General features: G+C 38.5%; 2 protein-coding genes across 6 annotated transcripts; one reads left to right on the top strand and one right to left on the bottom strand.

Annotated features, from left to right (window-relative positions):
* Window positions 1–1,488: 1,488 nt before the first annotated feature.
* LOC111864260 lies at window positions 1,489–42,982 on the top strand. 2 transcript variants are annotated; one of them, XM_023851368.2, is made up of 5 exons: window positions 1,489–1,636; window positions 29,032–29,169; window positions 29,641–29,731; window positions 37,827–38,058; window positions 40,768–42,982. In XM_023851368.2, the coding sequence occupies exons 3-5, from the start codon at window positions 29,667–29,669 to the stop codon at window positions 42,136–42,138; spliced, it is 1,668 nt and encodes a 555-aa protein (XP_023707136.1). In that variant the 5' UTR covers window positions 1,489–1,636; window positions 29,032–29,169; window positions 29,641–29,666; the 3' UTR covers window positions 42,139–42,982. The 2 variants fall into 2 exon arrangements, with proteins under 2 accessions (XP_023707136.1, XP_023707135.1); XM_023851367.2 differs by lacking the exon at window positions 29,032–29,169 and having other exon boundaries at window positions 1,490–1,636.
* Window positions 42,983–50,174: 7,192 nt separating this feature from the next.
* On the bottom strand, window positions 50,175–67,751 carry LOC111864272 (UPF0047 protein YjbQ). Of its 4 annotated transcripts, none has more exons than XM_023851402.2 (6): window positions 67,671–67,751; window positions 67,364–67,573; window positions 62,439–62,493; window positions 59,417–59,456; window positions 56,461–56,502; window positions 50,175–55,591 (listed from the first exon to the last, which is right to left on the bottom strand). In XM_023851402.2, the coding sequence occupies exons 2-6, from the start codon at window positions 67,521–67,523 to the stop codon at window positions 55,376–55,378; spliced, it is 513 nt and encodes a 170-aa protein (XP_023707170.1). In that variant the 5' UTR covers window positions 67,524–67,573; window positions 67,671–67,751; the 3' UTR covers window positions 50,175–55,375. The 4 variants fall into 4 exon arrangements, with proteins under 4 accessions (XP_023707170.1, XP_023707169.1, XP_033607251.1 ...); XM_023851401.2 differs by having other exon boundaries at window positions 67,675–67,738; XM_033751360.1 differs by having other exon boundaries at window positions 67,714–67,732.
* Window positions 67,752–72,089: the final 4,338 nt, after the last annotated feature.

Consider the following 72,089-nt stretch of genomic DNA (forward strand, 5'->3'; position numbering starts at 1 on the left):
TCTCTACTATTAAGGCAGGAACATAGGCTGGAGTGTTTGGAGGGTGCTGAGGAGAATATTTGGACTGAAGAGACATGAAGTGACAGAAGGTTGGAGAAACTGCATAATGAGCTCATAACTTTCACTTTTTGTCAAGTATAATTAGAATGATCAAGTCGAGGAGGATGAGATGGTCATGGCATGTAGCACAAATGAGAAGCGGAACACACATACGATGTTGGTGGGAAAGAAATAATATTGAAATGGATTTTAGACAGGTTGGGGTGGTATGGACTGGATTGATCTGGCTCAGGGTAGGGACCAGTGGAGGGCTCTTATGAACATTATATTAGATGGGATTAGATTCAAGTATCTTCTGACGAGTCACATAAATAACCACTGAATCAAAGGCGTAGTTGGGTGGACAATATTAGAATGGATCTTAGAGAGATAAGATGAGATGGTATGGGCTGGACTGATTGATAGGGACCAGTGGAGGGCTCTTGTGAACATGGCAATGAACTTTCAGGTTCCATAAAATGCTGGGAAATTCTTGAGTAGCTGCAGAATTGGCAGCTCCTCCAAAAGGGCTCAGCTCCATGAGTAAGTAAGTAAGTAAGTAATCTTATTAAATTATATGGTGGAGGGGTGGCTTCTTATAATATTTCACGATGACTTGATTCATAAATTATGGAAATGGTAAATAATGCTAAATCCTTGCAGTATTATTGAAAGAAAGTTACAGCTGATCACAGAAAGCTGTTTCTTGGTATACTGTATGTAATGGCACTATCAACTGCACGTTACCCAGCATTGAAAAGCTACATCCAGTGGTGTCTCATCTCTCTCTCTCTCTGATTTTTAGTGTAAGGTGTGATGACCGGCTATATCAAACAATCAAAAGGATTAACTGATTACAGCCCACCTTTCTTATACTGTACATCTGAAGGTATGTCGGCTTTTGACAGATTTTATTCGATTTAATCAGACGGGAAGTCTAAAAATAACTTGATATCTCTCAGCAGTTATCAGTGTTAGCATGAAAAATATAAGTAAATAATGGAATATAATCATGCTAAATGCAGGATGCTTTTGTTGATCTGTTTATTGTTATACAGAAATGAAACTAGAGAAACACCACCAGACTGCAATAAGGGATCACTAAATCAGAGTCTTGATATTAACCGGAAACAAAACAACGAAAAGAGTACCTCTGGAGTTTTAAAGACCTTGTTGCTGAGCCCAAGGAATCTTAAACTTGTAGTGTAATTGTTTTGCACAATGCTTTAATGATAAACAAGTGAAGCATACTTTACAATCCCTTATAATTAAACGACGTTATTCTACTAATGATTGCTACCATTCGACCGAGGTTTGTAAAGTCGACGAAATGCTACCTCTCGATATCGCCCATCATTAAGTCGATATCTACCAATTGCTACTTTCCCTGTCAGTTGCTTTGTGTTGACCGGTGCCGATAACGAAGTACGTCATAGTGCTGCCTCTCTCGGTAGTATACAGAACTCTGTGGTGAATCTCACTGAACCGTGTAGATTCGTTTGACAGTTGAAACGGAGCCGAGACGGCCGAGAAGTTACCAAGCTCTCGGCGAGGACGGAAAAGGAAGCTGTCAGGCAGAGCTGAAAGAAAAACACAGGTGGGAAAAAAGTTGTTAAACAATAACCGATGAGAATGTTTTAGACTTGTTAAATATACTGAAGAAAGTCATTGGTTGTTGTTTGTGACTAAGTTGCTTGTAAAAGAGATTGAACTGAACCGGTGAAACGAAAATTAAAATTTCTCGACATTTAGTGTAGAATATCTACCAAATTTCGTCGAAATTCGTTCATTACTACCGGAAACTAACCATGAAAAATTCGAGGCTTAAGGCCACACAAAACCTAATTCGAGTCATTTTTATGCATTTTATGTGAAGAATACCTAAAATGGGTTCATAATTAGGGGTTCATGTTTGGCCGTCCTCCCATAATTCGTTTCATTTAGGAAAGTACTGAAAGGATTCTTTTATGAACCTTAGCATTCGAAATCAACACTAAACGTCGAGCGAATTTAATTTTGGTAGCTGTATGTTTTATAATTCCTACACTACATTAAGTTGAAATCGAGCTTTATCATTTTTTCCAAAGCAGCTCATCACAAAAAACATGCACTTTTTAGGATTCACAACTTTTTTTTTTTGCGATGTTTTCCAATATAGGATATACTCCACGAAATGTAAGAAAAATTATTGGTGACAGCATTGTGGTAGGTAGGCTTATATGTAAAGTAATAAGCAATGAAACGATGGATATGTATCTGTAGGAAGTAAACTTGAAAGCCAGTGTAGTGTGTAGAATGGTAGAGAACTATTTAGTATATATACATGTACTCCAAAGTGGAGTACATCTAAATTACAGTTATTCATGTATCGTAGCCCCCCCCCCGGTGTGACGGCCTGCTATTGTTTGGGATGCTTATTTCGCAAACACTGTTTGCTCTTTTATCGGTATTCTTTTTTTATTCAGTTGAAGGTGTAATTCATTTATCTTGGAGAATTTTTTCAGTTTCTTGATGATACTGATTGCTGGAATCTTTCGTTTCACGGTTCTTTTCCGTTGTTTCTGGCTACTTCAGCGATATGTTAGGTTAGTGTTTCAACGGACTGTTCCGAGGGATGGCACTCATTTTTATAAGGAATATATGTAGGAATCCTGATCAGTTGATTCAGTGGTTATTTATGTGACTCGTCGGAAGATACGTGAATCTAATCCCAAGGCCTGCAGATCTGGTAGATATTTCGTGATTTTCTTCAGTTTGTAAGATTTGAGGCTTTCACGGCGGTGACTATGAAGAAAGCAGTCTTCTGGGCTTTGGCGCCGTGTATATGTGGTGTTAACCGACGTTTCGGAGGAACGTATCGCCCCCATCTTCAGGGTTGAAGAAAAAGTATAGGTAAATCTGCAAGCGACAACACCGTGAGACACGGTAACCGTGTCTGCGTTACCGTGTCTCACGGTGTTGTCGCTTGCAGATTTACCTGTACTTTTTCTTCAACCCTGAAGATGGGGGCGATACGTTCCTCCGAAACGTCGGTTAACACCACATATACACGGCGCCAAAGCCCAGAAGACTGCTTTCTTCTTTCTTCAGTTTGTTTCACAAATGACATCAACATCACAATTCTTATTAATTTCAATAGTCATGTTTATATGTATATAAGATATTATAAAGATAAGGGTAAAATTAGGTTTTATATTTTATTCTTCGGGATTTATGATGTGGGAAACGTGAAAACAAAGAATTTTAACTGAAGGGGAGGAAGCGTGCTCAGAATATAATCTTCCCTTGTAAGTATGATTTTGTTTTCTTACTGTCATTCCTAATATCCATATGCTGGTATTATGATTCTGCACAACACTCTTGTGACAGGGTGTGAACATATATGTCTACTTGGTTTTCTTTGCATTCAGTTCTGCACCAACCTTACTGTTTCTATATGTAGTGTATAATTTTACCCGAGTAAATCACCATCATCAACACAAAACATATTCTGATATTACCAGGCCAATTCCAGTGCCTCCTCATTGTAGTAATGAGATTACATTCAACACTGTTGTATTGTAACTCAAAATTACAGGCCTGACGGTGACGTAATCTTGAAAACAGACCACAATTGCTACTTTTCCTTTCAGTTCAGCACTACTTATAGTTACTTAGCAGCTGATTCTGTGCCACTAAACCAAATGTTACTGATCAGTGACTGTCGTCTCTGGTTCGTATTCCGAAGTTCCAGAGTTCGCATCTTGTCCACTGCCAATTAACCTAAGTTTTTTCACTGTGCAAATGATGGAATGAAGTCTTGCGCCTACACCCTTTGTATTTAATAATTCGTTGCCAACCTGCCATTCGAATATATATATATATATATATATATATATAAAACTTGTGCAGTTAAGAAAAGCGTCATTAAGTATATAGAATGCAAATGTTATGTTTCTGGACATTACCCAATGTCCTGTTTTTTTTTTAATGCCTTACTGTTTTTATTCAAAACAACGTTTAGGAGACTGCATTCTGTCTCCCTTCGGGTAAACCCTGTTCAGTTGGGCTCAATCGCTAGAGCTAGACCCTATCTCGGCACACCTACACCAGCACAAGACAGGGTATACAAACCAAGCACAGCACAACCATCTGCGAGAGTTAAGACAAAACATTAACACATTAAAACAACTCCACAAGTATGAGGCCTGGCACCTAAGTACTATCAGAATAGAAGCCGTCACTGGAGAGATCAATTCTCTATGTGGTATCAACATATGTACACGAACGTAGGATTTGAGGTTCTCATGGCGGTGGTATGAGAGCTCTGTGGTATGGGATTTAACGCTGTGTAGTCCTTTAAAAATCAACTGACGATTCGGGCTTTGCTTGCTACCTGATTTATGCTGGTTTCTTGTCTGGCTTCTTCTTCGGATGGTTTTCAACAGACTACACGACATTATATCTCACAAGATAGAGCCGAGTTGTCCAAGAATACATCTCCTTCAGTAAATAAACTTACATCAGTCAAATAGTTCATCAACAAATCAGATCAGCCAATTAACTCATAACAGTATTAATGGAACACAGCCAGTTTTCTTATTATCATTGTTGATTCCACCAGCCATCCTTACAAAAATATTAGAGTCTAATAAATACGAACAGAAGAAGCATCTAGAAATAAACCTGGTTTCATTGGTGGACTTGCAGGAGAAGCAAACTACCTCACTCACTCCGCTGTGTTAACTACATGAATCAGGATCATCCTGGGGAAGTTGGTAATCGCTCAACTGACCACGAAATCCCCATTTTACGGGAGGTTCCTTGCCGTCTTCATAACTGCGCACCGCTAGACACTGTCTTGAGCCAGATGAATCCAGGTCACATCCCTAACCTCTGTTTATTTCAGATAAAAGGTAAAGTTGTTCCTGTGCTTAATTAATTAAGCACTACGCCATGAAGGCGTATGGGGAGAGTGAATGTATAGAGCCACATCTTGAACTCGGCAATAGTTGGGAGGTGAGCGGTCGGCTTCACTCCTCGGTCGCTTTAACCCCGGGAAAGGGCCCTCGGTACCCACTGGACAGGAGGCTGAATGGGCCCCCGAACTGGTCTGGACGAGGTGGAGAAGAGAAAATTCTTGACCCTACCGGGACTCGGAACTCCGTCCCCGCGGTCGTCCAGCGCGTAGCCAGTCCCTATACCAACTATGATATCCCGGCCCCTAAAGTCAAGAAGTAGCCATACTACGGCCCTGGGATCGACTCAGCCTCTAACAGAAACGAGTACCACGAATCTTCCTGGGGGGGTAAAGGGCGGCAGGTTCGTAAGCCTGACAACCTTGCAGGGATAGCTTTACATTTTTACATCATGGGACCATCATCAGGCAGTTTTATGATCTTACTGATCGTTATTGAGTTCCTAAATATGGATCCATATTTAGTGCAACACGTCCATGGTATAAAGTTATGCCTAAGTTAGAATGTAAGAATTACAATATTGACCTTCTCAAAAATATTAAGAGTATACAAAGAATTTTTATCAAAATTTTGTATTAAAAGTGTGTATGAAAAGTATTTTCGTGTATTGTTTATCGAAGATGAATAATATGTCGGAACGATATTATTTTACGAGATAAAACCTTGGGAATACAACTGAAAGTTATACAATTAAAACACAAAAATATTAAAATTATCAGAACAAATATTAAGATTATGGAATATGGTGTTAAAAGTTCTCATGTAATGTTCAGAATTATCAATGGAAATACTATTGGAAGCTGCGTTGTTGAGCGTTTTTCAAGGTGGATGTTATTACGCCCGAGGTTGTGCTGTTGGATATTATTGTTATGGCTGTTACGGTGTGTTAATATTCATGCAGTATACGTCTTGGGTACAGGTTGTAAGTTATTACTGCCGTTAGTGTACATGTGTGTTTTTTTTATTGCTAGTGGGGTGGGACTAAGTCCCTTGTTACTGCGGCCACTTCTGGCCTATTGTACCAGCCCCAGATGATAGGTGAGGGTGATTGTGGAGCAGTTGGTGGAATGAAGATTGGCAGGGGAAACCGAAGTACTCGGAGAAAACCTGCCTCAGCTCCACTTTACCCACCACAAATCCCACTTGATCAGACCCGGGATCGAACCCGGGCCGCCGCAGTGGGAAACCAGCGACTAACCGCTTGAGCTATGGCGCGGCCTTATATTTGGGTTACTTTCTGTATGGACGTTGTGTATGTCGTAGGTCGGTTCAAGGTGGATCCATTTTAATACTGTACCCTCATTTACGTTAAGTTTCCAAGTGGTCTCTCTTTTGCCATAAAGCTTCAAAACAGATTTTCTTTTTAGCCTACATCTCTTATTTCTAAATGTTCCGCCTCATCCTCATCTGGATTTTGCTGGGAATTGTGCGAGGAAGTGAACCCCCTCATCGTTATGCAGTCTCTCTACAAAAATAAAAAATCCTAAATCATGACTTTCGTATGCACAATATATTTTTAATGTTTCACTATTCTGTGGGCTCGCCGTGATGATATTTGAAGCTTTATATCATGCTGTTATTCAGTAAGGTCATTCGCAGGGCTAAGCGCAAGAAACATAATATGGGGTGATGATACGAGTGCAAAGCCATAAGGGTCCAGCTTTCTTTGGAGTTGCTAAGAATCCATGCAGTTAATAGATTCTATTTTAGTCCTTTGCCCAGACTTATGTATAAGGGTAGGGACGTAGGGCTGAACAAGAAGGGGTGGCTGAGGGTAGTATTTACCTTAGAAGTCCAAATAGAAGAGGCGCTGGCCATTCTCCCTCAATAAGAAGGCTTATGAGCAGCATCGTGTTCAAAGAGGCATTTTAGCCTTTTACCAGAAAAGGATGATTGTGTAGCTATGTTCTACGCCAAATTAAAAAAATACTAATCATAGCGTTATTCCCCTGAGCTTTTACTGCTGTGCTTGTAACAGAATTTGGTGTCATGTTTATCTCATTCTCATAGCATTTACAGACTCATTTCCCTACTTCTTCTGGTTTCCTTCTGCAATTTTTAATTATCTTATCTGTAATGAACTTATCCGATAGGGCAGAGTAGCTTTGAGAAGCGGGTACTCGTTCAGTTTTATTAAGAAATTCCCCGAATTTTATGGAACTCGAAAGGTTCTTTACCCTGTTCACAAAATCCTTCCACGGAGGAAGTCAGTTCATGCGGTAACCACTGTTATCTGTAAACGGAACGTGGTCGGTTCGAGTAAGGGCCGGGACATAGCCAACTTTAGCTGAGGTTCCTCTTAGATTCCTCTCAGCCTCTCCAATTGAATGCCAGGACAATATCTCACAACTCTCACAGTAGGTCACAACTGCTTTCTTCCACATCCTCCCTAGTTCCTTATTCGTTAATCGTGCTATGCACATGTATTTTTCGTTGAGGTTGTTTTGTCATCTTTTAAAATTTGGTATGCAACTGTTTCCGACACATTATATTCCGAACAACTTAGACTCTAAGTCTTAGAGTGTCGTAAAAATAAACGACTAATAAACAAATAGCATGAGTTACTGAACAAAACAAACAAATTCCGTGGCCTGTAGTCCGCAAGCGAACTATACCTACCGAGCGACCGCCGCTTGTCAGCGAAGTTAGTGCCAACTATAGCGGATAGAGGGTGTCACGTGGTCAGCGCAACGAATCCCCACAGCCGTTAATTTCACTTTTCTAGACCGACGAGTTACTGAAAACATAGTTAAATAATATTATATTTGAGCAATATATGAGACAAACACCGTCTTAAGTGTAACAATTTAATTGTAGTCCTTTCTTCTTTCCCCCCTCCACACTACATGTTTCGGCCCTAAATGGCCATCATCAGGTGTGTATTCTTACGTAGCTGTTATACTGCCTGTTAAAATTTAAAATCACCAGTCTTTCTAATTGTATAAAATCTTTGTTAACCTACACGCGTTAATTTGATTTCTAAATTTAGCACTTTTTTAAAACTTTAATTCAAGTTAAAATGTCTATAAGATTTCTGTTCTTTTTCTTTTTCAAATTTTGAAATTAAAATTTTCTCAGGGTACATGCCCTATGTCTATAGTGCTGCAGAAGAAAGAACTACAATTAAATTGTTACACTTAAGACGGTGTTTGTCTCATATATATAGTTAAATAAATAAATATGTCAATCTATCACTGGACCTCATTTTGAGCCAAATTAACCAAGTCCAAACCCTCACGCTCCTTTTATTTAAGCTTCATTTAACATCACAACCTCTTATACTGTATGAGTGTATAATAAAACCCATATGAACATATGGTATACAGCTATGGGGCTGTACAGAACCATCAAGCACAAGAATAATTCAAAGACTTCAATACAAATTCTTGCGCTCAGTAACTAAAGAACTTTGGTATGTCTCCAACTTTACTATCCACAATGATCTGCAAATCTCATTTGTCATAGAAGGAATACATAGATTGTCAGCACTCTACCATCAAAGCATACTCGGACACAGTAAGAGACTAGCTGTTGAAATTAGCAACCCACCAAACGTAAGAAGAACACTGAGGAGACGGTGGCTCTCTGACCTACCACAATCCGCAGATGACTAAGATTAAAACCATCCCCATTTCTCTACAGGACCTGTCAGAATATCATCAGTGGATGACTTCTCTACTCAAGACACCTACTTAGAACAAATTTACTTAGTACTCCATATTATCGAGAGTAAAGTGTAAACATGCTATGAATTACGTAAATAAAGAAATCTACAATCTACACGTACATCTAGTTCTCTCAAGTGTAACTCTGCACATATTCTCACCTTTGACAGTGTACACAACCAGTTTCACCCCCGTATTTTAGTGTTCGCGTGTTTCATTCTTGGGGTTCGAGACATTTTCAAGATTCCGTATCACATATTACGTAGAAGGTTAACGCGAAATTAAGTTAAAAAAAATTTTAAGGAATAAAGAGTAGAAGCACAAATTTAGAAGGAAATAGATGTTTTTATCTTAGTCCGATTACTGTCCAATAGTGATCTGTTAGTCTCGGACGGTTTCTATTTCGTTCCATGGTTTCCTTGACCATGTTCCCGGTAACCAAATACGTATATGAACGCAATTGTAACGCTAACAAACATCTGTTGCAATGAGACTTCAATTTTTTTTTACGACAGTCCGAATTCATTTTAGAGATTTTAGGTATGGTATAAGAGGAAAGAAAGGAACAAAGCAAGAGAGAGAGAGACAAAAGAGGATAAGAATATGAGAGAGATGTTTTCTGGAAATATACGCCGGACGCCCAACCCATAGCCATATGAAACAGATGCAGTTCTTGTCTAGTGACGAAAGAAAGGAAGAAAGGGGCGCCCGTACAGCCGGTGTTTATTTTCACGCTTCAAGGTCTTGCAGCCACCACCCTAGCTGTCAGCTGAGTAGGGCATTGCATCTTATCCAACCTCACCTTCCACAGCCATTAACAGCAACATGACAAGGTGCTAAATAACAAATTTAGGGCTATCTAAATATAAAACATTGGGCACTGACTCAATACAAGCTCAGATTCTTTTGCCTCTGTGTTGGTAACATGAAACTACACGTACAGAATGGTTCGAATTTTGTTTGTTGCAGCCGGTCGAAAATTACGTCACGAGCAAATCGTTTTACGAAAGAAAGAGTTCTGTGCGGTGAGTGTTATCAGACGGCTTCTGCCGCATGTAGAGGGTAGTAAAGCCATGCAACGGGCACCATACACCATAAGAGAAGTGTGGGCTAATCGAGAGAAACACAAATCTCCATCTGTTTATTTTCCCACCTCCCACACGCGTTACGAGGCCAGTGCCCCGCCCGACTCGTCCTCCGTCACTTGGCCACCCAACAAAATATTTAGCAAAGTGTATTATAGCGAAGCTCATCATTGCGTAATTTTCTCCATCCTCTCGCTACTTTCTCTTAGGCCCTGATTCAAACACCGGCAGTTCATGTTCTGGACACAATGTATGAATGTATATGGGGTGGGCCTTCTTGGTCCTTGCACCGTGACCACAGTGATCTATTTCTTGACACAAACTTTCGCACGCATATAAAACAACGGATAAACTTAAAATTTTTAACCTTACTCACTCATGGAGCTGAGTCCTTGAGGAGCCGCCAATTTTGCAGCTACTACGGTAATTTTATGGAACCCGAAGGTTCATTACGGTGTTAACAAGAGCCCTCCACTGGTCCCTATCCTGAGCCAGATCATAACTCTCCATTTTAATACTGTCCACCCACCCACGCCTTGGTCTTCCCAGTGGCCTCTTTCCTTCTGGCTTTCCTACCAATATTCTATATGCATTCCTCTTCTCCCCATTCGTGCTACATGCCCTTCCCACCTCATCCTCCTTGACTTGATCATTCTACAAGTAATTATACTTGGAGAAGAGTACAAGTTATGAAGCTCCTCATTATACAGTTTCCTCAAACCTCCTATCACTTCATCTCTGTTCGGTCCAAATATTCTCCTCAACACCCTCAGTCTATGTTCCTCCCTCAATGTCAGAGACCAAGTTTCACACCCATACAGAACCACAGGTAGAATTATAGTTTTGTATATTCTAATTTTTATGTTTTTGGACAGCAGACGAGAAGACAAGAGGTTCTGGACTGAATGGTAGCAAGCATTACTCGAGTTCAACCTCCTCTTAATTTCCTTCCGAATCAGGTTTTGATTTGTTATCGTCATTCCAAAATATCTGCACTGTGCCACATTTTCTAAACATCTATTTTCCCTCTTTATGTCATGATTTTGCCCTGCATTTTGGTGACGAGACAGCAACATATACTTAGTTTTCTCTGCGTTTACTTCTAGACCAACCTACTTACTTGCGTCAATTAAATTTTGTGTATTCTTCTTTATGGTATCTATATTATCACCCAGTAGATTCACATCAGCAGCACAGAACAACCGCTGATGTGTCCCGCTTAATATGAGTCGCACCTGGTTCCATGGACCCTTATAATGGCATATTCTAAAGCAAAGATGAAAAGTATGGCGATAAAGCATCTCCTTGTTTTAGATTATTCTGGATAGGAAATTTATCAGAGAAATGTTTACCTATACGAACTTTACTATACGTTTCGTTTAAACACATTTTAATCAGCCTAACTAGTTTCATGGGTATCCTAAACTCTATCAGAACATTGTATAATATTTCCCTCTTAACTGAATCATAGGCTTTCTTGAAGTTTACAAATAACTGACGTACTGTCTCATTGTACTCCCATTTTTTCTCCAATATGTGAGGAATGCAAAAGATCTGATCAGTAGTTCATCTGTTACGTCGAAACCCACACTGACGATCCCCAATAATTACATCTATATATGGACTTAACCTTGAGAGAAGAATATTGGATAAAATTTTGTATGAAGTTGATAGAAGTGATGCCCCCCGATAATTACTACAGTCAGTTTTATCACCCTTCTTGTGAACTGGTACAATAATAGATTCCTTCCACTAATCAGGCAATATTTTCTTATTCCGAATATAAGTAATTAGTTTATGGATCTTAGAACGTAATATTTCACCTCCTGCTTGAATAAGTTCTGCCGGAATTTGATCACTACCTGGCGATTTATACCTTTTCAATTTTCCAATAGCACTTTCAGCCTCAAAAGTGCTAGGATCAGGTACTAACGGCTCAGCTGTATGCATTTCTATCTGCCTAACATCACTGACCCTATGTACATTCAATAACTTAGAGAAGTAGTTCTTCCACCTATTCAGAATGTTGTGGAAATCTACAAGCAGATCGCCATTCTCATCCTTCACTATGTTACTTCTAGGTTTGTAAACACTCTTAAGGTCATTTATTCCTCTGCACAGGTCTCTAATGTTCCTGTTCTTACTGTTCATTGCAGGCTCATCAATTTTGTCTTTCAGATATTTCCTCTTTTTGTTCGTGAAATGCCTGCTGGTTTCACGTCTTATATTGTTCAGATTATCCCCATTTATTTCGCTTGGATCCTGTAACCATTGCAATTTGGCTTCTTTTCTTTGGTCTAGTAATTTTGAGCAACCTTCATCGATCCTTGGCTTATGCTTCTTCGCTTCATAATAACCTAGACTCTCCTTGACAGAAATTTTGATATCCTCTCTTATAGTTTTCCAAGTTTTATTAACATCCACCTCAGTTTCCAAGTTTTCCAAAGCCGCGAACCTATTTGAGATTTCAACAATATACTGCTCTTTACCCTCTATCTCATTTAATTCGTGAGATCGAACCTCTCCATATGAATTCTGTGCGTTGTTTGTTTGCTCACTGCCAGTCTTTCCCTAACCTTTGCCACCACCAGGTAGTGGTCAGTATCACAATCTGCTGCCCTGAATGATCGGACATCAAGTATATACTTGAATTCTGTCTCCTATCTATCAAAATATGGTCAATTTGATTGTGTATCTTCCCATCAGGAGATGTCCAAGTAAATTTATGGATGTTACGATGTGGGAACATTGTACTTTTGACCGTAAGATTTTTCGATGCGGCAAAGTTTACTACTCTAACTCCATTATCATTACTAATTTCATGCAAACTCTCATTCCCAATAGTTGGTTTAAAATTTCTTCCCTCCCTACTTTGGCATTGAAATCTTCTAACAAAATGTTCATAGGGTACTTCGGGAATTTATGAAACACATGTTCTAGTTCTTGATAGAACCTGTCCTTTATGTCATCAGTTTTATCTTCTATTGGGACGTGAACATTCATAACGATGATATCACACCAGCGACCTTTTAGTATTATATACGATATCCTATCACTAACGAACTCTACCCTCTTAACTGCTGATACGATTGTCTTATGTACGAAATAACCTGTACCTAATTCATGATTTTAATTCCTCTGTCCATAGAAAAATGTATATTCGCCTGGAGGGTCGGTGCCACCTCCGTCCCATCTGACCTCCTGTAACCCCGCTAAATCTAACTTATATTTTAAGATTTCTTCTGCCACTGCCCTGAACGAACCTGCCCTATACAAACTTCTGACGTTCCAAGTACCGAATCTCATGTCCGTTTTCTTTAGCTTAGGTCGTTTATTCAGAGGATCCGCCCAGGTCCAAGGCTTTGTGTTCATTTTCGTAACAATTTTATTTATACGGTGAGTTGTTAGCCCCACGCCCAAGCCCCAAGCTGGAACACCACCCTTTGTCGACTGTCCGCGACTGCTTATTCAATATATTCGCAGCTACTTTCCCACAGTATGCATATGTGATCTCCATGCTATGCGTCTATGTATTTGCGTCCCCCCTCCCCAGTCAAATTTTGAATGGCTGAAGGAATCTTGAATAAACTCGGTATGTAAATCATGGCACCTGAGTCCATCTCATTCCACCAGGCTGTGTGACCCTGTGTAGCCCACTATAGCTGCTGCGCAACGGCTCGGTAAGGTCTTTGCCATGGCAACGAATACATACGCAACAATAGAAGAATTGCTGAACGCATAGTTTTCTGTGTGGTCCATGTAGTATCAATGGATAGCAGGCGATCAGTTCTTCCCAGAACTTCTTGTTGTATTATAATCTTTACGCCTTTGGAAGAAGAAATGCAATATCTAGGAGTATATTCTGAAGTGAGTGATGCGCAGTTCTTCGCATTATACAGTTACTGAGCGCTAGCTGCCACATTGAAATTCCTGAAAATACACGAATTGCGTTTGTGATACGCTATGATCTGTGCCAACATGTGGATATAAGGCAAGCCTCACGACTGACAGACCACTACGATATCGCCTTCTGCAAATTTAGCACCTCATTTTTAAAATACACAAACGAAGTATATTTAGTACTCTGTTCTCAGAAATGTGGTCTCGGCGGGAGGGGGGGGATTCATCTTTCTCGTGTCTTTGACATCCACGTTGAGAACGGCCTCTTCTCAAAATCTGATGGCAGCCAATAGTTGCCGACTTTACTCGTCTCCTCAGACAGCGTGCACAGCACTGAGGACTGCTTTATGTAATAACTCAACCGAGATCTTCTTTTTCGTGTAAGCTGCTGGTATAGTGGCCACTGTTGTGTTGCGCTTCTCAACTGTATCAGAGTTGCAATGTGATATGCTTGAACACAGAGGAGGGTGAAGTAACTGAGGTATATCGTGAACGCTGTTGCCATGTACAAGTACATTGCAGATAGTTCAAGCTGCGATTAAGTGATTGGTATTAAGGTAGAAGGTAAAGGTACAGTTGTCCCTGTGCTTATTTAATTAATCACTACACCATGAAGACGTATGAGGGAGTGGATATATAGATCCACGTATTCTTGACCTCGGTACTAGTTGGAGGTGAGTGGTCAGCTTCAGGCCCCGGCCGCTTTATCCACGGTGTCCATTGGACAGGAGGTTGGGTGGACCCCTGAGCCGGTCTGGACGACATGGAGAAGTGAAAGTTCTTGCCTCTACCGGGGATCGAACTCCGATCCCTTGGTCGTCCTCCCCGTACTCAATCCCTATACCGACTGCGCTATCCCGGCTCCCTATTGGAATTCAGGCACTGTATATTAATGACAAGATTGCAAAGTGTACACTTGGAATGCATAAGTGATTACTTGCCTGGAATAAGGTCTTTCTTGAGAAACTGATGGTTGCGCGGCTGATAAAAAATAGAATCCGTCTATATTGAATTCTAAATTTATTCCTTGTTCACAATAACCCAAAACGCTACCTTTCTCTGAGCCAGTTGTATCCAGTCCCGAACATTAACCCCATTTCTTTAAAATTAAATTTCACCTTATCCTTCCATTTATATAGGGACTGGCTACTGGCTGGACGACCGAGGGGGTCGGAGTTCCGAATTCCGGTGGGGTCAATAATTATCACTTCTCCATAACGTCCAGACCGGCGCTGGGGTCCACCCAACCTCCTATCCAATGAGTATCGGGGATATTTCCACTGGGGTAAAGCGGCCGGGTCGTGAAGCTGACCACTCGCCTCTAATTAGTGCCGAGCCATAGATCAAGCGGGTAGTCCCTGGCTTCCCACCGAGGTGGCCCGGGTTCGATCCCGTGTATGGTCAAGTGGGATTTGTGGTGAACAAAGTGGCGCTGGGGCAGGTTTTCTCCGAGTGCTTCGGTTTCCCCTGCCAATCTTCATTCCACAAATTGCTCCACAATCACCCTCACCTATCAACTTGGGCTGGTACAATAGGCCAGAAGTGGCCGCAGTACAAGGGACTTAGTCCCACCCCTCTAGCAATAAAAAAAATAGTGCCGAGGTTAAGAAAATGTGGAACTATATTTCACTCGCCCATGCGATTTCACGGTGTAGTGTTTAATCTGTTAAGCACAGGGACAACTTTACCTTTACCTTCCATTTACTCTTAGGTCTCTCTTCAGGGTTTCCTACTGCAATTTTGTTTTCTTATCTTCACCATGCCTACTTCATGGTTCTTCATTTGGCGAACGAAATATTCTTGATAAGTCATTTTCAATTCTCACAGTATGTTAGCAATAAATGCGTCGTAACATGAATCCAAAGTGGAACGCAGTGTTTCCAGGAATTTTGTATGTAAGGTGATTGATTCTTAGGTCGCTGAATACTTATAAATCGTTTATTTGATAACTCTCGTCGTATATAAAGTAGGTGTTGTAATTAGCCAGTAAACGCCGTTACTAAATTCTCGCAACATGTAGCGTGGAGTCGCCAATTCTAAATTTCGTCGAAATACGTCTAACAACTTCTTAGATGAAACGATCATTTAAAGTGTGTTTGTGCAAGGAACGCGTGAAGACCACAAAGAAAGTTGTTACAGCAAACCATGGAATCTGATAATTGGATTGAACCGAGACGATTATTTGGCACTAAGACACTTCAGACGTTCGCTTGCTGGAAGTTTTCCGTGGCGTGAAATGAATGAAAATCGATTGAAATAATAATATGAAGTTAACAGATGTTACTTTCGACGTCGAACTGTGCCTGGAATAAGAATTCGTGACGTTAAGATTAACCATTTTGCAACTGCTAAGTTATCGACACTCATGTAAGAAATCTTATCCCTCTGTCATTGAATGGAGTTTTTGTGTGCCTGGTTGCATTAGCAAGGAGAACCACAGTAGAGAGCTATGTTTTATATTCTGCCACAATTAACTAATGTCAGAGCATTTACTAAACATCACACTTGAGTAGTTAATAATCCTGCTTTGTGTTTTGGAAGTCACAGTTTCAAAGCTTTTCCAGTAAACCGGCTACGCTGCCTGAGGTTTTATTTTGTGGCATTTCTCAGCCCATCTAGATAAATGCCGAGGCTGTATTTAGGCCACGGCCGCTTGTACTTTCTTTCAAATTCACAGATCATCCTATCACTTCATGCTTGGCTATATAAAGCGCCTTTAAATAAACAAAGAATATAATAGAATAGATCCCGCGCTCCCACAATAGTTCAGGAGTGAAACATCTGATTAGAAGTTGAGCAAGAGTTATCTGACGGTTTTGTGGGTTTTCTCAGCTCCACAAGACAGACGCCATAATACTTATAATTAGGCCATACGTCTCCTTCCAAATTCTTTTTGCTCACCATCCACGATAATCCTTCTGTATACAAGTATATATAAAGTGTGTACTTGAAACGGTGTCCTTATACAAGAACGCCATGCTGTTGTGCTTTCTTATGAATTAACTTTTTCTGTTGCCATAAATCATGTTGAAACAATGCTCTGTGATGGGTCTGACATCAGTGCATGACCTTGATCTTGTGAACGGAGGAGGTCATTCTGACAGCAGTCGAACTGCGTATACGGTTCAGTAAATTACACATGCGAAGATAACAACAGAAATCCCGGCGTTCACTATCGACTCAGACTTGTTTGCGAAATTCAGGGACTAGCATGAATCGATGTCAGACGAGAAGCTGTCCATGCTTTATGTCGATTTTTTTCCCTTGGCACTACAGCCCCGGTGGGCCTAGGCCTATCTCCATGAATTTCTCCGTTCACTTCGGTTTTTTTCTAGATCTTACACATTCGGTAGGACTCCTTGGGCGGGTGATCAGCTCGTCGCAAGGCCTCTACCTGTACACAAACACAGAAAAACGCACACACACACAAACTAAACTTCCATGCCCTGAGTGGGATTCGAACCCACGATCCCGGTTTCCAAGCGAACGAAGACAGTACGTGCCTTAGACCACTCGGCTACCCTGACCGGTTTTCTGTCGATTTACTTATCTAAATATTAAAACGGTAAACCTGTCCCTATGATTAATTAAACATCATGAAAGCAAGATGGAGTGGAAGTATGACTGCACGCATCCTTAACCTCGGCCCTGAGTGGAGGTGAGTGGTCAGCTCCACGTTCAGGTCTCTTTACCCCTGGTCCGACTGAAGAGGAAGCTGGATGGGTCCTTGAGGGCTGGTTTGGAGTTGGTGACAAAGTTAATCCCTGCCCCCTGAGGAAAACTGAGCCTCCGACGTCCAATTTAAATTCACTATAGTGACTGAGCTATCCAGCCAGAAACTTAAGTTTCTTTCATTCATTCTTCTCTTCATTCATATAGCTTCATGTCATCTTCATCTGTTCCTGAAAACTGTCGGCTGCTTTTCAGCAACTCATTTTCCTTTTTTAACTTAAAAGCCCACGTCAAGAACTGGAGATTCGCCAAAACCTGATGCAATGTTTTGATATATTAATTTGTTGGTAAAATAAAAATGAAGGTCTGGGGCCTGCACAAAATAAAACTCCAGATCCACAACTTCAAGTCCACAAATAAATTAGAATTTAGAGAGCTTTAAAACTGTTATTTGTGATTTATTCTGCTGTTGGAAGTCCATAAGGTTGAACATTCAAATAACAATAATTGTACCAGATTTGTCGCCACAAAGAGCCATTGTACGAGTAGTTAGTACTTGAGATTTCAACTGCCAAATCGACATATTTAACTAAGTTACTAACTGCATGGTGCAGAGTATTTATTGAGACCTTGACAGTTGCTCACTTTGTCAAGAAATGCTCTCTCTTTGTGGAAACTAAAGGTTCATACCGTGTTAATAAATGCTCGCCGCTGGACCCTATCCGGATGCAATGCACACTTTCACGTCCACTTCCTTTGTCTAGTTTAGTATTATCTTCCCATCAACGTCCAGACTCTCCAAGTGGCCTCTTATGACTAAAATCTTATACGTCTTTCTCTTACTGTATTTTCAGTCTTCAGTGAGACAATCGTCCAAGTAGTTTCTTGTTTGAATGTGTAAAACAACTTCTGATATGCATAATTCTTTCAGAATTAGAGTAGTGGCTGTTCCAATAAGGAACAAAATCTGTATTTACATTTCTAAAACCACTTTAAACAGTGGATAAGTGCACTCAATTTTCGCATGTCACAAATTTCTATACGCTCCTTCCGGTTGTGCAATTAAGTAATTCTTTTATGTCTTTAGTTTTGTTTATTTAAGGACGTTGTCAATAGCTCAGAGTACATAGCGCCGAATGGTATGATGGTTAGTGAATGATGAATGGGAAAGAATGCAGAAGGATGCAGTTGTAGTGTAATATGAGGTGCCCCGCGATCTGCTTGGAGAGACTGGAGAAAGAAAACACGAGACCACACAGACAGGATAGTCGGTGTCCCGCCAAAGATTCGAGTATGACATCTCCCGAATAAAGGAACCCCGTGGCTTTAGTCCGCAAGCGAACTATACCGACCGAGCGACCACCACTTGTTGGCGAAGTTAGTGCCATCTTCTATCGTCAGGTTAGTTTACTGCGTGGACTAAGTCGGCTTCTAATTAATTACAACGGAATGAGCACCCTCTATCCGCTAAAGTTTGCATCTTCCGAATACAGGTCAGAATTGTTACCGCTTCAGCCTGCTCATTCCGTTATAATTAATTAGAAGCCGACTTAGTCCACGCAATAAACTAAACTGACGATAGAAGATGGCTATGGTCTGTTTCAAACTACTATCCCAAGATTTTCCTTGGAGGACGAAGACAATGGGCAGAAACTTCACGAACCTCCAAAGTATGGAGCAGATGTGCTTATCTCCACGTTGCAATATTCAGTTAGGGCCCCCATACACACACAGTTTGGCCTCCAGTTCGACCTGCACAGTTGAAGACTGAAAGGCAAAACTGATGTGTGTGGTGCGGCCGGCCGGCCAATCGTTTGGCCTGTTGGCCTTAGGGAAACCCGTCAGTCCATCAGTTCTGCCTGCAGGACCGTAGCACGTGACGTGTGTGACTCAACATTATAGGCTGGAAGACCGTGACTGTGGCATGAAGCCTGCCGGTTTATCTGCGCGTGTATGGGGAGGAAAGGGAGGGGGTAAACTGTCACAGTTTTGCCTGTAAGGTCGATCGGAAGGCCAAACTGTGTGTGTATGCGGGGCCTTAAGTCGACTAGACTAAACTGAACTGACGCAAACACATTCTGTGCATTCAGCCCCTCGTTATAGAATCAAATTTGTTGAACCTTGCTCACTAACTTTAGAACCAGTTTGGCTGAGTTTTCTTGATCGCAATGGGAAGTCAATGACAATGGAAGCTGTATTGTTTAAAGTGAGTATCTTTATTAAGATGGTAATAATGTGTGTGATCTTCTGTGGGGATAAAATAATTAATACCAGTTGAATATAGCGATCTAAACTTGTGATAGCCCGTTGGAGCTAATGAAGTGAAATTCGTTTTTTGTGGCAGATTACGTAGGAAAGCTGTTGGCAGTGTCAGCTTAATGGTTATGTTTGTAAAAAAGAGCGTTTAAGGAGATCGGGCCCAATTGGCACTAGATGGTTATGTGGACACCATCAATGAAACACAGCATGCGTCTGTGACTTTCTACACGTGCATCCGAGATATGGCACGATTCAGAACTGGATCGCTTTCCCATAACACAGCACCACTTCCCTCTAGATAATTTCGTCATCACACGCTGCCATTTCCCAGATAAATGAAGCAAGGGAGGAAATCTGTGCTCGTATTTTTGAATCCTGTTCCTTGCTGTTTTGCAGACCTTATTTCTCTAAGGGCGAGGGCCCACCAAGGAAACTGGCAACTGCAACGCAACCGCAATTGCTAGGTAATGGTCACAACAAATTCTTAATGTGCAACAATGGGGTAACTGGGAAGCTGTGTTCTTTACGCAGTTCATGCAATAGCTGCGTGGCGCAACAATAGAACTCTTGTTAGAGGTGTTTTCTATGCGGTCTTGAGACGGCAGTTAGAAGGATAGGAGTCAGTTGTGAGAGAGAAGCCGGCCATTACGGGCGTGAACATGGAAGCTGGGTACGCTACGCCGTTGGAAGCCGTTACCAGGAGACAAACGGTGAAGACACAGCAGACTGAGAAGTCCTAGTGCATGCTGTAGTGAACTGAAGAGTGCATGAATTTGCGTTAGCGCTATAGTTACTTGTAGTTACGATCTGTAAGTGTTCAATAAATCCAATTACCAATCCAAACCACGTCTATAGTCACTCATACGTAAGTTCTCCGGCCTGTAACAAATTGCCATTTATGACGTATGCTACTAAATTTGACCAGTGCACAGACTTTTTGGCTATAATCCAATAATGCTACTAGTATATTTCCTTCATTAAGAAGATTACTTCATCTTCCCGTTCCCAGTGTCTTCCAGTTTGGACTGCACACAATACAAGAGATAAACTTTGGGCCTGCCAAACGCCTAAGAGATAGGCCAGAAGTTTTTATTATCTACAGGACATTAGATTGGGACTGTGTTTAGTTACTTATTATGCATTTATTGCTTAGGCCTTGGTACCGACGCCAATAACTCGGATTATAGTGTTGAATACTAGGATTTCTTTTGTAGTTATTCAGCGACGCTCTCAGTAGTTAGACCATACGGCGTTCAATTGTAGAATGAATGATGAATTTGAAAGTAATTTGAAGGAAACGGTCGTGATCTAATACAGACCCTCTCCCGGGGTATTCTGGAGTGACTGGGTAAAGCCACGAAAAGCTCAGATAGCCGGCATCCCGTCCGAGATACAATCCGAGCACCTCGAGAACACTAGAATAGGTAGACCAACTTACTTGGTGAGGAGGACGATTGGTGAGTAGTTAGTAACGAAATAGAAAGGACGTGTAAGGAGCCGCCGTGACGTAATTTGAGATGTGCTACCTTTCGGAATTTGCCCGAAGGGACTTGGAAAACAAGAACCCTAAGTCATGACAGCTGGTCTCCAGAATCAGACTTGAACCTGGAACCTGCCGAATATGAAGCCGGCGTGATTTGCAGTGGAGGTCTGTCTGAGTTAAGTAACAATCCAAACGATATCTCAGCTATGCTAAGCGCTTCGAGCTGCTTATAGTCTTCATCACTGCCCCTTTAGCAACAGAGTGGAGCTTTAACGTATAAAGCGATCATTACTCTGCGTCTCACTAATAGAAGTGAAAAGAAAAAAACGAATACACGATCAAATTGCTCCTGTTTTATGCCTAAGAAATTAAAATGCGATCCACTCATGAGGCAATCTGGTTTTATCAGCTCGCCCCTGTGGTAATTGAATGCATTACTTCCAATCTCATGCCTTGGATGTTCACAAAACAGAACGCGAATGGAGGAGAGAGATCGGAGTGAATACAAAGTGGTTAAACTGTTGATTTTTATTTATTTAAAAGTAAAGGTTGAACAAGAGTTCTATTGCCGCTGTATTACTACAGACATACATCTGCCCTGCACTGGTGCGTAATGCAGTATAGATTGCTCCACTTGAACGCTTTCAGTTATGGCTTTGAGAGACATCTGCCGTTCCAGCAGGCACTTGACCGTCAAAAATAGCCAGTGTGTGTGTATAGAAAAGAAATTCAAAGAGCGATGGTTAAACTGTAGCTGGGGACACAACGTGGATGTAAGTGGCGTGCGCCTACTGTACGACGGTGGGCCAACACTGTTAATTCTATTATACTGTTAAGGGCCCATTTGTGTGATGCTCTGGCGTATACAAAGGAAGTCTGTTTTAACCCTTTGGAGCACAATGGTAACTATGTGAATCGCGTGCCGTTTAATTCGGAAACTTTGCCCACACAGAATCTTTATTATTTCATATGATTCTCCGGATAAACAGCAATTATTTCCCTACGCATTATTAGCCAGTTTTCTTTGCTCTTGAAATAAAGACATTTTCTCTGGGGTAGGAACTGAACTTTTAATTAAACGTCTATGTATCCACAGTCCGTCAATAATGCAACAATTATTTACTCACCATTTAACACTTAACACAACATGTTTCGGCCACAGACGGCCATCTTCAAGTGTCTTAACGCAATCAAACTGTTATACAGCTCTGATGTGCGCTAAAACCGCGCGTTGCAATCTCCTTAAAAATAACGTAACTAATCAATTAAAATCCATTAAAATTTCTATTAAAATTTTTTCTTAAAATCCTATTCCACCCCACAAGGGGCGTCGTGTACTTGTTTGGAGCTATGGGATATTCCAGAAAGTTCGTTTCTGCAGCTTGTTCTTTTGTTTGTTAGCTCGTTGTTTTGTTACGTCTGCAATCTGTAAAATGGCCCTTGCTTGTGTGTACCCTCTAGCAGCGTGTGGTGTTGTCTTCACTAGTGAATTTTTAATTACTATTCAGATGAAGATGGTGTTTCAAAATCATGACGGGAACAAGCGGAAACGGAAGATGCCGCTTCACAGCCTCATGTGATCCGTGTACAGTCTCGGCATGAGCACATTTCGCACTTACCTACACGTCTGTCCCTATTCGCATCAGAGAGGAGGTACAAAGCGGGAAGAACCCAAGGGTCTTTCTGCATGTCTCAAATTGGTAAAGATCCAAAACAGGGCTTGATACCACGACAACACGATTTTTGTGCAATGAAAACCAGTGCCTTGCATCGGAGGGTAAATGGGATAACATTTCTACGTCACTGAAAACTATTCTTGGGCCACAGAACTTTGCCCAGAAGAGATATCTGCTTAATGCTTTGCTACAAATTATGAAGAAAATGACAGACTTTCTTGGCCTGGTGTGACAGAATTCAACTTTTTAATGGCTAATTGCGATTATTCATGTGAGATGGAAGTTAGTATCATTCCGCGCGCCATAGCTCAAGCGGTTAGTCGCTGGCTTCTCACCGCGGCGGCCCGGGTTCGATACCGGGTCTGGTCAAGTGGGATTTGTGGTGGACAAAGTGGAGCTGGGGCGGGTTTTCTCCGAGTACTTCGGTTTCACCTACCAATCTTCATTCCACCAAATTCTCCATCATCATAATAACCCGGGGCAGGTTACAATAGGCCAATCAGTGGCCGCCGTGCAGAGTGGACCCAGTTGGACTCCAACCCCCCACTAAGCGAGTTGGTATCATTCCGATAATTCAAGAGGGAGCCTCTAGACTGAAAATTCACAACTTTCAATGTCGGAAGATCTATACGGATGACGCCTCATGGCCTATATTAAGGCAATATCCCAGTGTTCGCACTGAGAAATAAACACAATTATACTGTCACATGTATGCGTGACTATAGACGGGGTTTTGGATTGATGATCGGATTTATTGGACTCTTTGATACAGCGCGTGACTACACTTTACAAGTCACTATTATATAAACACACTAGTGTCCACAGACACGTCTTCACTGCTATGGTTTGATAGCGGTTCCCGTCGGCGGACGTTCCCCTTAGTCTGGGTTCCCGAACTATCCCCAACCTCAGCTACCAATTTCTAACAGCAAGAGCTCACAACAACTGAACTGCAGCAGTCCTCTAACTAACTCACTAACTCACTCACTCCTCACTTGCCATGCTTACAGCATCTTGGCATGGACGGCATAGAAAACATCGTTCCTCTGTTGTACTGCAATTGCTGTAATGGAAACATGCTTGTTTGCAGAGCCGTTACTTAGCAACGGTTGTATAGTTGCTTATATCGAGGTCGTTGCATAGCAGCGGATCTGCATGCCACAATACACATTACAATCCAGATAGAAGGAAAATGTATTGTTAATTTAAGGTGTTATTCATAATCGAATGCGCTAGAAATCGTGAGGAAGAAAACAGAAAAAAAGAATGGACAGGAGAGAGAACTTGCATTAGTTATACACAGCTGTTAACACATGACGTCAAGACTTGGAGTAAATAAGTAAAACGAAGAGCAACTTTATACAAATCTCTGTAGCGGCATTTCTTTCACAAAAGGTGCAGTTGTTATACCACCGTTCCTCCGTCGCTAGAACTCCATTTGTTGTAAAGAGAATGTATCAATTTGAAGTCGGACTTACATTAAGAAGGGAGGGGCTTTATATTGTGTATCCTATTCCCTTCAGGAGCTGGCATAGCTCAGTCGGTATAGCGACGAACTACGGGATGGACGGCCGAGGTTCGATTCCCGGCAGGAACAAGAAATTTGTCCCTATTCCACAGCGTCCAAACCGGCTCTGTGTCCCACCTAACCTCTTCTTCAGTGGGTTCAGGGGGCTCTTTTCCGGGGGTAAATAGGCCGAAACGTGAAACTGGCTGCCGGGGTGATGAACGGCGGAGCTAATACCTGCACTCCCCAATTCGTCTTCACGGCTTAGTATTTAATTGATTAAGCACAGGGACAACTTCACCTTTTATCCTATTCCTTTTAGTCAACAAAAAATCCTCTGTCTTTCTTCGTTTCTGTTCAGCAGCACTTTTTCAAAGTCAAAGTCACATTGCGACTGACGATCAGTCTGTCTGTCTTGGTGCCGAGTCCCAGCTGGGGCTGGAAGTCACTGTCCTGTCCCTGTGGGGCGCCTTCCAGCACCTTCTCAGGTACACTGGCGGGTTATATAGCGCGGAGTGAGATTATGAGTAATAAATTCTGATGTCGTGGAAGGAATAGGTCGCGGCTTATTTTACGCCACTTTCCCAACAATACCTGGATGGACTGAAGGAAATGACAACCAGTCCTCAGGAGAGGAGGCCTCCGGGTCCAAAAATTACGAATGGATGACAGAAATGCTACTGGTCAATAAAATAATAGACAAGAAGGATGCCATGGGAGAGGAGTTTAGCTGCAAACCACTTATGTTCATTGAGGGGCTAATTTGTTATTTGCAGATCCGTGCAATTTGTCTCTCTTGTTAAGAAGAACTGTTAGATAATTACGGGAAGTTGAACCAACGCGAAGGATTTCATACAGTTATGGCTGCAGGAGCATATAAAGTATCATTATGACTGCCTGCTCTATGACATAAATGAACCAGATGTGGAGTTCTCTTCAGTTTCGTCAGAAATGCAATGTCGCGGCTCGTCAGAATTACGTGGAAAGTATAGCGATATCATAACGAGTGATGTAATATACTTCAATGTTGTTACCATTCCATGCAATTAACGAGGAATTTACTAAATTTATAACAAGGCCAGATGGTAATTTGGTAATGTTCAACATATGACAAAAAAAAATGTTATTTTTAGCCGTAAGCGCCCTCCCATTACATTTATGCAATTTTTCAAGCTGGCGCCCAGATTTCCGACCCCCCCTGATTTATTTTAATTGGACTAAGTTTGGATCGTTTAATTCGTGGTCAGAAATGGAAACAGTTATAAGTTCTTGTGATGCATGCGAACAATAGTTCATAAAACCGAATGGCTACCAGCTGTTTAGTTCCCTAAGAGAACATTATTAATGATCTGGGGCTGAAGAGAAGCAGAGGTTCTGTTATCGTTAGACAGTTCCGGTGTGAACATGTGTTGAATAGTAGAATTATGTCATAAATGCTTTTAAATTTTCAGATCAGATGAACTAAGTCCAGGGATATGATATTTAAAGGACTTTCTTTACTAGGTCGAAAACTTGTCAGGGTCATCTTGCCATAATAACCAGCAGCTGCTTTTTATCACTAAATTCTTGGAAAGAACAAGCGCTGATTTATTTCCTTAATACAAAGATGTTTGTTTACTGTTCTTACTGCGCATTCGTAAGTCAGTATGGAGTTGTTACAGAAACATGGAAACCAAAATGTCAACGTCTAGACAGGTAGGTTGTCAGGGTGAGAGGGAACGAGGGAACTGATCCCTCGCAAGGCGTCTGCCCAAATGTGACAAACGCTGACGGGACCTTCATATTCAGAACGGAATTCGAAACCGTGACAATTTGTCAAATTATGCTATGTTTTTGGTAAGGGAATTTGTATTTTGATGAATGGAGAGGCTCCCGTTCGTGGTCGTGTTGATCCTAATTCGACACTGGGTGATAGATTTCTGCGGAAAAACTCACAAAAATTAAACGATGTCAAAAATGCTGAGATAATGAATTGTAGATAGCGGCCACTGTGACCGGCAGAGTTTACTGCTTCGCGCTAAGGAGTTTATTATAATCACAGAAAATATGGAGGTAATAGACTGTTCAGGTGACCCAGGTGTAGATAGGAGGCGAATGTTAAAAATATTTGTTTTCCGTAAAATAATTTCTTGACCAGCTAAACGAGTATTAGCTCCTTAAGTAGAACTTCGCTCAGTGGACCTTTTTACTATTCTACTTGTATGCTTGACGGCTGTACTGACAAATTTCATGTTTGTTTTAATTTGATTGACATTTTCTTCACCTGAGTTTACTTTTATATTCAAGAGGAATTTCCACAGCGTGCCTAAAGTGAACGCATAATACTGTGGTTGTGTCTGTATATTCGCATATTCTCAGTCCGACACTGCTCAACAAATTTCGGCTAAATAAATCTGATGCTGGTAATCTATAATTAATCAGGATAGACGAAAGTTGACATTCACACTTATCGATCCATACAACCTACATCATAAGTAACTTAAATTAAACGTTTATCATGCTTTCTTAAAAACGTTTATTACAGAACAGAATGACGCACAGCATAAAATATGCAAGGTCATGAAAAAGACGTCGGAACTCTGAATGTTTATATTTATTGATGCATTATATTTACAGTACTGATTCTGATATCACAACACTAATAAGGCAAGGTAGATTTTATTCACGGAAACACATTTGCGGTATGTGATCTCTGGACATCTAATATTACGTGTAATTTTCAAAATATAAATATTCCATAATTGCAGTCAAAATTTGTTAAGGGATGCTTTCCACAGAAATGCAACTAAGTTTTCTGTGCCACAAAATTCATTACTTTCGATGTAACTACTGCATCATTTCTGATAATTCTGTAGATCTCCAACTTTGCATCTTTTGTATGAATCATATTTAAATAAGAATAGTAAGTGAGAGACAAAGAAAAATAAGCACGTGTCCATAGAGTGGCCGGTCTTTGTATGATTCAAATTTCAACAATAGATTTATATTAAACTGAAACTTTTCTGTTTGTTTCCTGTTTCTTACCGTAGATCTAATGCAGAAGACTCATATATATGGAATTTACTTCATGCCAATAAGTACGGTAGTGAAAATATTCGGTAGGTTTTCCGGATGCAGTTTGAATTTTCATGACAAATTTCTTTACTGTAGTTTAATTTCTTATTTCCAGTGTTACAGTTTCAGCTACTAAAATACATTGCGATAAGACAAGGAATGGAAGAGTACCCCTGGCGAAGAACAGGCACTTCCGCTTGTATGCAATAAGCGAACATCAAAGCAATGAGCCATTAAATGAGGCAAAGGGCACGTTTGAAAACGCGAATTCTCCACATTGGTAGTGTCTATGTCACGTACTGTGAAACGGAAAATCTGGGATAAATGTCGGCATGTGAGATAAATGAATAGGGGAATCTGTTCCTCTCTCCTGCGGGCTGTGTCCACATTTCTATAAATACTACCTTCCTCCCCTCGGCAAAAAGAGAAATGCCACTCTCTTCGCAACGTGCGCACGTGTTTGTATTTCAGTTAGCGCACTGTGTTTCAAAATTCTCAATCTCGTTTCTGAATTTAGGTTCCTTCACGCATAAAATATAGATCCAGATGCAAGGAATACGCCGCAAATTCTGCGACTAAAGGTCAAGGCCAAAAGATATTGTGACATGCCTTGTGTTAATAGTCTTTGGTAGGTTCGTGACGGTAATGTTGTCCCCCCGCTCTTGTCCTTTATTTACTTATACACATTTCTTTGTTTACTTATATTTGAAATGTTCTGTCTTCTACGATATAACACCGTGTAGTCTGTTGAAAGTCAGCTGAAGTTTTGGAGGGATGTGTCACCTCCATCTTAAGATATAAAGAATAAACGCAAACTGTCCTCGCTACCTACTTCACGCTGGTCTCTTGTCTGGCTTATTCTTCCACTCTGAAGGTAGAGGCCACATATTCCTCCGCAACTTCCGTTGACCTTCAACGGACTACACGGCATTATATCACAAAAGATAGAACTCTTCATATTAACCGCTGTGAGAACCTCATATCCTACATTCTTATATATATTTGTATTTGGTGGGGCACGCGGTAGCATGGTTGAGGCACTATGCTACAAGGTGGAAGGTCGCGGGTTCAAGTCCCGATGAGGTGGAATTTTTCAATTTATCTATCCTTCCAGTCGCACAATGGCCCTGGGATCGACTCATCCCCTAACAGAAATGAGTACCAGGAATCTTCCTCTGGGGTAAAAAGCGGTCGGTGCGTAAGGCTGACAACCTCACCGCCATCTGTGAATAGATTGTACGGAGAAAATGTGGGAACCTCGACGTCTCACAACCCTATGGGCCATCAGGCCCTGTTACAGGGATAGTTTTTTTTTATTTGTATTTGTTTCCCTGGTTTGTTCGATTACTCACTCACTCACTCTCTCACTCGATTGTGTTCTTGCTTGTTTGTTTATTTGCTGATCTATTTATTTACTTAAACATAAGTATCTACGTGTGTGATCCACTGTCAGGCAACCACATGCTCGCCTTTTGGCCTAGCAGGAGAGGCCGAAGTTCTCGCTGGATCAGTGTGACATGCGCACAGCGCCGTTACAGTAACAGAAAATTTACTGAACCCTCGAATTTGCTACTTCCATAATTAGCTCCTTTCAGTACTACAAAGGAAGAACAATGGTTTCGCTCTTTTGTTACATCAGATGCATCTGTGTGTCCCGTGATCAAATCATGCAAATCAGTAGGCGTATTATAGGCATTAATTGATCTATCGGCAGACTTGGTCTAAACATACAGGTTTTGCGGTTTTCACGACGGTAACTACTAAGATTGTGGTCTTCTGGATCGTGGTACAGTGTATCTTGTTGGGAGGATACCGCTGCTGCGGGCGAACATAATGTCTCCATCTGCAGCGTTGAACCCTGAAGACAGAAGGCAAGTAGTCATTTACATATTCTGTTTGCAATTCTAGTGTCCCTAACATAAGTCACTTTTGTACCTGAAGTTCTACTATGCTATTGATGCCGGGAACATCTCTAAATGGCTCTAGCTTGTTACCGAAGTATTTCTTGACCTCTGTTTTCATTGTTTTGGCCGTAGCCCTCTGCCCGTGATCGTTCGGTCGGGGAAATTACTACTGGAACCTCGCCAGCAGATTCATCCTTGGTTTCAAATTTTTGTTCATTCCGAGATATTTATGGGTTTGGAAATGGGGCCTCCTGCTGCTGTTGACTATACCTGTAGACTGGCTGTCTCCGAGATACTAGTCTCTCAACCATCGGCCCATCATCAAGGTCACTATTGTGATGTGCTCGTCAGTCATTCCTGCGCATCTCGGTTATAAAGTTCAAAATGGGTTTATAAATTGGTCCATTATAGGATAATTCTTTCTGTTCTTTGTTTCAGAGCGTCTGTTCCAAGAAACTATCGACATGAGGAGCAGTTTCGTCATTCTGACGCTCGTCTCTTTCTCCTACGCATCTCCACGTACTGTTTCGTAAGTCCGGAAACTTTATTTCTCCTCGTACAGATGGAGGAAATTATGGTTTACATTCTAATGAGCATGTTATTATAATGTCTTTTAACGTTATATGTCAGAAGAAAGAAATATGCATACATTGCAAAGGTTGCACTGTTCCAAAGTAACATTTGATCTAAATGTTAAAGAATTCAGAAGTATCTCCTACTTTCAGTGGAGAATATCCGCTTTAGAGTGTACCACATATAGATGGATATTCCATATTATTTTAATTTTAAATTTAAATTCTAGTGTACGAATAAGGGAAATAGAATGTAAACAAATTCCGGGAACTTTAAATGCACATTGATATCTCGCACCAGTGTATGGGACAGAATTATCAGGTCCGCTCTGTAACAGTGAGTTCCAGCTCAATGGAGACGTGGCGTGAGCGCTGGAATATTGACATTAATTAAGATAAGACTCAGGGGATCTACTTCTCTCGCTGTCGTCGACCGCCTGTCTCTCCTCTTACAACGAAGGGAAGAAATATTACATTTGTAAATAGTGCAAAATACCTTGGGTGTAATCTTCGATAAGAGGGTTACATATTGATTGCACATAGAAATGATCGAAGTCAAGACCTTCGAAATATTTACAGGTGTTAGAGTATATTCCCTATTCAAAAGTGAACGATTAAGCGCTAACATTAAGCTTACACTCCACAAAGCTCTCATTAGATCTGTAATGACTTATGCTAGTCCCGCCTGGGAATCCATATAATGAAATTGCAGCGCCTACAAAACAAGGTTCTCCGCACCATTGGCAATTTTCCAAGGCGCACACCGGTTCGCGATTTACACATGGCTTTCAGAATTCCGTACATATAACATTATTATGCAGGAAACAAGCGGAAGTCATATAAAATCATAATAACGAAAATGTTTGCAACATAGGACAAGGCGAAGCCCGACATAGACAGTATAAGAGGATTAAACTTGGCGGCGGTCAAGCATACGACCGTTCAAGTAACTTGACTGCCGTTGTAGCGGGAGCTACCAGAAAAAGGGCATAATCTGCTGTACTGAGCCTGAACTGACAGAGGCATATTGTATATGCATTCAACAACATATAATATATGTAAAATATAAATACAATATACTGCACTTTCTAAAAACTGACATATTACTGCTGACAATCACTCTGACTTTGACTTTGACTTAAGAGAAGAGTCTTGAGACGGCAGTGAGAAGAGCAGGAGGTTGGTGTGAGGTGACCGTCAGCCTGGGAGTTAGTCGGAGCAATGAGTTACTTGTGGGACAGTCGCTAGCCGGTAAGAACGTTAGCATTGTTGGAACGCGTCACCAGGCAACGACTGGTGAAGAGAAGCAGACAGAGAAGAGTTAGCACATGCTGTAGTGTACTGCAGTGTGTGAATTAGCGATAGCGCTATAGTTGTTGTTACGATCTGTAAGTGTTCAATAAATCAAATTACCAAACCAAACCCCGTCTGTAGTCACACTCAATGACATAACAATGTGCTATCTGGAGGTGAGTTATGTTTCATTAAAATTTCTAAGTACGAAATATGGTGAAGAGACATGTGAGTTGTCCTTTCGATGAATATTTTCACTGACACTCGCGTCCCGCGACGAGAAACAAATATCCAGATTCGCTTCTTAATTCACGAACTTCCAAATTTGAATTTCGCGTGCATAATGTATTTATTAAGCCTGTATTCTGACTTACTACTGATTAGCCCTGGGCCCCATGTCGTGCTCAGAGTTACCTCACAGATCCCGTGACTTAACTAAAACCAACTGAACTAAACAAAATCTAGCCAAGGTTATTCGTTTCCTCAATAAACATTTTAACTGAATTAGATTTAGTTTATAATCCTGGTGAGAACTGTATCCTTGTCCTGCTATGAAAAGTATGGGGTGTCACTTGAGCCCTCCATTTCCCTGTCATACAGAGGATGTCAACACTTTAAAGTGATAAAACAGATATGAGAAGGAAGAGCTGTGTAGAGATGACACCATTTCCTAATCCAACACCACGAGGTTGTATCAATACCCAAATGCTCAGCTGTTCACATAGGTCGACAACCGAACCCCCTACTCCACATCAGTTAGTGCATCAGTTAGATATAACACAAGGAAAACCAATGTTGCGCAAAAAGAATCAATTCTATAATACTGCGCAGTCTTTTTTTTCCGTTTTGAGAGACGAGCATTCTCATAAATTTGATTTTGTAAATCTCTGAGCAACAGTTTAGTATCCCGTTGTCATCAAACGTGGCGGCCAAGTGATAATTACTGCTGCTTCGTATTTTTTTTATCATTTATTAGCAATCTGAATTTACATTCTATGAGCTAATTTGCTGTCATGTACAACAATTAATCTATTGTACTAAGTTGGCTTGAAGAGCTGTAATCCATCGATTACGCCTCAGTTTTCCTGGAGATCGTTTGGCCAAGTTCCTGCTTCGTATTAGGAAAGCGCTATGTAAATCTCAGCCTGGAGGGTAGCCTTAACTGTCGAGATATTTTGTCGCTTTTATAGCCCTTCCAAAGCAATTCTCCAAAATATTACCTTATATATGGTCATGACCGCTTCGTCTAGAATTACTCACAATTCATCCTGTCATTCAGCGCTATGTTATAGCAGCAAAAACCAAAAATAAATGATACCATGGATTTCTTACTTGAAGAAAAAAGACGCGAATCAAAGCCCATAAAATTATATCTTCCTGCTAATATTACTATTGTGGTAGTGCGAGAACAGTCTAGGAAACATAGAACTGTAATCTTTAAACTGTATGTAGTGCCAATCAGTGCAGAGTCAATAACATTACCAGTGCCCTGTGTCGGGTTGCAACTTGCACGTATTGAAATTTCAAACTGAACGACAGAACAGAAACTAACCATACCGCCTCCATCTGCAGGGTCGAAGTGCTTAGAGTCAGTTTGCAAGCAGGTTATAGGCTTTACGAGTATAAGCTGGTCTCTGAGATCCACGGGAGGTGGACAGGAGATGGAGCCCGGTCAGAGCCAACAGGACGGTTGAATAGGAAATGTGAGAGACGTTGGTATTCACCTGCAATATTACATGGCGCCCGGAAGGTCGCAGCCTGAACACTCACAGCTATGAAAACCCGAAAACTGGCACAGAGTAGGCCTATACGAAATTTACAGTGCAAGTGTAAGCTAAACTCAGTGCTAATATTGACCGGATATTTCATTCCTGTTTCATAAAACACAATAAAACACTGTCGACGAAAGTATTAAATTAACAGACAATTTATTACTCAGTAAAGGTTTTGCTTACGAGGACAGTTTTATCTAATGTGCAAGCCATTAATTTAATTTATATCGATGGTTGGGAGTTTCTTGGCTGTTCCAAAATATTACATGTTTTCTGATTGTTTTGCAGCAGCAAGTCAAATAAGAATATTCAGATGCATGTGTGAGTCTGGTCCTGTGTTTGCTCATGTCTAAAGGTGCTTCAGTTTGCTGAAAGTTACCACGCATAGGTATGCTGATCCAAGAAGGTGACACAATTATTAGAGCTTAATGAAGCAGCGTTTACTGGTGAAGATTACCCGACGGTCCTTTCCTCTTCCTGTGACAAATGATCATAAGTGACTAGTAGCTTTCAGAAGCTCACTTGAAATTTTGAACGAGTAAGATGTTCCTGTTTAATTGTATTGCAGTATATATTTCATTGAATACACAAACGTAAAAGGAGGGTTGCGTAAACTGTTGTGAATACTTTCATTTCTGGCAGGAAATGAACCCATATATCATCTATGCTAACTCCATGAAGTAGAGTCATTTTTGAGAAGGACTATTCCCTTAGCTGGTCAGAAAATTCCCCGCATTTACGGAACCCTGGAGGTTTATTTCCCGGTTCACAGAAGAGTGCCACTAGACCTTATTTAAGCCACGTGAATCCGGTCTGTAACTTCGCACTATACTCGTATTTCTGTGAGATCCACTTTAATATTAACGTCCCATTTATACCTATGTCTCAGAAGTGGTCTCTACCCTCCCTTTCCCAACTAAAATTTGTACAAATTTATCTCTTCCATACATTCTACATGCATCTAACCCTCACTGATTTTAATAAAGAAGAATACCAAAGAATGGTGCTTTAACATTGTTACATTAACGCACAGGACTAACAGGGGCCGAAGAAAACTGCACAAATAGGAGGTTATTCATAACCTTCACTCTCCACCATATACCACTAGGGCGATCAATTTAAGAAATGTGGGATGGATTGGGCCTGTGGTATGCATGGGAGGGTCGAAAAATGCTTGAAAATTTCTGGTCGGAAAATCTGAGGGCGGGACCATTTGGAAGGCCTAGATGTAGATGCGAGGGTAATATTCAGATTGATCCTAACCCTTTAAAGCACTGTGGTTACTATATTTATTACTCTTATTTTAATATTGTGACATGATTACATGGTCCGTTGTGACGCAACGGCTAGCACGTTCCCGTGGCAAAGATACACAAGTAACGATGAAAAAGACATTGTTGCAAACGATGTTCTCTAAGATCCATGCCGATGCTATATAGCGAGAAGAGTGAGTGGTCTGAAGACTTCTACAGTCGTCAGACAAATTATGGTCATGATTCGGAACCAAGAACCACTGTGCTGGCGAGGGACAGCAGCAACTTAGCATTCAGTCAGTAGTGAACAGTCATGGCTCGGAAGTCGTCAGTTGGGGCAATGGGTTGGGAGTGAGAAAGTCGCCAGCCAGTAAGGACGTGAGCACGGAAGCAGAGGACATTGTTAGGATCCGTTACCAGGCAACGACTGATGAAGACATAGCAAACTGAGAGGACTTAGTGAGAAGTAGAGTGTGTGAAATACTGAAAGCATTACAAGTACTTGTAGTTGCGAGTTATAAGCGTCCAGTAAATCAAATTACAAATGCAAATCCCGTGTCTAATCACTAACATATAGCAATTACCAAACTTACAATTTTCGCAAAGAGTGTATTTATATGTTTCACGTGATTCTCAGAACAAACCGCTGTTGTATCACTAAAATGCATTAGCCGATCGGTCTGTAACGGAGATGCAGCATGTATCCTGTGAGGGATGAACTCAATTTTTAAATGATATTTAGAAGTAATTCGTGTTTCAGAGGGTTAAAGAAATAGAAGAGAGGATGCGAAATGGAGTCAGTAGGCTCAGGATAGTGAGTGGTGTCGATTTCTTGTAAACACGGCAATTAAAATCCTGGTTCCATAAAAGGCAGGAAATACCTTGGCTAGAGGAACAATTATTATGTTATCAAGAAGGACTCTGCTACATGGAATTGGGTAACTAACGGCGACCCCCCCCATTCAGAGCCTTCTACTGGCGCCATAGTGAAGGCTATCCGTTGATCTTCCGCCCACAGATCACAATATCCGGTCGTCTGTACGCGAAGAAACATTCTCTTGTTTCTTTGTAGTCGTCGATTTTTTCTGCATTTTCATGCAAACTGCGACTGTCAGGTTATATTTAGATGAGAAGAAACAGAATTCCTTCACGAAATATTACATACGTGACTTTTAACCCAATACTCTTTTGATCTCGACCCTCACCCACCACGGAGTAACAAGCTGGGAAATGCATTCATAGCGTAACAGTTCTGGCGCCTTCGTTTCCTTGTGTTTAAGTATCTAGAAAGCTGTCAAGAATTTCGAGGAAAAAGTTTATTTGATGTAAACTGTGTGTTTAATTTTGCTATGCTACAAGTCGGAAGGTCGCGGGATCGAATCCCGATGACGTCATTGGATTTTTTTTCGATTTACCTCATCCTTCCAGCCGCACACTGGCCCTGGAGGTCGACTCAGCCTCTAACAGAAATGAGTATCAAGAATATTCTTGGGGGTAAAGGACGGCCGGCGCGTAGGGCTGACAACCTTACCGCCATCTGTGAGCCGATTGTCTAGAAAATGTGGGAACCTCAACATCTCACAACTCTATGGCCTCCAAGTCCTGTCACAGGGATACCTTAACTTCTTTACTTGTTACTTTTTACTTTTACCTCTTGTTCGAAACATGTTTTGTTCCCATAAGTATGCTGGGACTTACACTTCGAAATTCACTCAGAAACGCAAGTAGGTCTTAATGCATAATGCCCAATATTATTGTCCGATATCAAACATATAGGGCGTTTTATTTTCACCTTGATGATCTCCCACATTCCTTTTCTGTTACTAACGTATATTTTTAAACGGCTTCCATTCTTTTGCCATTGGCTCAGTTTCGTTCTTAGTCATTTCTTCTTTTATATTACTTAGGGATTATCATCTGACTTACGAATTATGTAGTTTAAATATCACAGTCTTTCATTACATCCTTGTCACTGCCTTCATTATTTACATATTTTTAAAATTTCGTTACAAAAGTTTTTGCTTACAATCAAAATTAACTGTGTATCACGTTATAATCTCTTTTAAATGTTTTTAATACTTTATCCATAAATGATATGATACAAATTCCGTCCCAAGTGCAAACAATATATTATGTGTCCTTGATCTTGTTCACCCACACTACATGTTTCGGCCACAGACGGCCATCATCAGGTGTATAACACTCACGTCGCTGTCACACTGCACTCAGCCAAAAATTTAACATTTAAAACACTCTCCTTGTTATTATCAACATCTACTTCGTTGATATCTGTCTGGATGTAGATCACTTTACACACGTTAATTCTGACGTACCTGTAGTAGCACTATAAAATCTTTAGTTCTAATTTTAAAATCCTTTAAATTTGTTTTTTTCTCCAAATTCCAAATTTAAAATTCTTAGGGTTACTCGCCCTATGTCTAAAGTGCTGTAGCAGCTAGTTCTTGTTCCCACACTGCAGTTACACTGCACTGTTATCCTGTGCAGTCTTCCTGTGTGCGTGCCGCTGTTATTCTTTACTACGTGTACTTATCTCTTTCATACATTCATTTATTTCTTGTAGGCATCTTGCTTCATTCAATTTCATTATATTTATTGTTCCAATACTAATTTCATCAACACTGCTGGACAGCATCTTCAGAACTCTTCTGAGGCCAGGCTAGTTCTTCAAAGATAGTTCAAAAACAACTACTGGCTTTCTGGGTCTATCATATCTTCACCATAGCACCATTAGATGTTCATTTTTATGGTTTTTCTTAGCTACTCTGCATGACCTACCTTATGAATATAATTATCTGCTCTATTCTACATTTCATTCTCTCTTCTATAAATAAAATAGACTACAATTACCTAAACTGTCAGAGTAATAGTTATTATGTTAGAATCATGACCTTCCAAGGCATAATGGGGTAGGAGATGGGAGACTCAATGTCACTGAGAGGAAGAGGAATTCCTGGTACTCATATCTGTTAGAGACTGAGTCGACCCCAAGCCATATTGCGGCTGGAAGGATTAGGAAAATTGAAAAAAATCCAATGACCTCATGGGGATTCGATCCTTCCGGCTTGCAGCATAGTGCCTCAACCAACTACGCTACTGCATGCCCCCATATTCTTACTGTAATGATTGTAAATTAAGCAGTGACATGCCAAACATAATCTGTGCTCCCAAAAAATTTAATGAAATTGGGTAAGTTATATAGTTAAGTCTTGTTTGATACTGTGATGATTGTAAATTAAGCAGTGACATGACATCAGTGCTCCTAAAGAATTTAATGAAACTGGGTGTGTTATATGGTTAAGTCTTGTTTAAAATACAAATGTACAACACTACAGACAATTCTGGCCAGAGACAGGAACCATCTCTGGATTGTAAATTACAGATGAACAAAAATATTTTAGGTAGTGTGTTCAGATTTAGCATGCTTACAGCAAAGTAACGACTACAAACCATGACTCTGTGGGGGAAAAAAATTCTTGAATTATGCTACGTTTTATAAATTAGGATGAATAACAATAGAAATCATATAAGGTACTTCAGCTGTATTTAATAAATTCAATCCATAGGACCGTCACATAATTCAGCTATCAGAGACCAAAATTCCTGTCATATTATTTACAAACTTGAATGATTTTAAAAAACAAAATGACAACTTTCATAATAAGAATTATTCACTTTTGCACAACTGTTTTATGAACCCTCTCCTTATAATCAAGGCATGAAGATATCCGTGATGCAATCTTGTCCTTGGTGAATATGTTCCGAGATACGGGTGACAAATTGGAGCGTCATGAGTACCGGGAACGACAGTTGGGTGAGCAGCTGAAGAAGGCTCTGGTTGGTTTGGACAAACGCCATCGTACTACCGACCACAACTTAGATGTTATATCTAAGGTGGTGAATCAGTTGGATGAGCGGCTCTTAAACATAGAGAAAATGATAGCTCAGGCAAGTGATGACAGTTGAGAGGTTTGTGTCAGTTTTAGGGATTGATACTTACTAAGTTTAACTATGAACAGAATTTGTAAAACTGTGAAACTCTTGGTTAATCCCTGGCTACATCCATCTTCTCAATAGATTCCAACATGTACCTCTTCTCTACATTTCATTCATATATATGGCTTTTACAAAATCTTTTAGTTATCACTTACGCTTTGTCCAGATATTTGATACTGTAAATTACCGTATTTATGCATGTATAGGCCGCACATTTTTTGCCAAAAATTCAAGAGGAAAACTGGGGTGCAGCTTATATTCAAAATATTCGAAATCACACTTCATTTTAAAAAAAAATTATATTCATAATTAGTAATACAGAATGTTCTACTCCTGAAATAATATTCCAAGAAAATTATTTTTTCTATAATTTCTGTCTGAAAATTGTGCTGCGGCCTATACACGCGTAAATACGGTACTTTCAGTGTCCATTTGCTCCCGAGGAACATGGTGAATGCGATATTTGGACACTGTTTACACTGTCTGGCATCAACAGAAAAAAGTAAAACTGTCTACTTTGTGGTATTCTGGGTTGTGACATTACAGTTATTTTAGGTGAATACTGAAGCTGATTCCATCTTCAGGATTGAAGCTGGAGACAGCATTTTCCTCCAAAATGCCTGCATCTAGTGGAAGATTACACAGCATGCTCCTCTGAAAAGTCAGCTGGTGCCTACAAGACTACATGGTGTCACTATTCAGTAGGCCACAATCTGAACAGATCACCACCATAAAAACCACAGAACTTAAGTCATTACCATTACATGTCATCAGGACTTATACCAGTTTCCAAACAACGGCATATTAAAAAACCGTATGGTTACGTGCCTAATCCATGATAGCTGAAGATGTTCAGAGCTCAGCACATCACAGATAAACAAGAACACATGCACAAAGGATAATGATTCACACATTTTATCCATGAAATCCCTTAACTTTCTTTTTTTGTGACAGCAAATGTCCATTCAGCCTCATATGTTCACATTTCTTTTGTCAGGTATAATTTCCAGTAGTATTCTAATTGGCAACAAGTGGCTGCAGTACAAGGGACTTAGTCCCACCTCACTAGCAATAATAAAAAATAATAAACCACCACGAAAGGAGTCTCTGCTGGTATTCTTCAGACACGTTCCCGCTCGTTTGTAATACGTGTTCTAANAAACCACCACGAAAGGAGTCTCTGCCGGTATTCTTCAGACACGTTCCCGCTCGTTTGTAATACGTGTTCTAAACGCAACAAACATTTTATGCCATAGCTTCAAGTGGTTGTCTCAGTGAACATCAACTTCCCACACATCTCTTCTTATTAGTATTCTAAGGTATTATCACTCCACTATCTTAATAATACAAAGTCTACATAAAACAAGCCAATGGACACATACCTTTTTGTGGAATAAGTTTCATGAATTGTCTGTAGGTATAATATTAAATACAAATGCAGAAAAACAAAGAGAATCTATGTACAAAAAGAAGTGGAACAAATTTTTCATAGGCAAAAAGATTTGATTAAAACATACTGGAAGTAATCCATTGAATTTTGTAATTGTTCATGATAATGTTTAATTTATTATCCTAGTACTATGACTATGTTAGACAGTCCATTATCTGAGATATATTTTATATTAACAATGTTTCATGCATTAGCTCTGCTCATGTTTGCAGGTGAATGGTTGCTGTTATCCTAAAAGAAATACTCTTTTATTATATTATTATTACAGGTGGGGATCAAACCTGGCGACTTGAGATTAGTATTGTAACCATTAGAACATTAGTAATAGCAAGTGTGACAGTACAGTAACTCCCAGAGCTCTGTTTATATGTATTATACATCAGAGACTGGGTGATATCCAACATAAAATACTATATGTGAATATAATAAACCTTACTGGTATTCAGGTCAAGTACACAACCAGCAGCAATTCATACCCACATATTCATAAAGTCAAATAAAACACATAATGTAGGAAGAAAACTCATGTAAAACAAAGATCTTATTATCCTTCACAACTTTCCTGATTGCAACATTTCTTTATATGAAATGTGTGGTAAAACATACCTAAAAATATTTATGCTGAAATTCAGTTTTATTGATGCAGATCATTAAGGACTCTATAAATTTTTAATTTTAGCACAATCTTTTCACCCCAGTCTAAGTTATTACATTTGGATGGCCAACAGATGGACACAGCCAGGTAACAACACATTACTGTGAAACATTCCTTAATGTTGTGCAGATTATCATAAAGAGTTTTATGTGACATTTTGATGCCCAGATTTCAGTAATGTATGGTAGTACTGTTTGTTTGCATTATTAGAAAGCTGAAAGAATCAAACACTTTGTATGAAAATTAAGGATGGGTGTTTAAAAATACTATTGGAATTAAAGTGAAATGTGAAGATTAGATGTTATGAGAGTAAAGATTAAGAAATTGGTGTTTTGGGTCATGGTATCATGGATTTTGTACATGATTACTGATATTTTAGAAGAACATGATGTCTCCAACTTCTGGGTAGAGTGGTAAGCACCTATGAAACTACATGACATCATGGTATCAGAAGGCTGCTATCTTAAAAACTAAGGAAGCCTTTGATTTCATTATGAAAGTAACTGAGAACTCTGATGATTGTGTTATAGCTGTATATATAATTCCTGTGTTTCAGAGGGATGAGAGAGAACGTATCCAACTGCAGAAAACCACAGATGCCATGGAGAACATCCAGAACTCCCTGCAGACATGGATGAAGAACATAGGTGAAAAGATAGATACCTTGGATAATCATGATGGAGGTCAAACTGCAGGACCTGAACTCAGAGCTCGTATTGAACATTTAGTGACTAATGTAGGTCATCTAGAAGCTTATATGCGTAAAGTTAGTGATAAACCAGAAGATAGTGAGGCCCTCAAACTGGCTTCTGAAACTATAGCAAATTCTGCAGCAAACACAGAACGTGTACTAAGCCACTATGAAGCTAAATTGACAGAGCTGCAAGGAAAAACTGGTTCCATCCAGACACTGAATTCACAAGACTGGCATACTGGCTTCTTAATTACACTTGAAGAACATCAAAAAATATTACAAGATTTAAAGAAATTTACAGAGGAAGCAACAAATCAGCTGAACACATTACCAAGCCTAACTGAAATAACGGAGATAACTAACTCCACTAATGACTTGTTACAGGAAATTCGTTATGAAGTGCTTGCAGGGACTGATAAAGGAATTGCCAAACTGGAATCAAAGCTGTCTGAAGCACAGTCTGTGCTAGGCCATGGACAAGAGGAGATACTTAAAACTGTTACAGACACTGGTGTAATTGCAGAGGGAGTATATGGAGATATATCACGAAGTTATGAAGAACTGTTAAAGGAAGTAAGAAGATCAGGTGAGGTAGAAAGTGTTCTGATTCAGACTGCAGATAATGTAATGGACACAAAGCGACGGATTGAGTATGGTGTCCATCAGATCCTTCTAGAAGTTGGTGATCTGGTCAAACTTCATGCCAAAGAACTTAATGCTACAGTGAACCGCCGTTTTGATAGTCTCTCATCTACCATTGTTGACAACCAGACTGGTGCTCTAACAAATCTGACATCAAAAATTGAGACTGAAATTAGCCAAGTATGGCGTCAAATAGGAATAATGTACCAGCAGTTGACTGCATCAGCTGGAGCACTTGACCGACTTCAGCAGCAGACTGAGACTTATGTAAATGGTAGTTTGGAGACAATGGGCAGTATGGGTGGAAAAGTCAGCCAAATAACTGGTCTCATGGCAGAAATGGACTCCAATCTCAATTACCTACTTGGACGTCTCTCTCTGGTCACACAAGAATTCAATTCCATTAAATCAGATCTGGGATCAGCTCTTGATAATATACGCCATGCTTTTATCTCTGTTCAGAAAAAAGTTAAAAAGTTTGGGAAGACTGGAATCATCCCAATTCTAGACAGCCTGGAGGCTCCTTCATCAGTCTTACCAGAAGCAGATGAAGGGAACCAAGTATCACCACTCAGTGTGAAGACTCAGTAGTGGTTTGAACTGGAAATTTCACTGAAAGGAAATGTCTAATGTGTTACATGTTCTTACTAATTACCGATATCAGAATATTTTCATGTCAGTTTTGGTTCTTCTAGAATCAAGTACCTTAATGAGGACATGAGTGTGCTGGCAAACACAAACATGTCATGAGATGTGTGTAGCTATTACACTAAGCAGTATCTATTTATTCTAATTTAATAATGAAAAGTTCACCTGAAGTAAAGTGGTAACTTCAGTATTTGTTCTGAAGACAAACTTTTGCAAAACAAAGGTGTGAGTGACAAGAGATATCTCAGTCAGTTGGAGTGAACTTCTGTGCATGGTGCAAAGGATGCTGTTTCAATTGTTTCTCAAGTACATGAACACAGCAGTGAAAATACAGATATGATCTCTCAAAAATATGCTACTTCTACCTAGTATCAATCATTTTAATAACATTTAAATATTCAACAATGGCTGTAAAAAAAGAAGAGGAATATTTATTGTAAAAGGGGGGAAGAGGATATTTACTCTTTTCTTTAGGCACCACCATGATACAAAAATATAATTAATTTAAAACAAAATTATTTTCAATTTTGTTTCTGAACTGGTTATTACTCACATAAGTTCAAAATCATACATAGAAAATAACACAATACACAGCTCTAGTTGATTATGTGATTCTATATAGACTCCCAGTCCACACACCACTGGTATTTTAGAGGATATCTGTAATAACAATAAGTATGAATGTTTTATGCCTTTAATAAAGTAAATCAGTGTGGGATATTTTATTTCATTTCAATATACTGAAGTTGTAACAATAAATTATAAATAAAGTACATGGCAAAAATTAGCTGCAATTTGCAATCTGTACATTAGAGATCCAGTTTGTTTCTGAAGGGCAGAGAAGAATCCTCTGATAAAAGTTAAAAATTAACTCATTTTCAGGGTTTTACAAATATGTGGCTTGAATTCCATTCTTTCCATTTGTGGGACTCGGTTTCATGTTTAAAACAAGATTCTCAAAACCTGTACAAAAGATTCAAGAAGTTTAGCTCGGTTTGGTATAAATCATTTGAATAATTCAGCAATAATAATATAAGAATACGGGACATGCAAAATTACACATAAATGTGAAGACAGTCCTGAAGAAATGTTGAGCTACTAATGTAGTCCCTAGGGCAGGGAAAGTGGAGCAGCACCCCAGGCTCCCAAAATGTGCAGTACTTACAGCATACAATTATACTTTAGAGGACAGCAAAATCATATGTTAGTTCTCTGAATTCCAGTCTCCAAGCCAATTCATGTTGAACTGAAATTTCTATTAGCCCAACCATCTGCATTTTTGTTCCTTGTTGGGGAGGTGGGGTGCCACAAAGAGAAGGTCGCAGGGCAGTCGGAGTTCTCTTCCAAACACTAGGCTAGCCAAGGTCAGGCCTGCAGTCTTGCATGTGGATGCGCTGTAAGCAAGGAGGAAGATGAGTAATCTTGTGTCCCAATCCCTTTAGTGTGACCTGAAGGCTTTCTGTAGGTGCTGGTCAACCGTTTAGATGTAGTGTTCCACCATGCCATCCAACTGCGAGTATAAGTGGTAAGCAGTGCTTAAGTCGCCATCGAATCCTCTTGACTGGGAATGGTGTAGGCTTCCAGCTACTTAGTAAAATAGCCCATAGTGTTCAGGAGCCATTGGTTTCTTTGATCGCTTGGCGGAAGGGGCCCTGCTACATCAATGGCTATCCATTCTAACGGGGCTCTGATGTTGTACTGACGAGATATATAATACTGCCTACACAACAACATTCAGTATTCAAAAGAAATAAGACACTACTGCATCAACATTTGCTTTTATTATGTTTATTAGAGAGACAACATGTTTCGATCCTTTCGTTGGACATCATCAGGTGTACAATGTACCAGCCTGAGCTGTTGAGTTGCAATCAATTATCATTTTAATCATTGAATAAGGATCCTTATTGTAGCTTGAAATTAAATTTAAGAGTAAATGTATAACAAAATATTTGACGAAAATTTGAACCAAAACCCTTAGATAAAAACTGTATTTAAAATTACAAAAGTAAAGATAAGAAATTAAAGCATTAAAACAAGAGAACAAAGATTAAGACATGAAAATTAAAATATGTTTAAAATAGTGTTTTGTTGGTAACACTCTGTGACCGCTATGTATAGGCCTGGGTTTTAAGCCGTAAGAAGCGACGACAGGGTGGGGAATCTGCATAACGGAATCTTCTCAATAGGATGGATCATGTAGCCTTGACCTTGGTAATGTCTTACAGAGCTTAAGCTCAATATACAGTGATATATGTTAGGTTGTACTTATGAATGGTATGTGTGCGAGCTGCCCCTGCCTTGATGCTGTCGCTATGGTATAGTGGTACTGCTTGTACTGATGCATTTGCCCCATTCCTGGATCAGGGGCCCCGACTAGCTACACGGGTGTTGTGCTCCTGGCACCACTTCTCAACATCGTTTCTTGCCTGGAATCAGTAGTACCTTTGCCAGACCACTTCCAAGTGACCACCTCACGGTCAACCATGTAGTTCAGCTATAACATCATTCACTCTGCTTCAAGGAAGAATTATCTGGGTTATTTTTTTTATCATAATTTATGTTACTGCTATACTCCACCCTACAAATGACTGAAATAAATAGCTACACATGTTCACCTGAAGACAGTGGATCCTTACACTGAAATACTCTGTGGACTGCAATTAAGAAAATGAGTCTTTACAGATGTTTAATTATAGCATACATCAAACACAGTGATCATCTGCAAAGTAAATGATGATGATGATGATGATGATGATGATGATGCAGTGGTGCTGGTAGCAGCAGCAGTAATAAAAGTCATTACAGATCACTTACCTCATCCTTCTTTCAGAAGCTATGCTTCCTGTGTACATATTGCATATTTCTCCACCCACCTGTTAAACTGGTATAAATATATGCAGTCTTCATAATTTAACTCCAAAGAAACAAATCACACGGCAAGAACAGATTTAACCTTATTTTGAATTAATGGTTTAAAGAAAGGATAAGAAACCAAAACCTTGTCTGGAAAGTAACTGTCAACTCCAAAATCCAGAATTTTTATGGAGGGAGCAAAATGGAAGACACTGCAACATTTTAACATACTAAAAAGCAATTTTATGTGTGTATTAGAATATTATCTCCACGGAATGAAGTACAAATATTATAAACACAAATATGAGAAATGAAACAATTTTTCATCCACACCATATATTTCTCAACCTGAAGAAGTCTACCATGGTTCAGTCATCCAGCTTTCCTTTAATTTTTATAACTCGTTATTCTAGCCACCTTTCTTCCATTGTTTTCTTTTAATTAATTTATAAATCCATTTAAACAAATAACATTAGCAATGCACTGGTGGTTTGTTCAAAGATTCTCCTGCCACTTTCAATATAATTTGAGCTGATTTACACCATGCAGGAATAATATTTAGAAATATATTTGTATTAATAGTATTTGTAGAAACAAAATATAGTAAATTCACAAATATACCATAATGAAGAACCCTGCATTACAGAACTACTATGCCACCTAACTTGATTTAAATGACTTACATGCAGTCCATAATTAACAAAAATACTACCAAATAAACTCTTTGTGTGCCAACACATTTTAGAACAAGTGCCAGTGACCTGAAATCCTTCACATGAAGCCGCAATCAAAATATAACTAAACAGCATTCATGCAGAAACAGATCTCATTGTACAATGCACAATAACATTCATAACATTCATAACATTCACACTTTATTCCTCAGATCAGAACATTATCATTTGCTCTATATCCTGATACACCTCATACTCTAGTGATTGTGGATTCATATATCATACCCAATAGGACAATAAAGCTTCATCACTGTGTCCCTAAGTTTCCTTTTTCTAATTAGATTTTCTAACTTGCACACTTTATATCAGTATCAAGATGCACAAAATTAAACATGGCTTAACTCATAAAATAAAATTATTCATAGGTTGTTTTAAAGATGCAATCTAAAAATGTATTCTATCAGAAAATTGATACTAACACAAGTTTAAATCAAAGATCATAGTCAAGTCCCAAATACAATAGTTACTATGTACCATTTGCTGATAAGATATTTGGTATAATCTTGTAAACATGATCACACAGTAACACTAGTGAATTATAACAGAAGTCATAATATTACAGATATAATTATAACCTCAAATATTACATGGTTAATCCCTTCACATCCATTAGCACAACCGACCTTTTTACTAACAACACATGAATTGCATGAAGGGTATAGCATCATCAAGCTGCAACTGTTGACAGTTCACTGAGGGTGAGTGAAAGAGGTCTCTTGATGCAGGTGAGTAACTTGACCACCAGGATGAATTGGACAAACTAGCAGAGCAGGCAGGATTGGAAGGGGGTTTCTCTCTGGGGGAGCTGATACCTCAGCTATGGATATGGGCACAGTGGGCACAGATGGGACTCTGCTGTCCCTACTGGTAAAAGACAGAAAGCAGCTGGAGATACCTCCAGCAGTCAATAGCCATGAGGAACTCTGATGAGAGATCCACAGGGACAGAGACTGAAAAAGTTCTCTTGATGGAGGTGAGCAACATCGCCAAGAAGGATCAGACAAGCTAGCAAGAGGAGGAGACCTGGGAGCGGTGAGCTCTTCTCCAAGAAAATGAAGGCTCAGCTGGTCCAAATAGGAACGTGGTAGAAGATTTCTTGTTCCTATCGATAATGACAAAGGGTGGTTGGAGGTACAACATTGGTAGTCAAAGTGGGGAATGTTCATTCCCTGTACTGAAGGTTTTGTTGTCATGGAGAAGCAGCCCATATCTCACAGGGCTCTGGAAAGTGGGGAATGTTCATTCCCTACACTGAAGGCTCTGTTGCCATGGAGAAGTAGTCCATATCTCACAGGCCTCTGGTGAGGGGTCCATATGGATAGACTGAAAAAGGTCTCCTGATGGGGGAGAACACCGTTATAATCAAGAACAAGAATTAGACTGGCTATGAAGAAGCCAGGAAGACAGAGTATCTCCTCAAGGAAGGTGAGGTCTTTGCTGGAGCTTGCTTCCTGGCCCAACTGGGACCAATAATGAGAGTTCTGCTGACCCTGGCATTCTCAAGATGGTTGCTGTTGATAGCCCACTGTCAGTAGTCTGAGAGAAGTATTTCTCCTTCTGGATTGCAGAGTTCAAATGTTGGGTCCCACATGCTGTGAAGCAGCCAAAAACTCTCGGGGCCTCTTGTGAAAGTCAAAGAGACAGCAAGACTGAAGGTGGTCTGTTTCATGAAGTGGGCAGTCTGACCACCCAGAAGAAATAGACTGGAGAGTAGGAAAAGCTTGCCAGGAAGACGAAGCTTCTTACCAAAGAAAGTGAGGGCTTGGTCCAAATCTTGGTTGTTGGCCTATCTGGGACCAGTGGTGAATGCTCTACTGTCCCTGTCAGTGAACAACACAGAGTGACAGTCTGCATTCTGCCATCAGTTATCCAAAGAAAGTGAATACTATGTGAAAGCCCAAGTTTGAAAGGACATAGAATGAAGATATTTGGCTTTGCAAGGGTAGAGCCAAAGGACACTAAGAGGGCCTCAAGCTGGAAAGATCTGGATCTAGCAATATCATAAAGACTTCTTGAAGGGACCAAACAACATTGGGGATGCACAATGGACCCAGTTAAGTAATGGTCTAAGTGCCTTAAAGAAACTCTGGAGGCTGTTCTGCCCACTCAGGTCAATATGCTACACTTCATCCAGATGAAAATTATTTCTTTGCTCTACTACAGTTTCCTACAATACTTATATGTATTATACAGACATCTGGTGGTGAAACCTCAAACCAATATCACTATATATTGTTGATTATAAATTCTGCTTCATTTTGGTAAAAATCTGGTGATACAGTCACCGTCTATGAAAAGTTTTACAATGCAGATGTATGAATTATGAACTACACAATTATGTGCAAAGATTTAATCTATGCTTTCTACCTTTTCTAGCCCTGTGCTCATATACAATAAAGCATGAGGCCTCTTAAATCCATATATGGCTGTGAATTAGAGAACATTTGGGAGGAGGTGAGAGGAATTTAACATTTTCCACAGAGCACAGCAGATGTAGTCAATTAAGAACTGCCTAAATTATGGGGGGGGGGGAAGGGAAAGTAACATGGTTTTCCAAATGGTGAAAGTTTCGAATGGGGCTCTGTAAAGTTATAATTAGAAAATCTAATACCACAAATGTGTTTCATATGCTAAATTGTACTGCATCCTTATAAATATAAAGAGCAGTGTCCTGAGTCCCAGTTATTTGGTTATACAATCCTACCTTCCTACAAACATTGGTGTTGTACAGTACAACTGTCTCTGTGCTTAATTAGTTAAACATCATGCCATAAAGATGTTTGGTTGGCTGGATGTACAGCTCCATGCATCCTTAACCTTGGCATTAGTTGGAGCTGAGTAGTCAGGTTCATGCTGTAGCTGCACTATCACCAGGGAAATGACCCACAGTACCCACTAAATAGGAGGCTGAATGGGACCCACAGCCAGTATGGACACTGCACAAAAAAGGAATGCTGCCAGAGATGGGCAACCACCCCATCACTGTACAAACAAGACCATTCCAGTGTACCAATTAAAAGATACAGAAGACCATTATAAACAAGATCATGGCAACATAATTTCAATCTTCAATTCTTGTGCTCTGCAGGCGTGTCACATTAGCAAATGCCTGCACAACACTAAGTTTTAGCCTCACAGGACTACTTCTCACAAAATTCCCTTGACATCAGTGCTTACTGCTTACTTAATAAGTTATCCAGAACATACATCTACTATGTTGAAGGAAAAGCAATAAAAAACATAAGGCAAGCAGGTAACAGCCTATCGAGCTTAAGTGTTTGAGAGAGGAACTACTGACTGTTACTGTTCTGGTGATCATGTTAAATTAATAGATTAAAACCTTAGCTACATGCTCTTAAAACAGACACATAATGGAGATGGAGTATAAAAGTAGTAAATGTTCCTAGATAATGTGAAGGGCATAAAGTGAAATTACTTGGGGGGGGGGGACCTATATCTTATTACTATGACACAACCACAGCTAAGACCATAAAAAATACAGTTCTGAAATACAATTATGTGACCAGCTACAATTTTAAAGCATTTAAATAACTGGTCCAATAGTATCAGTATACAGTGAACTTAAATGGTACAGCAATGAATTAATTAATCTCTCTTAGGTTCAATATTCTCAATATTTCTACTTCCCACTGAGTAAACGAGAGAGCTGCATATCTATACAAAACAATGCGTAAGTGTAATTTTATATCATTTACCTCTAGCTTTTTTGAAGGACATATAGAGTCTTTATATGAAGAAAGGTTAAACTGAATTATATACATTATTATTTGCATATTGACATATTAATAAGGCTGCATACTGTAGGGCCTTAAAATGGAATTTTGTAAGATTTGAGGTTTTCACGGCAGTGACTATGAAGAAAGCAGTCTACTGGGATGTGGCACCGTCTAGATGTTGCGTTAACCGACGTTTCGGAGGAACGTATCACCTCCATCTTCAGGGTAGAAGGAAAAATAAGAAAATCCGCAAGCGAAGAGACAGTGAGAACAGGTGCACAGACAGACTGCTTGCGCCTGTTCTCACTATCTCTTTGCTTGCGGATTTTCTTATTTTTCCTTCTACCCTGAAGATGGAGGTTATACGTTCCTCCGAAACATCGGTTAACACCACATCTACATGGTGCCACATCCCAGATGACTGCTTTCTTCAGTGTACTTGTGTTCCTTATTGTGTCAAGTTTCATATGGTCAGAAAACTACACATATGTGCTTTTAATTTATTACATTAAAATACTGAATGTATAAATGGCAACTAACAGTGATTTGGACAGAAGATGAGTAAAACAGTCTATACAAAGGAATAAGAGTGCTCCCTCTGTAAGTAGCAACTCAGTTCTCTTTATCATTCTTTCTTAGGTTCAATCTGTGACTACAAATTCAAAATTTAATCTTGTGCACAACAGTACTCGTATGTCTGCACACTGACACAAGAAACAATTAAAACACTAACAATACTCTAAAACTGGCATCAAAAGATTGTCTTTATTACAAATAATGAAAAGCTAATCCCCTGAATGTGTAAAAAATGACTCATAGTCAAGATGGTGCCCATCTTGACTATCAAAACAGACTTGTGACAGCACTTTTCAAATAAGCTGGCCTTTGTATTTCAAGTTGTCACCAACAGATATCATGAAAATGTTATTGTCTGAACTTCCAAGGAACTATCTTATTGAACACAAACTGATGAATAATTTTTGTTTTACAATGAGACTAAAAATATAACATCCATCTGAATCCACCCCCCCAGGATAAATTGGTATTACTGCAGACACTTAAATGGTCCACATCAACCAAAGTATGTCGAGCTGTTCACTCACTACAAGACACGAGCTTTGCTATGGAACAGCCTGTGTATAGGCCTGAAGATTATATTGAATTATATGTTGTCGTGGAAGTAGGTAAAACCAATTACTAGATGGCATTAGCTTGAAGTGTACTGTGTATAAAATTGTATGACAACTGTGGTGTTCTCAGCTGTTATAAAAAGCAATGAAATCCACTGAGCATTAAACTTGAATACAAACTGATAACAGCCATGCTGCACTGACACAGCATACAAGTAGTGCATGAGTTAACAAATACGCAAAGTTGCTTTAAGACAGGAAATATGAAAAACAAAATGGGACCATCTCCATTACACATCATCCATAACATTGGCATATATTATTTTTTCCAAGTTTCTGGCTACCCATAATTAAATAATAGTGTTAAAACTGAGATAATGTGCGCAATGTGAAGTCCAGTTCTGAGGAAATAAAAAAAAAAGTAAAAAAAAAAATGTGTTTCTGTATGTTCACCCCGATCAAAATATCAGAAACTGGGTTATAACCACACAAATTACTTCCACCAATTCTTCATGCTCCCTTCAATAATACAAGGGATCTGACATAACAACACCTGACCTGCACAGCATACGTTAACAGGTGTCTACCTTCAACAGAAATTTTGGACTTTTGCCAATAATTCTGTTGTGCATTATTATCCACCATCACATTATGTACATATGCCAGTTTCCTTCTATGCCTGTCTGACTTCCTTAGCATATTTAATATAAAAGTCTCTTTATAATGTAATTATTACCACTTTATTGTCCCAATCTGTGAACCACTGAAAGGTGATGGAAAGTAATGCAGTAAACCATAAAAGGTTTGTATAAAGTCTCTCATCATATTATTCTAACAGTCATGGCAGGAAGAAATTTTAAGTAGCTCTATTAATGTCACAAGAGCTGCACAGATATCAGCACTGCTGTAACAGCTTCAAGCAGAGGGTCAATGGACCTACTGGCCTGTTATAGTGATTATGGTTTATATTAAAATTGTTTTCAAACAAATACAAAATTGGACTTCTTCTTTTTAAGGCCACGACTATCATACTGCCAGATCATGTAAAGAAACACCATTCCTACACCACACACAAAAAATATCCCTTAGAAACTCCGAAGATAATATCTTTTACATAACCTTTCTACACAGCAGTCACATCTTATTCTGAACACCTCACTCTTAATTATATCTTTCCTTTAAAACTCAAGAAATTGTGAATACTGTATACAGAGGGGATATATACTCTGGGTAACAGGATACTGCATGACTGACCAACTTGACAGTTGAAAGAACATAATAACAAGTGCAAATTTTAAAATCACCACTAAGTTGAGAAGCAATCCCTGCAAAGAAAGTGGCATATATATATTGACTAAAACTGCTATAGGATAACAATTACGATAAAATAAAGCAACAAACAGTTATGCAGAAAATAGGAATGTACATCCAACAGATACTGTCTAATTACACGAGGAACCCACAAAGATCAGAATAAAATTAGATGGATATTTCCCATGTTAATTTACTGGCAGTGGAGCCTGGGCACTGCTGAATTACATTATTCCTGTACTTTGTAGTATAAGAACAATCTGTTATACCAGAATGAACCACAACCGAAAATTATTATTCCTGAACATCAGAAAACAACTAGAGTAGCAACTTATAACCAAAACCATAAAACCAAAATCATACTGTAACTATTACTATCTTTTACAAACATATTAGACCTTTCACCTTGAATATAAAACTCAATGTTTGATCTTCAACGTATATTATGACATCTACAAACACAGCCAAACCTAATACAAATATTATAAATATTCAATCTCATAGAAACAGAGATATCAATTGGGCTTGTTCATACAGCGAGTAATTCTTTTGACTAAAAAAGTGTTATATATTATTGTCAGCAACAAAACACTGCCAGAGGTATATTCTGTCAGTATAGGGAGAACTCAAGGGAGCATCTGTGAAGACAGTTAACATGATAGCAAGATATCTTGCCAACACATTACCTCCATTCCTGCAGAGAGGCAAGGAAACAGAGGGACAGTGGAATCTGTTATGTGGCACAATTCAGAAGAATTTCATCATATTGCTGCCAACAGATGGATCCAGAAAGTTTAGTCATTTAAAATAATGGCAGGATTTGATTGTATTTTCTCATGAATGGTATAGAACACTAAACATTTCTCAACTGCAACAAATTTCTTAATGAGTTTTCAATGTAATGAATATTTAACAAATTAATGTGTACTTTCATTTAGGCATTCAAGAACAGCTAAAGTGTCCCAGAAATAATTTTGGCTTCAATTATATTAAAAGGTTCCAATACAAAAATATACACATTGTTGTAGTGTGCATACAGATGCTATTAGCTACTTTTACCTTGTAATTTCAGCAGTCTGTAGAAAAATAATTATTATGTCAATAAGTAATTAATCTCTACTGTCCTAACCTTGTGCAGTTGAGACTCTCACTTGTTCTATGGCTGCTAATGATAGGCCAGCCATTCTCGCCACAAAATGTAGTGTTTCGGTAGTCAGCAATTTCAGATATCAGCAGAGAACATTACAGTCAATCAGTGAAAGGAAAATGTAATTTCATAAAACATGGTTCAATTCAGTGAAAGATAAATTAAAATTACTGTATATGTATGTCATCCTATAGCAATTATGTCATACCTTACATTTGATGGACTACATCAAAATATTTTCCCTAAAACCTGGAATGTACAATCTTGATGTCTCAAGATAATACTGAAAATATTTAACATACAATAATTTACAAAGACAGGGCTCAAAAATTTGTGTTTAGTACAAACATTTCTGTAATTTAGAATGTATCCATAAGATTATCTCAACAAATCAGGAGATATCAACACAATGAACCCAGATGTTTTTTTACACATAGCAAGAGTTCAAAACGAAAAAAAGCAGTGAATATCTAATCTTCCTAGGACGCTAAGAAGGATAATGAAAGATATACTACATGCTGTTTATGGTGTAACGCTTCTTGCAACATATACAATATAAATGGAATGCTCAGTCAGTTACATCAGCAACTAACATTAACACACAATTTCTTTTGTTCCCACCTGCCATTTACCATTTTGAGAACTGTATATAGCATAAGGAAATAAAATGGTACTTGTGATATACATACAGTGAAGTAAAATTATATTATAAATTGAGGTAGAATTTCTTCTTGTGACTACTTATGGCTTATTTTATAAATGTTTCTTTCACAGCTACAACTACTGGAGTGGGTCGTGTGAAATGCAAATACCTGTCAGCAAAAAGCAAAGGACCAGATCGCACAAATACAATGCATCTGCACTCCAGACCCAGATATTATGGAACATGAATATCATATAAGTCCTATACAATGTGGAAGACCCCTACATGGTGACTACAAAGATTATTCTTCACCTCAAAACAAAAGTAATTATCATACAGGACAAAATCACTAGACTTTAACTTCAAGAAGAGACCCCAAAAAGCAAAAATATTTCTCTTGAGGCATCAAGATAAACCCATATCAGCTCCTGAGCAATAATTAATTCAATTACAGCTTTTATTATGAAAATTCTGTTGCCATTTGCATGCCACAAAAGGTTCAGTGTAATGGAAGGTTTGTGATAGCTACTGTGTCTGTATGTGCTTCTTCTAACTAAAGTGGCATACCACAAATTTCAGCAGCACATTCGCCACTCTGTTTGGGATATACTACATCTCTGTCAGAAAAAGAGTATGTGATTGTTTCCTGAAGTCAACAACAATCTGGTAAGGAAAAATGTTACAAAATTCCTACAATCATCATTGGGATTAAAGTATCAGGTACAAAGGAATTCTCCATCTTCATTCATTTCAAGCTTGCAGCAAATCAAACACAAAATGAACCTTGGCAATACAGAACATTCTCTAGCAACAGTCTATTAAAATTTGCACAGTGAGTAAAAATACATTACAATAAAAGACAACTTATTTGATGGAAATCTTAACAGAAATTCCCTGTTGTGGCATAGTGATACAAGGATGGAAATTAATGTAGACTGTAATCATAAGTAATAATCTTTTCAGTACTTGGTACCTCATAATATAAGTACTGAAATATTTTGTTTGGTATTTGTTTTCTTTGTTTTTTTGCAAATATGTGGAAGGATCCTAACATACATAACTGCTTTCTCATCATACAGTGGTACGCCAAATACAGTACATACGTTTTATTATTTGTGTTTCACAAAATAAAGTATACATCTTATGCGGTGGCAGTGAAAGGCCAAATCTTTGATGATTCCTTTCCCAGCTACTGGTTAAGTCTCTTGCTTAGCAAGAAACAGAACCCATTTAGTAAGTTAAAAACGCTTCCTCTTCTCATCTTCTCTTGATAGTTCAGTGGCATACGCTCATATCACGAGGAAAAAGCTCAGACCTCCCAAGTACCTTTCACTCGCGATACTTCTTTGTCACCTGGCAACAAACCACTAGCTTGGTTTGTGTGTATATACAGTAAGAATGTGTGTGTTAGACTATTACCCTTTTACCACAATGGGGCAATGCATTATTCTCCAACTCAACCCAACTTATCCCAGACTGAATAAAACATCGTTGCTTTTTTTTATTCTACATACTCCTTGCCAGAAGGACTGCACCCCATACTTCAATACTATTACCCCATTTTAACTAAACAGCCAGAAATGCTGTTAAGTAGCGGACACAGTAGTGAATGTATTAAACCCTTAACTACTAGTAGAGGCCATTGGTGACACTGGACTCAGTGGGCTCCGACTAGAGTCTCTGAGGCAACCACTAATTGTGATAACAACCTTGCGTGACCCAGCATGGTCCCGATGTTCACAGAGCCAGATGCCCTGCCAGGTGCCAAGATTTAGTTTTCCATCTGTGACAGGAATTGTGAGAGAAGAGCCGAGGAAACAGGCCTTCACATGAGCCGGCTGAAACAAAGAATGACATAATAACAGCGCTATAATTTACACTGTCCACAACCATAGCATAGTGTAGTCAACGACATGGAAACTAATTCCAAATCTGAAATCTTTGTTATACAAATATTCAGATATTACCAAATGCTTTACCAATACTTGTGCCACTTTCACCAATGGTATTTCAACAATCTGAATTATGAGATGCTAACCCCTTAAAGCATAGTGGTAACACATAATACTGCATATTACTGATTTTACTTCCCTTTAGGAACATGTGAATATGTGAATTCCCTCTGCATTTCCCTTGCTACTTTCACTGCTGTATTGGAAGACAAAATCTTCTCTCTGAAAATCCTTGAATTGTGATATTTGTGATACTAAAAATCAATTTTCTGTTTTTACTGCCACATGCTTTTCTTAAAATCCATGAACACAATTACCACATTTCTAACATTTCTCCATTATTTATCTCACTGTATAGGTCAAATCTAATTAGAATATGCATATTGTTGCCCAATAAGTGTTGCTTTCATAATCTTTTGTATTTTATCAGTTAAAGTTCTTTAATACATTTTGTAACAGTGATAGAGAAGTGTTATTCCTCTGCAATTATGGCAGTTTTTGTCTCCTTTCTTATATATTGGTACTATCATTTTCTTCTTTGAGTTATGTGGTCTCTCATGTGCTTTCCAAACCTTTCTCATAATTTTATACAGTCACTGCATTTCTATTGGTCTGACTGCTTTTATCATTTCTGCTATCACTTCAGCATCTCCCATGGGAATTTCAAGGAAATAGTTTTAAAGTTAGGTTTCTCTTATTCCCAGAATTTCAACTGATGAGTCTTTATATCTAACCTATAAAATAACTTTACTTACCATGTCATCAGGTCCTTCACAGGAGTGTCTATAAGGCAGTCCCTGAAATTGAAGAATATACATTTATTTGCTGGTTCATACATTTGTTTCAAGATGCAAGTGAACAAACTTAGATAACTATAAAGAAGCTTCTGAAACATCTCCTGATTTACTTAATGACACTTTTTTTACTGTACATGTCCGTTTGAAATCCTTACGTAGTAGAATGTGGTCAAATTACGTGCAAATGGACCCTGTACCTTCTAACATGGTAAAATGTAGCAAAACTTCGTTTAAAATTTAAATATCCAGAAGGAAAAGTTCTGAGAGCATCACACAGCAGTAATGTAAATGAAATGGTCAAAAGAATAAGCATAAAATGGGGGATAACTATGAATGATTACAATGAGATGGAAGTGGAACAAACTAAATCCAGTGCCTCCCCTCCTACATATGAAGTGATAACAAATAAACTGTGATGTTCATGAAAAATGCTGGAAAACATCATGTTACCACAAAACATCAAAATGAATGTCTAATCTTCAGGTTCAATCTTCCTGAATGAAACCAGTGGTCTTCATTCCCCAGCTGCACGTTAGTATTTTAATTAATACCAAACATTCCAAAAGTAATAAACATCACCTTAGCCTATTCATGCACAAAAAGAAAATCACCCTTTTAGGAGAAATCCTACCCAAAGAGAAGTTAAGAGATAACTTCAGCCTTGTTAGGGTCATGTTAATTGTGCAATGGTAATGAATTATAGGATAGCTTTCTGTGGCTCCATTACAACTAGGAATATACAAAGCAATGTTTTCATTAATAAGAAATGTGACTTCATGTATGGAGTTGCACAAATACAGGAATCTAAACTTTGTGTAACTGGCTTTCAGTCTCATGGACCATTAATTTAAAACTGACCAAGACAGAAGATGAAGCTCACTACCAAGCAAATGAAATTAAAATGTAAGTCATTACAAACAAACTTATTATCAAACCTTCAATTATCTCCCAGACTACACTTGCTCATTTTTAAAAGTTATGGAACGGCATCAAAACATGTTTCTGTAATTAACATATTTCTTAAATGATTTTTAGCAATAATGGTTGTACCAGTCTAAAGGGAACAGATCTTCTTATTCCTCGACATGTTATGTACAAGGTGGTTCAAATATGACTGGGACTGATTTTTTTAAAAACCTTACTTGCACATGTCAGTCTTCAATGTGCTCCCCTCCAGAGTCAACACATTTTTTCTGACGTTCCAGAAGCATTGTCTTGAAGGAAGGCTACCCGCTTTCCACTTGTCTTCCGCTTGGATCGGATCTTTTCTTTCACATCTGTTGCCAGGAGATCTAAGTAATAAGCTGCATTGACTGTTCTGGCATCTGTCAGAAAGTACACATGGATAAACCCCTGCCAGTCCCAGAAGAAAGTTGCCATCACTTTTCCTGCCGAACGGCTCCTCTGCGCTCTCTTGGATTTGGGATAATTGGTATGCTGCCACTTGCATGATGACTGCTGGGACTCGGGAATGAAGTAGTGCACCCACGTTTCATCGGTGGTCACTACAGACTTAAAGAATGTGTCACCTTCGTCTTCAAACTGCTGTAGGAGATGACTGGCAGCTTGCATGTGCACCATTTTGTTCACGTCTGTCAAAGTGCATGGTACCTACCGTGCATTCACCTTGCAATAGTGCAGGTGGTATTTCATGATGTCTTCTACACTACCAACACTGATGGACAGCATTGTTCCAAGTTCCTTGATAGTGATGTGCCTATTCTCACGAATAAGCGCGTCTGCACGATCAATGTTTGGCTTGGTGACGGATGTTTGCAGCCGATGATCATGCGGTTCATTCTCCACGCACTCTCTGCCCTCTCTGAAGCACTTACACCACTCAAACACACGGGTCCGTGAGAGACACTCTTCCCCATACTGTTGTTGGAGTCTCTGGTGAATTTCAGTTTTCTCCGAGGAATATGATCACAATGCGTTGTTCCTGCACTCCGTGGTACCTTCTGTTCACTCATCACTCTAGCAATTCCCAGACAGGACTGAACAGGAGGGAGGTTGAAGGTTGTGGCTTCACTCTCTCCAAGTCACACAACTGTTGCGCAGTGCAGCTTGTTTACACACAAATCAGTACCAGTCATATTTGAACCACTTCGTAAATTCATTATTTCTTGATACTCTCAGATCAGTTAATTTATGTTGCACTCTATAAACTACATTTCATTACATTAAGTGTGAGAGGAGGAATTTTATTCCACTGTATGGTACTGCCTAGGACACAGAAAAATTTACTGCAACTTTTCTGAACATAAAAACATAAACAATTTGACTTTGTGGAAGTCAACAAATGTTCAACTTTGTGTGCTGGCTGCAGCTACAATACTTTAAAAACATAATCAAATTCATCCAAATGCTTGTTTATAATTTATCACAACTGCATTGTTACATAAAATCTTAAAGTTTTGAATTATTTTGCATACTGAAGTTTTGTTGTAATATTATTATTAATGGATACACTAGTCAAATATGGAATTCTCTTTTAAAATTAGTTAGGGTAAATACAGTTCTTCACATTTGGTTACACAGTTAAATTATTAGTCAGAATCTTCCTGACAGCCTATGAACAATTCACATTAAAGGACACAGGAGTGCAAGATTTAAGTCATAATTTTTTGTAATGACCTGTAACCAGTATTGCTGCCGCACTCCTATTCCCCGTTGTCAAATAACACATTGCCACATTTAGTGCAAATGCCTGTCTGTGACTGCATGAAATTCCATATTTATTAGCTTCTGAAAAACTTTCTCAACACAAAAATGGTCCATCCTTAATGTGTGTTGTATGACTCATACTTCCTCTATAAATAAAAAATAACCATACATGTCCTATCTGCAATAAAGCTGAAGCTAAATTATGTATCACTGAACAAAATACAGTCAAACTGTCATGTATACTTACCTCAGGCACTATTTTATTTAACATCATTTCCATGTCATCCCTAAAAAAACGAGAGAATCATTAATCAGACTTAACGTATGCACTAAGGCTACATGATACATACATTCATTTCACTAAAATAATACTTTAATTTCGACAAGTCAAGAAATGTACACTGTACACTTTCAATGAAATATGTAGTATTTAACAGGGCATATATTATTTACCTGTAATTGCTCATCCAGACTGTTCTACACAACAATTCAATTAAAATAAAGTACTCATATGAGCAGCACAAACTGTTTTTGAAAATTTACCAACTTCACAAGATCAGTTTCTGTTGGCAGATTTAGAGAGTATATATATATATATTACACACACGAGTAAATAAAGATAAGTACATTTTTTAAACAGTCACTCTCTGTCAAATAAAATACCTAGCATGAACAAATAAGTCATCACTTATATGAAGAAAAAAAAACACTTAATGTAACTAAATTATGTTGAACAGTAAGAATTCGAAGTGAATGGAACTTCAGAATAAATTCCAGATCTAAAATTTTGCATAAGTTTCATTAAACAAGTGTCTGTGAATAAAATCTGAACCCTGAGTTGCTTATAAGTACGACGACGGAAATGAAAAGATTGTATTTACTGAGGATTCTAAAGTGATACACAACTATATGTGTGATTCAGGATAGCGGTATTTAACTTCTAATTTCCTTCTCCACAGGATAATTAGGCTATTAATATATAAACATTTAACATGCTTTATTTCGAATTAAATATTAACAAAGTACTATACTCAGACTATTCTTACATATCAAACATTAAAAACCACTATTCCTGTCAGATAACTGCAACACAATCATCAATAACACATAAATTATTTTAATATATACCAGACCCTTACATGCACTCATCTGACCATGCAGTTATCACTATACTGGTCAATGAAAGTGACTTATCTGAGAACAAAAGTTATTCTGATTATTTTCTCACAACTATGTATAATCATCTGTTCAAAACTACTACCACCTAAATCTAAGAACGTGTACCAGTTGCTATTAGATACAACACACTGCATCTGTTCAGGCCTCATCAGCCCTATCCTACTGTTAAAAGCTTGATTCTAATTTGAAGTCAGGGTTCTCAAATTTTGGGCAACAAATTCTTATACATATTATTTTAAATAAAATTAAAAGAAACATTGTAATTAACATGTTTTAAATTATTTTAAGCTAAAACTACTGCATCATAAAATGAATGATGATACTACTACTACTAGACCATTTAATTACTTCTCCATCTGAACCCTCAGACACAATACAGACTATGCTGCTGAATCTAGAAGGTAATTATCTCTCAGAAGTGGGCTAGAGATGACAAATACTGTTATGCAAAAGGTACACAAAACATGACACTTCTATGTTTCGTGCAAGTTGACTGTTGTAACATCACATATGCATACGTCTTTAACGATACAGACCTTCCCATAACTAAAGCAGATAAATGATTCAATATCTAAGCTTTCCATAAACAACTGAAAAGGTAATCTGAACACTGGGAATGGGTTCTACAGCTGCTGTATATCTGGAGAAAACAGATGAGTGAAATTTCTGAAGTTAATGAATCATGTTTGTTGTATGGAATTGTCAAATTCAAAGATTATAATGAAGAAGTATCAGCATAAAATACAAATAATCAAGAATTTTATGGAGCTTCAGTACTTAGTAGCTTTAAGAAACTTAGATTCTAAAGGGTTCTGACAACGGTGCATAACACTCAGAATTACCTGGTTTTCAAACTTGGTCCATGTCCGGTATTCTAAAAAATAGAAAACACAACATTTCGAAAACTGAATCTGTTGGCTCTTTCTAAGGGACCCAACAGAGCATGTGTTTCCCCCCCTCATCTGAGGATGGAAACAGATCCACTTTCTGAACGTTGTGTTCTCTAGTTTTTAAAATACTGGATGATGGACACACACACACACACACACTCTGTTGGGTCCTTTAGAAAGAGCTAACTTCTTTGTCAGGGACCCAACAGAGTATTTGCTTTCCTCCCTCAACTGAGGACAGATCCATTTTCCAAAATGTTATCTCTAGTTTTTAAAATACTGGACAATGAACAAAGTCTGAAGAAACAGTAATTCTATAACAAATATGCTGAAAAAGAAAAGAACATTGTATGTTGCCCAATATATGAGAACCCGTCACTTAAAACACACCATGCTATGCAAGAGAAAATACACTATTTGTATACATAATACTTTTGGAGAATCAAATACTGCAAACTATATGGTTAGCACCCTGCTTAAATGGATACAGTTAATAAAATTGTCTACCTACAGCAACAAAAGTACACATCTAGTGCTAAAAATCAGTACAGTCACAGACAAATCTAAGATTTTATTTTTTATAACAAATGATTTGTAGAGCCTACTTATGTGGCAAAAGCTATATAAAAAGAAATGGAACTGAGTTAGAACAATTTTGTCTGCAACTTCAGTCTACAAAAAATGATCAAGTACTGTATCATACATAAATTAAAGTCCCTAATTTATTGACTATATGAATAAATACATAAATAAGACCATGCCTGGGAAATAATTCACACTCAAAATACGGTACAAATATTACCATTATATTTTTTCCTTTATTCCCAGGTAAAATCTTTATGGTAGTTCAATTACAGGTGGTCAGTAGGTTATGTGCTGAAAATGCAGTAATTAGCATTTAAAACACAACCTTAAAAAGACTTTCAAGCCTGCAGGTTATGAAATATCACACTAACTCAAATAACATTTAAGTATTCCAACTGTCTTATTTATGCAGGGTCATTTAATATATCACATTAAAATTTACAAGAAAATATTCTCTTCAAATGTGATTTTATTATATCCATTAGCATATCTGAAAAATGGAGTAATTCACATTAATATCATTTATGAGGTTAGGAAACATTAATGAGTGTACCATCATTAATGAATTGTAGCTAATCTGCCTACACTTATCTGTTACTGAAGTTCGATACTTACCTTACATCTGGATCCCAACTTTCATTGAGAGCTAAACTAGCCGAAGTGTGGAGTACTGAAAATAAATTGTAACATTTGATCAAACTGGAAATCAAAGCTGTTAAGTTATGTCTTCAGCTTTGAAAGCAAGATCACTTCAGGAAGTTTCCTCCATAAACAAAGATACAACTCAATCATGATTCATTATTTTTTTTACATGAATTCAGCACACAATACAAGAAATAACGTGAAGAAATCATTAGCCACTGCCACTTCTAACACATACTGTGATTTTGTGTAATGTATTCACTGTAAAGAAAAAAGTCCATATGTAATTTCTTCATTACGAGGAATTTAAACTCTTATGCTTAACTCAATTTGGATATGATTATAATTTTTTCTCCCGTTCTCAACAGACATTTAATATAATCAGGCACAGTTTTTGTACACATCAAATATACTGCTACTGTTTATAATTATTCTGATTTGAATCTTCGGGTTATAACATTGTGTTGTCTGTTAAGTGATTAATGACATTTCAGAGATATCTGTTGAATTGAATTGAATTTATTTACATTCTATAAATCCTAAGCAGGTTAGTACCTTTGGATACAGAACAAGTCAAAATGTTACATACATAAGTACAGGCAATTTTAGCTTAAAAATTAATATAACTTAATTTTACATCATTCTCTATTTACATTGAAGTATTCATCTAAAGAGTAGAAGGAATGAGCATGTAGATAATTCTTTAACTCTGATTTAAACTTTTTAGTATCATTGCCCAAGTTTTTAATACTTTGTGGCAGATTGTTGAACACTTTTATGCCAGTAAAGTAGACTCCTTTTTGATATACTGATAAAGTTGATGAGGGTAGGTGGAAGTTGTATTTTTGTCTAGTATTCATGTTATAGACATCAGAATTTAATTTGAATTTATCTTTGTTGTAAACAACAAATAGGAGAAGCGATAATATGTATTGCGATTGAAGCGGTAGAATTTTTAATTTCTTAAATAATTCTCTACATGAATCTCTACTTCTACATCCTGTAATGATTCTTATTATATTCTTTTGTATTTTAAAAATTATTACACTATGTGAATACCTTCAGGGTATCTATGCTATGATACTCAATTTACTCTGAAAAATGGAGGAAGCAGGTTCCTTTGTAATGCTGATAACTACCTACCAAATTATATGATATCATAACATAGAAGGCCATGATTTAAATCTTCACCACCACAAAAATCTTGAATATGTTCATGATGATTTACATCAGAGATTATATGATAAATTATGTAAAATACAGTCCAACATTCAGCACAGACCTTCACTAAAACAACACAGGAATGCCCTAATTCACCGTGAAGCACATTATCACCATTAATACTTTGATTTATTTCATCTTCTGGCTTTCTCCTGGCTAACCCTGCACAATTTTTTTTCCAACTGGATGTACTAAAAATTGTAACTCCAGCTCTGTCCCATCTTTTTGAGTTGCTTCTAATACACACATAATTCAGCATCACATAACAGATAATAACTGGTATAGGCATGTGAACAAACACTTAATCTCTGCTATAATACGGCGTGCGGAACCACGGAATCAAACGTACTGGATAAAAAAAATCTATGTAACTGAAGTCACTTTGGATTATAGTGGGTATGGAGTGTATACATGTAAAAACAGGCGGACAGCTTTGGACCAGCTCACTTTCATCATCATGCCAAACGTTTACTTGAGGTAGGTTTGTAAAATGGAAATGTCTTTGTCCATGATACTATTCCATAATATGATGAAATGCACAGGGTTTTCCAACCCCCCCCCCCCCACAAATGCTAATAAACTCAGATATATCTATCTCAACTTCTTTACACTTCTTCACATTTAGATACATATAACATGGAAGTAAGAAACATACTGGGGTGTATGCTGGTATCTTTATGCGATTCTGAATAAGCTATGGTACGACTGCATGATGAATGATGAGGCATATAATGGATATAATTCTGTTTATTTCAAGGATCTATTCCACGATTTTCACCAAAGGATCTCAGATCATGACAGTTGGTTCCCAGCTGATATTATCACTACATACAGTGAAATCTCACTAATTCAGACTTTGTTAATTTGGAATTGGTGACAATTTGTGCAACTGTTTTTTTGGTGCATTATGACCTTGATGATTACATTGCTGCAATCAGTGATCACAACCGCTTTGCATCTGAGGTCAAGAAACACCAGATGTATGAATTTAAACATGAATCTGAAAGCGTGAAAGCCTTGATACTACCGGACAATTCTCCTGTTCACCCTTCAACTCTTTTGCTGAGAAGCAAGGGATGGGAAAATTCAATGCCTGTTTCTCCCTCCACACATTTCCTCCCTCATACAACCCATGGACCAAGACATGTTAAGTCCATTTTATAACGTGCCTGAACATATTTTCAGTACTTCGGTTTCCCCTGCCAATCTTCATTCCACCAACTGCTCCACAATCACCCTCACCTATCATCTGGGGCTGGTACAATAGGCCAGAAGTGGCCGCAGTACAAGGGACTTAAGCCAATGCCACTAGCAATAAAAAAAAAACTTCTAAAGAACTTTACAATATTGTGGCCAAAAATATGAACCACTGCAGCAAGCACCAACTTGAAGTCATCAACTGCCAAAACTGTTGCAGAATCAAAATTTTACCTGCATTTACTATGACCACCACAGACCTAACATAAAGTATGTGAAATACTGAAGTATATTTAAATATGAACAAAAACACCGGTTTTAATTTTACTGGCAGAACTACAGATGTCTGGTAAGGAACAGGGTAACTATGACATAACACTGTACGTGTAACAGGTTACCATGTTGTGAACTTACATCTGAAGTTAAAAGATAAGGGAATATGAGTTTAAATTCATGCCACTGTCACACAGAATTTAATTTGCACTAAGCTGTCATCTAAGACAAGCTATTCAAATATAATTTACGCTTAAATCTTAAAAATGCAATTAATTTTATAAACGTGTCTGGCAGTAAATGGAAGAGAGATTATGCCAACACAAGCAACAGCTTACTACATACCACAGTACTGGTATATAGTCAACATAATCACTGACATGGGTAAAAAGATGGTTAATTAACCCATCTCTCTTTCATACCATCACAAACAACTCATATAATAATGAATACCATCTTCCAGAATGTAAAATCATGCAGTCTAGTAGAATATAACCAATATTTAAGAAGAGCATCCCTGAAGACAATATTCTTCACAGTCACCACCATGTGAAACTCCAATATTACAACCCACAAAATGCTGAAAAATAAATTTCATCTCATGTTCACACTTTCATCTCCTCTGCCTTCAAAGAATTTTTGAAAATCTGCTTCTCTCACATGTATGTGTCCTGTTAAATGAAATTTATTGGTGGGTTGCTTCCAATCCACATCAACTGTAAAATATAAAACTTGAGGCTATTCTTTCAATAGCATGTGTAATCCAAAGCACTATAAAATAGATTTAAAAATAAACTTTATATCAAAATCCATAAAAATATGCCATTTACAGATCAGTTACTTTATAACTCACATTTACAGATCAGTTACTTCATAACTAACTCACTAGGGCCATGCCATTGCTCAAGTGATTAGTCACTGGCTTCCCACTGTGGCGGCCCGGGTTTGATCCCGGGTCTGGTCAAGTAGGGTTTGTGGTGGACAAAGTGGCGCTGGGGTGGGTTTTCTCTGAGTACTTTGGTTTCCCTTGCCAATCTCCATTCCACCAAGTTCTCCATCATCATAATCACCCTGGGCAGGTACAATAGACCAATCAGTGTCCCCCGCGCCGCGTGGACCCAGTTCGACTCCACCCCCCACTAAGTGGAAAAAAACTCACTAAATGGTGCAGTGTTTTCCTCTAGAAACTAACCATCACTCAATGAAATTCATCACCTTTCAAAGAATATGAAGAATCATTACTGTGTTCACAACAGCCTGCCTCTAGTCCTTAACCTAAGCTAAACAAATCCAAGTCTACCCTCTCCCATCACATTCCTCTATATTCCATTTTAATATTGCCCTCCCATTTATGCCTTTGTATTTGGTGCCACTGCCTCCTTTCAGTAAATTAACACTGGATTAATTATAAATATTATAAAATGTATTTACACATAATTGAAGCTAGAAAGTTATTCTGATTTGTTCTCCTATAACCAGCATGTTCAAACAAATTTGTTAAACAGCATCGATATTAGTAGTTACTATAGGATTCTGACGATGGTGTATAACACACTGATATATTGGGTTTTCGGACTTTATCCATCGTCCTGGTTTTTAAGATAACTAATAAAAACACGACGTTTCGGAAACTGGATCTGTTTCCGTCCTCAGGTGAAGGAAAACACCTATTCTGTTGGGTNACAACAATTTTAATAAGTCAATTCTTCTGAATCTTTAAAATAAAAAAGGCTTTGCAGCTCTCCCCCCCCCAAAGTCTAAATTCATTGTAAACAATAAAAATAATTTCCAGTAATTATATAGGAAGTACGCCATACCATTTTATATTTGTAAATGACTGAGTTACATCTCTGGTTAGGAGTTGAAAATGTTAGGTTATATTGGTTACTGACATCAAAACATCGGCATTCCACAGTACTGCCAAAGAAGTAGAAGTTACAGAGATTACACAGAACTGGAACTGGATTTACAGCTACTTTACAACTTAAGTCTAGTACTACAAAGACATGTAACTTCAACTAGCTATTGAAATACAATGCGATATTAGACACGGCTAAAATATGAGGTTATTACATTAAAAAATAAATAAAGTCAAACAGTCAGGAAGGTAAAAACCATCTTCAGTTAAAACTTTGAAATTGCTAACCTATGCATTTTTTTACTCAAAATACAACGTGCTTCCAATAGTACAAACACTCAATACTTACGCAGTACATGACACAATCCAACTGAAAATTGACATATTTCTGGAATTTGCCTCAGAATTTCTTCGGTTACTAAATGAACACCCCTATGCTGCGGCCTAAGGTTGATTTTTCGTTGAAACCAGGCTGAACCAATCTGTATGCCCCTATTCGATGAAGCCATGTTCAACACGGTATAGACAGGGGCTTAACTGTTGAAAGTACTTGTCAAAACTGAAACATGAACACTTATATTGTTATACTTCCAATAGCCCTACGTTTCTCATATTCGTGATACATATTCTAATACTGACGAACAAGTAAAACATACGCACTAAAAATACGTAACGTAATTAAAGTGTTTCACCACAAACTTTTCGCAGAACAGTAAACATCGAAATAGCACCAACTTGTATATAGCTAATCCGTGATAACAACTGATAGCGACGCACTGCACCCTCTGGATTTTAAAAGCACGGATTACTAAATTATATACAAGCTACTGGTATGAAAGTATAGTATCATACAGATCCTACAGATAATACATGCTGCTAGTCATCAATAATGTAAAATAGACAACGATATTCGAAGAGTTGTATCTTATGCGATATAATGCCATGTAGTCCGCTGAAATTCGTCTGACGTTTCGGAAGGACATGTCTTCTCCATCTATAAGATCGAACGATAAGCCAAGCAAGCAATCAGTTCGAAGCAAGTGGCAAGCAAAGTATCTTTCAGCAGATTACACTGCGTTATATCTTTTTGAGTTATATGAATTTTTTTTGGCACCTGCCTGTCTTCCATTCCTTGCGCGTGATATTTCCATTGTGATCTTGATTTTATAATTTTAGCATTTAGATTAAAGATGTTCAGCTCTTCCGTAATTGTAGTATTTCTTATTTGGCACTTCCTTCTATACCCTGCTACACCCATCAAGGACTTCATTTCTGCAGTTTCAATTTTTTCTTCCCGTTTTCTTTAATTCCACATTTCGGATCCACCATAGCTTTATAAAACTTTATCTGTTATGTTTTTTCTTGAGTTATTATGCGATGTTCTTTCCTACTGTGCTACACATTGGACTAAATCTGTTCATTTTTGTTCCCAAATATTTGTTGTTTGATGCTGTAATGGTGTACCCTAAGTAACTGGAACTAGTTCCTTGTTCAGTTATGTCAGAATTTATGATTCACGTTCGCCTTTCCTAGCACATTTATTGCCTTTGGCTTATTTACGGAAATCTTCAAATTATGTTTAATCGCTATATTGCTCAGAGGTCGCGGGTTCCAGTCCCGATGAGGTAATTGGATTTTTTTGAGTTGACCTAATCCTTCCAGCCGCACTAGGCCTTGGGGTTTACTCAGCCTCTAACAGAAATGAGTACCAAGAATTAATTAAATAATTTTCCTGGGGAGTATGGCGCAGCCGGCGCGTAAGGCTGACAACCTTACCGCCATCTTTCAGCCGATTGTCTAGATAGTGTGGGACCCTCAACGTCTCACAACCCTATGGGCCTTCACGGCCTATTACAGCGATAGCTTTACTTTTTTTTTTGTTTTTGTTTTTACATGTTGCTCTTTGCAGTTCATAGGATCTATTTGCAACGATCACCTGGTTATCCGAGAGTATGATTATATTTAGAATTAAATCCTTTGCTAAAATATTTTGCAGCCAATCTTCTACAGCTTCTGTCAGTGTAAGGCTGGGCGCATACCAAGGAAACTGACAACTGCAATGCAACAGCGATTTCCTAGAAAATTCGTCGATTTCTAGCAGGCAACTGGTTTCTAGATTAGCAGGCGCACACTGAGGAAACTTACGATCAATTAGTTTCTCACAATATCTCAAGCGAGTGTACTTGCCCGCCAATTTCGTGCACTTCTCTTCTGCAATGTCACATAATAATAATGTTCAATATGGTCGTAGAACTGTTCAAATCACTTTACAGAATGAGCATTGAAAGTTTTCCTTTATTGGTGGATCTTGTAGGACCTCAAATTCGAACATAGGATACACATTTTCGTACAGCTGTGTCAGCAGAACCGTAGGCAAAATTATAGTTTTGTGTACTTTAGTTTTCATGTTTTTGGGCAGTAAATGAGATGACAATGTGAAGGAGGATGAGGTTTGCAGGGCATGTAGCACGAATGGGGGAGACGAGGAATGTGTATAGGATGTTGGTGGGAAAGCCAGAAGGAAAGAGACCACTTGGAAGACCAAGGCGTAGGTGGGTGGACAATATTAAAATGGATCTTAGAGAGATAGGATGGGATGATATTGATTGGATTGATCTGGCTCAGGATTTGGACCAGTGGAGAGCTCTTGTGAACACGGTAATGAACCTTCGGGGCCCATAAAATGCTGGGAAGTTCTTGAGTAGCTGCAGAATTGGTGGCTCCTCCAGAAGGGCTCAGCTCCATAAGTAAGTAAGTAAGTAAGTAAGACGAGAGGACAATAGGTTCTGGATCTACATCGAACCACCGCACAGTGTAGAACACACAGAACGTATACATGCCCAGACAAGGAACACATACGCCATATTGTACAATCATATAAAGATACATATCGTGCGAACAGCATACCAATATCCACACACAACCCGTACATCATAGAAACTTTTTGTTTGGCTTCACAACCGGACTTACTACGTAGAAAGCTTCTACAATAAGACCTACAAACAACATACACGCCCAATTTTCTACACTGTAGCAGTGAAACTTAAGATATTTATGTTGGCATACAATTCTTAACCTGTCATCAAAAAACCTTTCACATTTTTTAACATTTTTAATATACATTTTAATACTGAATTTGTTTTGTGATATAATATATTTGTGAATTATATGCAGATGCTGGTGTATATTAAACAGTTCTTGAACCACATAATTGTTCTCTTGGGTCTCTTCAGTTTGTGGTCACCTCAAAGTAGACTCGTCTAATAAAATCAATGATACTAAAACTGCAATTAAATTACCTAATGTCGTCTTTCAACTGGTGTGTGATAAATGTAAGAAAAGGCTATATCAACTAAGAAACTAAGTATGAGCACTAGTATGAATACCCAAACATACCTGAATAACAAACAATGAGTAAGTACACGTACTAGCAAAGAAAGGCTATATCATTTCACTCAATATGCAAAATCAATCCTGAACTGATGTACAATATTACACTATGTAATAACTGAAGAGTGGCGAAAAGCATAGGTAAGTAGTACAACCACTGGGCCAGTGGTGCGTCATGAACTATGTTAGTCCCATATATTTGAAAAACCATGGTATAGAGAAAATGTATCTGCAAGGCAGATCATGTGAAAAATATTTAAATCATGAACATTAAAAGGAAACCACAACGCCCTAGCTACATTTGCAACATAAAACGAAATATTAAAATACGAGAACAGTGCAGACTACATAACGGAGTACCTACCCAATTCAACAGAACTGCAGTGCCTCGTTTGCAAGGAGAAACTGTCAAACAGTAAGAAATCAAATGCGGGATGATATATTGTATAAAAGAACAACATGTGTATTTTATGAAAACTTCCAGCGGGAGATGCAAGAAAAAGCAGCATAGGAGTTACAATTATTGTGTTTCTGGACATTATCCATCCTATTAAAACAAGACACAACACATAACATTTCAGAGACTGGATTCTGTCTCCATCTTCAGGTTGAATCAAATCCATAGAGCTAGTCCCCAGTACAGGAGCTGCAGTGCAAAGAGCTCATTAAAATACCATTATTGCTAGTTTTGTCTGAGTTCAAGATTTTGCAACATGAGGGAAACCATTCACAAATTTAATAAAGAATTCCCTCCACTGGGGTGAACTTAGAGGTTGGCTACAACTTCTTTTTAATTTTCTCCATGGCCGTGTTCATATTGACAACATTTCAACTGCACACTGTCTTGAAAATGGAGTGCCACAGGGGTCAATTTAAAATGCGGCCTTATTGCGGTCATCATCAATGGGATAGAGTGGTTGGTCAATGTGTATCATTGTCAGTGGATTTGTAGTCATTGACCAAAGATTCTGGAGCACTTTGAATTTGAAATTAGACATTTTTCACACTGGGCTCTGAAGACTGGATTCTCTTTATCTTCTGGGAAGATATAATGTGTACAACCCTACAGTTGTGGGGTTCATATCCTCCCCAAACCTTTTCCTAAGTAATGGCACTTTATTAATTGCTCTGTCCATGAAGTTTCTTGGTTTTTTACTTGACAGCAAACTGTCGTGGAATCTCACTTGAGATGGAGTCAAGTAAAACGAAAATTGTCACTGCAGAAAAATAACGCATATCATCTGTAATAATTCATTCCTGGCAATAATAATTATGCTAATAATAATAATAATAATAATAATAATAATAATAATAATAATAATAATAATTCAATTTAATTCTACTCTGTTTTATTAACATGCAAACTTAACAGCCCAGGGTCAATTAAAAATTTAGCATGAGCGCATGAAAGAACTTACAAACAAAATACAAATAATAATAATATAACATAATATATAACAATAATACTACTAATAAAGACAATAATACTAATAATAATTGCATGTGAAATCAAAGTTGTCATTAAGAGGTCAGAATATTAAGATAAGTACCCAGGCAATGGTTAAGTCTTTAAGTGGCGAGAAAGCATAATAGTCATACATACACAGAAGAATAATCATATCAATATTAATTGTAATATATTATAAAATTTACCGAGAACTTTCCTGGCTTCGAATATGTCAATG

Source organism: Cryptotermes secundus, unplaced genomic scaffold (genome assembly GCF_002891405.2).
Source record: "Cryptotermes secundus unplaced genomic scaffold, Csec_1.0 scaffold33, whole genome shotgun sequence".
Classification (NCBI taxonomy): Eukaryota; Metazoa; Arthropoda; class Insecta; order Blattodea; family Kalotermitidae; genus Cryptotermes; species Cryptotermes secundus.

Coding starts and splice junctions, on each gene's coding strand:
- LOC111864260 (XM_023851368.2), top strand. CDS start 29,667: ATGAGGAGCAGTTTCGTCATTCTGACGCTCGTCTCTTTCTCCTACGCA. Junction 29,732..37,826: donor GCATCTCCACGTACTGTTTC/GTAAGTCCGGAA, acceptor CTTATAATCAAG/GCATGAAGATATCCGTGATG. Junction 38,059..40,767: donor TAGAGAAAATGATAGCTCAG/GCAAGTGATGAC, acceptor CCTGTGTTTCAG/AGGGATGAGAGAGAACGTAT.
- LOC111864272 (XM_023851402.2), bottom strand. CDS start 67,523: ATGGCTTCATCGAATAGGGGCATACAGATTGGTTCAGCCTGGTTTCAA. Junction 59,457..62,438: donor AGTTGGGATCCAGATGTAAG/GTAAGTATCGAA, acceptor TCGTTTTTTTAG/GGATGACATGGAAATGATGT. Junction 55,592..56,460: donor GTGAAGGACCTGATGACATG/GTAAGTAAAGTT, acceptor TCTTTGTTTCAG/CCGGCTCATGTGAAGGCCTG.